General features: G+C 46.2%; 2 protein-coding genes and 1 long non-coding RNA gene across 3 annotated transcripts; 1 reads left to right on the top strand and 2 right to left on the bottom strand.

Moving 5' to 3' along the window:
* Positions 1–14,250: 14,250 nt before the first annotated feature.
* On the top strand, positions 14,251–19,148 carry LOC125945782 (uncharacterized). Its single transcript, XM_049668072.1, has 5 exons — positions 14,251–14,338; positions 15,682–16,248; positions 16,821–17,079; positions 18,241–18,423; positions 19,145–19,148. Exons 1-5 carry the CDS (start codon positions 14,284–14,286, stop codon positions 19,146–19,148), a joined length of 1,068 nt encoding a protein of 355 aa, XP_049524029.1. The 5' UTR covers positions 14,251–14,283.
* A 3,033-nt stretch (positions 19,149–22,181) lies between these two features.
* On the bottom strand, positions 22,182–22,967 carry LOC119454464 (uncharacterized). The gene has a single exon (XM_037716388.1). It carries the CDS (start codon positions 22,944–22,946, stop codon positions 22,182–22,184), a length of 765 nt encoding a protein of 254 aa, XP_037572316.1. The 5' UTR covers positions 22,947–22,967.
* A 28,186-nt stretch (positions 22,968–51,153) lies between these two features.
* On the bottom strand, positions 51,154–59,093 carry LOC125946037 (uncharacterized). The gene is made up of 3 exons (XR_007467337.1): positions 59,079–59,093; positions 56,024–56,146; positions 51,154–51,271 (listed from the first exon to the last, which is right to left on the bottom strand). It is a non-coding gene; the product is annotated as an uncharacterized LOC125946037 (long non-coding RNA).
* Positions 59,094–72,089: the final 12,996 nt, after the last annotated feature.

Here is a 72,089-nt window from a genome sequence, read left to right as displayed (position 1 = left end):
GGTCTGCTTTACCACAAGAATTATTCTAACAATGGTGCTCCACTGCTCCTAGTCGTCCCAGAATGCCTGCGCCTTGCGGTGGTTCGGGCCATGCACGACGACCTTACTTCCGGGCACCTTGGATTCGCTCGAACGCTCCACCGCCTCCGACAACGTTTCGATTGGTCTCAATAGTGGAAGACAACCAAGCAGTACATTGAGAGCTGCGATGTCCGCCAACGCCACAAACAACCGACTACGGCTCCTGCAGGAACTCTACAACCAGTTAGATCACCGACTTCGCCTTTTGAGAAAGTGAGTATCAATTTACTCGGTCCCTTCCCCAAGTCTTCCACCTAGTGCCGCTGTATGAATGTGTGTGAGGATTACTTACCACGTTATACTGAAACAATGGCACTAGTCTCAGCTACAGCAGCCGGTGTTTCGAGGTTTCTTCTGCATTCTATTATGCTCCGCCACGAGCTCCTCGTGTGGTCATAAGTGATCGCGGCCGGCAGTTCACCACTCACGTCTTGGAAGAGTTATTACGTCTTTGTGGAACTCAGTATCGCCATCTCACGCCTTATAATTCGCAAACCAATGGCCTAACCGAGCAAAGGAATCGTACCCTCGTCAACATGCTATCTATGTATGTCTCAGCGGATCATAAGAACTGGGTACCGTATTACCGTTCATCACGTATGCCTTCAACACAGCCAAGCATGATGTAACAGGATACGCACCTTTCTTTCTCCTCTACGCTCTCCATTTCAAAGTTTTCTCGACACCATACTTCCTCTTTCACCCAACGAAGATGCTTCTGTCGTGCAGATATTGTGTCGTGCCGAAGAAGCACGTCTACTCGCCCGGCTCAGAACCCTATCGTCGCATGCTCATGCCAAGGCTCGCTACGACGCACAGCATTCGCCCGTCAGATTCGCCACCGGTGACTTCGTGTGGTTGTGGACACCGGTTCGGGAAAGGGGACTTTCCCAATAGCTTCTCTCCAAGTATTCGGGTCCGTTCGTCATTCTCAAATGCTTGAGTGAAGTGACCTGTGTCGTCGCTAAAGTGACAGTTGACAACCGCGGTTCAGGGAAGACGCAAGTTGTGCACATTGCACGATTGAAACCGTACCATCAACGCGCAGTCTGCCTAGCTCGGTGAGCTTCGTCGGCCCCGGAGGAAATTGTAACGCCGCACAGGAGAAGCGTACAAGAGGAGGTAGAAGCGGCGCGAGGTTTTTGGGCTGATCGGTTGTTTCGGACCATCCCATGTCTTGTCTCCACTTTTCACTGTAAATAAACCCATTTTTCATCTGTAACAATATGGAAGGGCCAGGGAAAAAGCTCAATGACGCTGTCCTTCGTTGCAATGAATTGCGCAGGAGCAGCTGTTACCGATCGTATATTCTAATTGCACCGAAATTATAGTCGCAACAGTGAGTACATATAAAAAGCAGGAGTTCTGCAAAATAAACATTACAAATGCGAAGATGCAATGGAATATACAAGTGCGAAGATAAAGGGCAAGAAAGTGTCGCTGGAAACCGAGTTCACTGCTTGTATACACAAAACCTCGCAACAAGATATTTAAATATACGAATAAATCTGCAATAAATCTACGTATCTAAGGAAGCGTCAATGTATATTATGCGTCAAACAAGACAAATAAACATGTTGCGCAGTCAGAGATAGTAAACTTCATGCATACGAGTGAAAAGACAGACGATCCAGGCAGGAACAAAACTATGACATCAGAATTAGTGATATGCATTTGGGCCATGCTGCGGTCGCGACAGCACCATGTGGGTAGAATAATAGAAAAATAATGCAGAAATCAATAAGAAAATGTGTATTTTAACTGCCTGCACTACGGCAACGATTATTCTGCACCCAAAATTAAAGAAGGGTATTGCTTCGTTTCAAAAAAGAAGTAAAAGCATATAGCTAAAAAGAAAAGAAAAGGACAAACGAAAGCGACAGATCATGCTGCAAGTGGATTTACCCAACATCCGAGTGCGTTTTGGGGAAACGCCGAGTGTGCCGGGCTTTCAGTGAGCAAGGTCGGTCAAAATTGGTTATTGATGTCCCCGTAATTTTTGTATTCGCATGATAACTTTGATAATCATGCTGTTACAATAAATGGTGAACATTTCTGTGGTTTTAAAAGATAATGAACAGTCATACGTTTTCCTAATTATGAGCGTATATAGGAACGTCAAGGAACAGATATTTTTACATGCATTGATTTTCGCTTCTTCGCTATCTACACGATAAACTTCACTCGACGGGGAAGTTTAGCGAAGTGTTCAGTAACTTCGGACACGTTGATGGCGACGTCTCTGTGGGCATATAGAAGCGCCAACATAACCATGCATTCCTCAGAACTTGTAGAGCGCGAGTGGTTTTTTAGTAATCTCATGTTTGAAATTCTCTCTGCGCTGGCAGTGGCACTGGAAGGGTGACTAGAATCTGCAGCAGTTTGTGCACATGTACATATAACCTCTAGTCTCAATGAGAGAGGGCATCTAGTCCTGTGCTAAAACCTAAACACACTTCTTCGATATCGTTACCACAGCACCACTCTCGATAAGATAGACAGCCGTCCCCTTACGGAAGACAGAATTCTTGGTCCCTGGTCCCAGCCGACGTCGGAATAAACTGCTTTAAAAGCGCTATTACACTTTTTAAAAGAAACAGGACTTAGTGAAAAACTATATAATGTGCGGACTGATCCGTTTCTTTTTCTTTTCTTTTTAATCTTCTCTTGTTTTCTAATTTTTTCTGCCCTTACCCCATCCCCCTGTGCAGAGTAGCCAACCGGAGACTTAACCTGGTTAACTTCTCTGCCTTTCCCCTCTTATTTTCTCTCCTTCCTTCCTTTCTTGATTCGATATCGTTGACATCTTTGTTTAGTTACCTTGCACAAACAGTAAGCTCTTCGAATCCAGCAATATCGATCGTTTCGTCAGGAAGTACGGAGAAGCAGCCTGCAGTGTTCACTTTTGCATCTAGGCCATCTTTGATAATTTCACCACAAATTCCTATAATTTCGTTTTGTACACATGGTTCAAATACGAGGCATTACTGGGGCAACTTTTCAAATGGTTCTTCAGATATGTATCTCCACAATCAGCTCGCATACGAAGAAGCGCTCTGGAAATACCAGTATTTTCAGCGGGGGCTTCGCTTACATCCATAGGACCAGTGTCCCTATCGCCACGGAGAGCCAGACCATGCCACCCCCAAAAAAGAACTGTCTTAAATTTATTAGGCCGTGAACTTTCTTCTGTTTTCTCTTATTTTACTTTGCCTGCCCTGGACCAGCTGATCGATCACATTGGGCGCGCTTCCTGAAAATGTTAGGAGAAAATTATCAGGCGCCAGCTGGCAGCTGACAGTAATGGTGATATGTAATATTTTCGTGTGTGTGGAAGATTGCGCGCGCTTGCTTCGATTTCTGGAACGGCTTGCATACGCGTGTTCGAATGCGCGCATGTTGGCCCAAGTTTATAAGAACATTAAACCCACAGAGTTCCAGAATTAAAAATCACAAGCACGCCTTTGGAAGTGTCAATGCACCTTTCGCGTCAAAAGTTTATGAGAACTTCATACCTAACAAGTTTCGGGATTAAAATCCAACGCGCTCCGTAGATTCCGGACCGCTGCAAGATGCCGCGACGCGCCCGCTCGCTATCGAAAAGCCCTTGAAACTTTTTGTTCGGCTGGGGCTCCTTACGTTATGCGGCTCCAGGTGCATGGGCGTTGGCAAGAAATCTAGCCCGAGTTCGCAATTTTCGCGCCGAAATGTCTTTTCGAGTGTCAAAAAGGCACTGTAGACAAAATCCAGAATGATTCCTGGCGCCGGTGGTTGTTTTGGTCGGCGCTGCACGGCAGCACGAAAAAAATTCGGAGGGGGGGAGTCTTGGAGTTTTGACATGGCTGAAAGCACACTGCACACAGTTGTGGACAGAGTTGGGGATTTTTTGGAGGTTGTCGCTCCCACGTACATTAGAATGCCGCGTACGGAAGAGGAGAAGTTGCAAGCAAGCACTGAATTTGAGTTGGTATGCGTACCTGCACGCTTGGAGTGACGTATTATAGTCGTTCACACGGATATTAATAGAATCTGCATCTGTCTGGCATATCTGATACTGCGCTGAGTATGAGTGTAACTATAATAACCCCGATAGGACGTACATGACTGTGACAAGTGTACGAAAGAGCGCTCGAACAGACGACATTGCATTCCGTCGCCTTTGTACCTCTGGTGTGTCCCCTCGTGGTTATTAATGCTGCACTCAGCACATTACAAGATGAATGAGCCTCAACTGTAGCCAAATTTTTTACTCAATACCTGTCGGTAGGCTACGGCAGAATTTGTTCGCGAAATCTATTTAGCAATTAACGACTTAAATACATCAAAAACATAATCCAGCAATTTGTCCTGGAATACTGTGTCATGTATGAGCATGCATATGGTTTTCTTCCAGATCGCGAGATTCCCTAACGTTCTGGGAGCAATCGACGGAACCCACATCAAGACAAGGTGTCTTGAAAATAAAGTTAAATCTTCTTTCGTGGACAGACATGACCAGGCGACATACGCTCTGCAAGGCACATGTAACGCTAGTAGAATGTTCGTTGATGTATTCTGCGGTCCAACTGGAAGGTGCCATGACGCCAACATGTTTGATATGTCATTCTTAAGCGACAAATTTCCCGCGGTTTGCGAAGCGGGGCGCTTTCATTTGATTGGGGACCCCGCATACCCACTTCGGGAGTTCCTTTTGACGCTTTTTCGCGACAACGGACACATGAACGCTGAAAAAAAAAAGATTTAATGTAAAGTTGAGCCGCACACGTGTGCGTATAGAAAATGCTTTCGGAATTTTGAAAAGCAGGTTTCGGCAGCTGGTGCAACTTGAATTTCACACCACGGAAAGGGCTAATTCATAATTGCATGCTGTGTTCTTCATAATGTGTGCATCATGAATGGAGAGCCAGATTTTGATGATGGTCAGGAGCAGGAAAGCGACAACGCGCGTCACAGCCATAACACACACGATGAGACTGGAACCTCCCGACTGCTGAGACAGCTAGGCGAGGCGAAAAGGCGCGCCTTGGCACGCTCTTTCCGTTCAAGGGGCATGCGATGCAATGACGGGAAGGAAGTGAAGATTGAAAAAGAAGAATTTATTGCGAAGGGCCTGTTCCTGCAGTTTCACACCCGTTCAAAAAACACGAAAACAATAAATTATGTTATATTTACAGACTTGTTGAATATTTTTGAATGCCCTAGAGGCCAGCCTCTAGTGTTTTTGTGTGAACAACTCCCTGATGAGGGCCAACTTTTCCTGGTGCCTTCGCTCCCTAGCCTCCTCTCGATCCTTGTGGATTTTCCACAAGACATCACCCATGTGATTTCGACGTCTTCGGCCGCTTTGCAGCAGGGCATGCGACGTCGCTCCCCTCCGTTGCTGTGGCAGCACACGCAGCGCCGTCAGCTGCGGACGCCTGGCTCGTAGCAGGTGTGTTGCGCTCTACGCGCCAGATGCCTCTCAGCACTTCGGGGTAGAGTGCGTATTCCACGGCGGCAAGTTTGTCCATTTGTTCTGCGTAAGGAATGTCTACGGGGCTCACCCGAGACTGTCGATTACCACCGAATACATAATCCATAAGAAGACGGCAGTTTGTGCGAGCGTGGGGCCAACTTCCCCCTCTGAACAACGGGCATCGCTTCGCTACGGGAACGGTGCAGGTAACAACAGAACCGGGCCTGCTACCGGAGAGCCGGAAGGACCGAAGCGCTGGAAGCCGGGCGGAGGACGCCGTCGCAGTGATGAAACCTAGAGATGTGTGCAACCTCACTCAATACAAGGGCAGCAACTTGATCGGGAAAGCCATATATGCAGCTGCTGGACTCCCGCGCGCGTCTCAGGTACTCTCTACCTGGCCGGCGTGGAAACAAAACATCGTAGTCATTGGAATACTAGAGGCGCAGCATATACGGTCAGTCCTGGCAGTAACGCACGTACTGTTAGGCGGCCGCAAGTGCGCTGTGCATACATACCTCAAAGCGACGGACGACATGTGCCGTAGGGTAATTCAAGTAGACCCTACTACCAGTGGCCTAGGGTGCTATGCAGGATGCCCCGAGTTTGGTGAAACTCGGGATCTTCACGAGCTCTGGCGACGCCCCAAGATGAAAGAACTAATGGTAACAAGACAAAGTTTGTCCGTCGGCACACCTCCAGTTTCATTGGTTTATCTAGATTCACTCTGGGTGGCCATCATACCTTGGGCGCTGCCATATGGGCGGTCGACAAACTGGGGCTCACGTGATCATACGGTTGGTGCATGGTCGTGCATTCTTTCACTTGTTTGTCGTTCCACCGAGTGCATTAGAGGCACAAGCAAGTTATCAAATAAATGCATTTAGTACAATGATATTAGTCACATTACCGTAGGGTATAGGTGTTTTAAAGTTTACAAATTGTACACTGAATGTGTATTAGACTAGTTTGTAGTTTAATCGTTTCGCGTTATACCACAAGGGCACGCTCGCCCTCCTCTTTCTTCCTCTGTATTGGATTGGCGCGGCTCGCTACGTGCTTGCGCTAGCATTTCCGAGCACAGATTGGTGTGCGCTTGGTTTTCGCACTGGGCTTTGAACAGATCGCTCGTTGCTCATTCTCTTTCCTCTAGATTTAATTGGCGCGGCTCCCTACGTGCTTGCGCTCCCATTTCCGAGCACATATTGGTGCGCGCCTGATTTTTACACTGGGCTTTCAACAGATCGCTCGTTGCTCGCGCTAAAGTAAGGCTTCGAGACGAAGGGAGCGTCGGCTAGCGCAGAAGTGGTTTGCCGCGCGCTTACCGTGTAAGCACTCAGGAATGTCGGAAAACACTCATGCAAGGATAAAAAAACTACGCTTTATTTTCTTTCACATTGTGACGCACCTTCATACTGGCTAGCGCCGAGCGATGGCTTCTAACAACCGCAGGAAAGAGTCTTTATACTGGGTAGCCCGAGCGATCCGTGGCTTCTAACAAACGCAAGAAAGGGTCTTTGCAGCGCACGTGGCCGTTGAGTGCCACCACAGTCACTCCAGGTGGGACTCCAGCATCAGTGCAGTTACTTAGTACCCACTGCTGAAGAGGTGGCGCTTCACTTTTTGACAATAACTTTATATTTTTTGCGTGTGAACGCCCGTGTTGGTTTCCACAAAGTGCACGCTGTGGTTAACTGTCTCCCAATGCAGATTGAGGTATAGCCCCGTTAGCATCCACTAAATTTGGGACACAGTTGTGTGCGGCCAATTCGTCACTATGAATAATGGTCCCCGGTTGAACATTGGCTCCAATAAGGGCGCCTCGCGTCGCCGCCTTTCGTCGGTCGACCTTGAAAAGTAGCAGCACCCCTCAGGTCGCGCAGACCATGCCGAAGACCCATGGGCCACCATCTTTAACACCACCGTAGTTTTGGCGGCTCGGCGGAACGTTGTCGCCCGTCATTAGGCGGCCTCGATTGCACTTTTGCTCGCCGCGAAGGCACTCGTCAATTTGCGCTGTCTTCCCGGGGCCACCGAGTGGAGCTCGCGCCAGCAGCTCATCCCTCGCGACCTTACGGGGGTAGCTCCTCCAGTCGGCGATGGCGTGCTCCGATAGAGGAAACAAGTCTACGGTCTCTTTCAACATCCATATGTCTACGGTTTTGCTCACGCAGTACGTGAGTCAAATCATTTGGCGCCTGGAGAGGTGGTCGTTCGGACGGCCGATGCGGTCCGTGTTGGCGCAGTAACTTCCTTCGCCTCTCTGCCCGTGCCGTGCAGCGGTACCGTGTACCTGCCAAAACTGATTTCGGCACCGGAAGGCAGCTTGGCGTCCATTCTGAGTCTTCCAATATAATGTGACTACTTCGCCTGCGCAAGTTGGTTGGTCCGGGTTGAACCCCAGGCGCTCGCAGGTGCTCGAGTACTCCGATGACGACGCCGGACCTGGCCTGGGGCTGGGGCGCGGTGGACGAGCTTGCTTGAAACAGGAGAGAGCCGAAGCGATCGTACGAACTATTCCTCCGCAGCCTAGTCACACCAGTCTACGCTGGGAAAGCATAATTTGCCCGCCACCCTATCTCCGCAAACGACGGCCTTCGCCTAACTCGTCACACAGCCAGCGCACTCACGTTTTGGAAAGGCAAAAATGACGCTGAAACTCTACGTCGGACATGTAGGTGAACGGGTCCAGATGGTCATATTGACGCTTGCTGCCACTGGATGCGATTACACAGGCTGCTGCTGCCACCACCATGTTCCCGAGTTCAACTTGAGGGGGGTTTTACGATGTACGAGTTTGGCCCGAGTTCGCGTGTCAATCAAAACCAAACGTCACGCACCGCGCGAGGCATGTAACTCTTGTGCGCGCGCCCGCCACGGTTGGGCCACGCCCAACTTATTTTCCGGCAACAGCGACGTGGTGCGGAACTGAGAGGCATCAACAATCTTGACCGCCGACAGAAAATACGCACAGCACACTGTCATCGGTGATGCACTGTAACTGAGAACCACTATCAAAAACAAAGCGGCGACTTTCGCTGGCTCATGCATCTATCTTCTTAGGCTGTGATGGCCCCACAACATGGTTCATTGTCTGCATTGTAGCTGCTTGCAAGGTGTCGATGCGCCGTGGTGGATGACGATGCTGAGCAGTGCGTAGTGTTTTCCAACGTAAAGGTATCGCAGCTGTTGTTTGAGATGGCTGCTCTGTCATCGGTGGTGTATCGAATCTACAGTGTCGCAAACACGGTCAGCGCCGAGAAACGCTCGCTTTTTAAAACCCAGTGCGATGGCATTTCTTCATCACAAGCACGGACACTAAATTGTTGCAACCCCTTCCTGCGTTCGAAGTTTAATTTCCTAACTGCACACAGGAGCCATCACCCGCCAAAATGCGATTGCTGCGCTGTCGTTACTATATATATCTGCGATCGCTGTTAGCTCAGCAGCAGAGGCAATCGGCAAGCACATTGGAGAGAACAACTCTGCGTATACATGCGAACGGAGGCACCTTCACTGGGCAAGCGATGACAAGCGATGAATTGTGTCACTGGGCAGCGCACTCTTCTTTGCAATGCATCGCGGAGGCTTCGCGCACGCAGATAAACTGGTGCACTTTCACTGTGTTGCGTCACTACGGACCCTAGAATACCGCACAGCCATTTTGCAGTGACAACCGTTGCTCCCGTCGTTTCAGTTGGTAAAGCGGCGGCCTTAATAGCCGCCTAAGTGAAGCACCTGCGCTGAACAACTATGCCGCAGCGCTGCGTGGCCATTCCCCTAATAGTCAGGAAATGGAAAGATCACTGTCATGACTGACTTTATCAATGATTAGAGTGCCTCGATGCGCGCGGGCATCAAGGCACCCTATCAAGGATAGCACTGCAGTGCCCCTGGCGACTGCTCACCGTATGAACTCCCTCGTGCGTGCGACGCTCTAAAATGTATCCGCTTGTAAGCTTTCGCCTCACTGTCGCCACTCGCGGCAAAAAAGTGCAAAATTTAATCATTCGCTCGATCTTTGTTTGTCATAAAACATTTATGGCATTCCAAACGAAAAACAGATACTTCAAGAAATAAAATGTTTCTTATTTTATTTGTTGTATTTGAACGTAATCGATTGAGGGAAAGTGTAGGTGCAACAATGCACCGCATGTGCCCTGTTCGCATTCGACGGAGGATAGAAAGATAATGCTCGAAAGAGGAGGCACGCCCTTTACGCGCCCTAGAAAGGCGTGGCAAGTGGCTCACGGCAAGTGTGCAGATAGACAGCGGTACAGTGACGGTATTGCTAAATGGTGATAATACGCTGATAACAATACGCGGCGCTGGCGCCTTTTGCTGCGCAGTCTTCTGTGCTTGAAGCACGGAATCACTGTGCCGCGCAGGGTGCGCTCATGTTGTCATACGCGGCTTTATCTCGACATTTCTTTTTGCCTGCTGTTCTTGCACGTTCCTTGCTATCTCCGTTCACTGACTGCCATCGAGCAAACTCGGGTGAAACTCGTACGAACGAGAAACTCGGCGCATCCTGCATAGCACCCCTAGCCGGAAATTTTGTTCAGAGGGGGGGGGCTCAGGTTGCAGCGCGGCCTCCACCTCAAAGAATTTGTCGAGGTATCAACTCCATGAATAATAACTGCATTGCCAATTCCATTGTATATTAGATGCTGCGAACGAATTATTGAATGCTACGCACTGTCCAGTAAAATATGTATTTTTTCATAATAGGATACATTCGTATGTCCCAAAAATTGTGGCAGAAATAACTGATATCAATGATGCCGCGTTTTAAGTAAAGAAAATATCAGATGAACTTTAGAACTATATCAGTTCGAAACCAGCAAAGCAGTGCATGCAGCGGATATGGAAAAACGTAAAGGCCATGAAATGAATAAGTTGAGGACAAATATTCAATCAATGTTTGTCATTCAAGAACCTTGTTTACATTTTTTTCCCATATGCATACGGCCAGAAAAAAAACCAATGACGCTGTCCCTCGTTGCAATTGATTGCGCAGAAGCAGCTGTTACCGGTCGTCTATTGTAATTACACCAAGATTATACTCGCAACAGTGAGTACAAATAAAAAGTAGGATTTCTGCAAATTATACATTAGAAATGCAAATATAGAATGGAATGTACAAATACGAAGACACAACTCGCTAAAGGGCAAAAAAGAGTCGCTGGAAACAAAGTTCACTGCTTGTATACACAAAACCTCGCAACAAGATATTCAAATATACGTCTAAGTCTCCAATAAATGTACGTATTTAAGCAAACGTCGCTGTATATAATGCGTCAAACAAGACAAATAAACATGTTGCGCAGTCACAGATAGTAAACTTTGCGCACAGAAAGACAGATGATCTAGGCAAGAACAAAACTATGAGCGCAGAAATCGTCATATGTAGCTCGGGCCATGCGGCGGTCGCGACAGCTCCGCGTGGGCAGAATAATAGAGAATTAATGCAGAAATTAGTACGAAAATGTGTAATTTAACTGCCTGCAGAGCGGCGACAAATAATCTGCACCCAAAATTAAGGAAGGGTATTGCTTCGTTTAAAAACTAAAAAGGAAAGAAAATGACAAACGAAAGCCACAGATGATGCGGCAAGTTGAAGTACCCAATATCTGAGTGTGTTTTTTGCGAACGCCGCGTGGGCCGGGCTTTCAATGAGCAAGGTCGGTCAAAATTTGTTATTGATATCCTCGTAATTTTCGTATTCGCACGATAATTTTGATCATGATGCTAACTGCTAGAATAAACGGCTAAAATTTCAGCGGCTTTAAAAGCTAACGAGCAGTCATACGTTTTCATAAATACGAGCTTATGGACCTGAAGGAACAGAGCTTTTTACTTGCATTGATTTTTGCTGCTTCGCTATCTAAAGGACAAACTTCTCTCGGCAGGGAAGTTGAGCGAAGCGGTCAATGACTTCGGACACGTTGATGCCGACCTCTCTGTGGGTTTATAGAAGAGCCAGCCTAACCATGCGTTCCAGAGACATCGTAGAGCGGAAGTAGTTTTTTAGTTATCTCTTGTCAAAAATATTCTCTCTGCGCTGGCAGTGGTCACTGGAAGGGTGACTAGAATCTGTAGCAGTTTGTACACATTTACATAGAACCTTCAGTCGCCATAAGAGAGGGCATCTATTACGGTGCTAAAACCTAAAACACTCCTTCGATGTCGTTGGCATCCTTGTTTAGAATGTTTAGGTACCTTGCACAAACAGTAGGCTGTTCGATTCCAGCGATGTCCGTCGTTTCGCCAGGAAGTATGAATAAGCAGCCTGCTTTTGCAACTAGACTTTCTTTGATAATTTCACCACAAATTTCTAGAATTTGGTTTTGTGCATCTGGGCTTAAATACAAGGCACTACTGGGGCAACTTTATAAATGGTTCTTCAGATATGTATCTCCACAATCAGCTCGCATGCGAAGGAGCGCTCTAAAAATAGCTGTATTTTCAGCGGAACCTATGCTTAAATTCATAGGGCCACTGTCCCTGTGGCCAAGCAGAGCCAGACCTTGTCGCCCGCAAAAAGAATTTCCTCAATAATAGGCCAATTACTTTGCCTGCCCTGGTTCAGCTGATCGATCACATTGGGCACGCTTCCTGAAAATGTTTGGAGAAAATTATCAGCTGCTAGCTCACAGTCACGGTGATATTTAGTATTTTCGTGTGTGTGGAAGATTGCGAGCGCGTGCTTTCTTTTCTGGAACGGCTTGGAGACGAGGGTTCCAGTGCACGCATGTTATGTTGGCCCAAGTTTATAAGAGCATTAACCCCATAAAGTTCCAGAATTGAAAAACTAAAGCACGCCTTTAGAAATGTCAGTGCACCTTTCGCATCAAAAGTTTATGAGAACTTTATACCCATAAAGTTTCGGAATTGAAATCCATGCACTCCGTAGATTCTGCGGCCGCTGCGAGATGCCGCAACGCGCCCGCTCGCTATTGGAAAGCCCTTGAAAGTTTTTGCTCAGACGGGTCTCCTTGCGTTACGTGACTCGAGGTGCAAGGGCGTTGCCACGAAATGCAGCCCGAGTTCGCAATGTTCGTGCGGAAATGTCTTTTCCAGCGTGAAAAACACATTGTAGACCAAATCCAGAATGATTCCCGGCGCCGGTGGTAGTTTTGCTCGGCAGTGCATGCCGGCACGAAAAATTTCTGGGGCGGGCGGCTAAAGCCCCATCATCCCCCCCCCCCCCCCCCTGGCTACGCCCCTGCCGGCAACCACCGAAGGCAATATAACCGAAGCGATATACTCGCCGGATGCACCGATTGTAGGGGTGCATCCGGCGAGTGCAAACTGCGCAACTCAAATGCAGCACTGCTTACATTCGAAGGTAGAAAAGTGCCATACACCATCTTCTACTGGGGTGAGGCAGTTCCTGTGCGCCTCTACCGAAAGACTACACCAGCGTGCACCCACTGTGGCACAGTGGGCCATCGGACGGACGTATGCCCTAATCGGCATGTCGCCCGCTGCTCAACTTGTGGAACGCTAAATCCAGAGGCCGGACACGAGGCACGCCAAGTGCAGTGTGTTCAACGGTCCGCACCTCATGGGATCCACCGAGTGCGAGTGGAAATACCGGTGAGCCATTGGCGGTCAACGAGAACGAAGCCAGATCAGGAACGCCAACATCTCCAACAATCAAGGACAACAGAACATCAAACCGCGTCCACACTGAACATCACCATCACTTGGGAGGGCCGGCAAGGCGGAACTAGCCGATACACCCGGTACGCTCTCCAAGACAGCAGCGGACAACCACCGGCACTAGGCCAAGGAAAGCAGTCGTCCAGCAGCCCGGGATCTCACGCCAGGCAGAAGAGAAGACCAAGACCCTATTGCAAAACCCAGTATCCAGTGCCCAGTGCCATGCCTGATTATGGGCCCAGTGTCGGGCGCGGGATGCTGGGACGGTGGCAAGGCGCGGCATACTGGGAGGCGCTGGGCGCGAGGTAATTGTGCGAAATGCAGCTCTAGAGCAAGAAATACGTGGTGCCTGGCTACCGTATATATTTTCTCGAATACAGAAAGAAACAGAGAACGTTGAAATGCAATAAAAAAGAAAACGAAAGTAAAACAAAAAAGCATTCACGAGGATTGGAACCTCCGGCCTACAGATCCCAATCTCAGTATCTTACATCTACGCCACGCCGATTCATGATTACCAATTCATATTTTGCCATGTCAACGCGCAGACACAGTTGTAGCTTTGCACAGACGTCTCGCACAGACATGGTAGATGCGATATCGCCTTCAACTAAAACTTACGCCTCTATCAGAACGAAAAAGTTATTGTCCGTATTGCATAGTATGCCTGGAAGTGCTGCAACACTGATTTGCTTTTGCGATTGGTATAATAACTACGAAAAAAGCCTTAAATGAACCGCCGACCCGGAATGTTGTACGGGCCGTCACTGCCGATTTTGACAGTCGTTTCGTATTCTTCGCGCAAAGGTAATGCAACATTTTCATAGCTCGACAAGGCTTTTCAATCGACACGTATGTTTAGGCACATATCTCCGTAAGAGAAGCGGTCGGTTAATGCGGCTGACAGCCTTCGGCGACCGCACATATAGACGGTTTTGAGCAGCGGCGCACGGGCGCGGCCATGTTTGATCACGTGATTGCGCCGGCATTACTGGCCTTGGGTTGAAGGCCAGCGCAGTAGCTGTACTGCTGTATTCAAGGGCGACGGTGGGGCAAGCGGCGTTGTTTCGGGACCACCGATGGACAGCGGCTGGATCGACGACACAAAGCTCTGGCCCATGGTTCAACGATCATGTAAGTGAACCATTTTTTGTCATTTTAACGTTGTATGTGCTCGCGCCGGAGCGCTCTGGCACTCGATCATCGTGCATGTGCGTCGCTCGTTCGCGCCGAGCGATTCGAGCTCATGGAGGCTTCTTGTAGGGCGTTCACGTCAGTTCACTAGTTCTTTTTCTTTTTGTGGTTAGTGCGGTGTACTTAAGCGACGATCTGAGCTGTTTGAAGTGGTTGCCCAGCCTCTCGCGCTTTGCTTGACGGCCTCGAATGTGTATGCTTGAGCGCCGAGTGAAAAATCCGTGTCCGCTTGTGTGTTGACATCTCGCTCGCTGGTATTTTAGCTTCCCACATACGTTAAGGTAAGCGTTTGCCTCGAAACTGGTGCACTGATCTCTGCAGAATTCACCAATGCGGCGGGTACGCAATAGTTTCGCGTAGTTGACTTCAGAGCTGCAGATTGTGTTTGTTGGATGTACTAACTGAATGCCACCGAACGAGTGTTGTTTCATAGTAAAACCCCTGTCACACGGGCGCGTTCGATCGCAATTGAGCCTCGATCCGAATCCAGTCGGTCGTGATCGGCATATCGTAATCGAAGTGTCTGATTTCGATCGGAGACCGACGTAAGCAGCTTCTAGCTCAGTGTGACAGAAAACGAGTTACCACGAGAAAGAAAGAGATCCGAAGAAATAATAAGGCCGTTTTAACGACAGTGCAAAAAAAAGGTTTTTATGTACGTATAATTTTGAAAACCTCTGTGTGCTGCATCGACGCCATGCACGTAGTTCTGAAATTTGCAGACGATCGGAATCGGCGGACGTGGCACGTCGTTTACCTAAAATAACGAATGTAAAAGCTATTTTTCTGAAATTTGATTTGTACCTTTACTGCCTGTTAGGCACGTTTATTATTTGCTTCGGACTTTGTTACACTTAAAGCGTTAGAGCCCAAACAACACGATCCTGATCCTTCGACTGTGTAGTAGCGATCATTTTCGATCGCAATTGAAAGTCCGAGCCGGATCGAGGCTCGATCGCGATCGAAAGTGGCCATATGACAGGGGCACAACTTTGGCTGTAACTCAAGCGTTTTATAAATGAGAGCTCCCGGTTCAACTTTTCAAACTCTTCATAGGAGAATAACACCAGCTGAGTAATCAAATATGTATTAATTATCGAAACTGCAGAACGATAATTTATAAATCCAAACGATCAGCTTAATATCAGACTGTATCTATCGTGTTATTTTAGTTCTTTTAAACATCTGCAGATGTCTTGAGGAGTAAATAAAAAAATCGGCTTTCTTTCATTGCCATTTCTTTTATTACCGCTGTACATACAAATGTTTCTCCCCTATTTCAGTTGTCTACGACTACATGGTCAAGGCAATCGACCAAGATGGGAAGCCTGCACAGAACTACAGGGGGTTTGCAGAGGGCATCAACCTTTTTGACAGTGGCAATGTTGGGAAAGCTTTGTGTCAATCCAAGGATGGCATCTGCAGCATAAAGGCTGACATCAGGTCAACACAGACAGGGAGCCGGTTTTACAGCACACAGATCAGTTTTCGCCCCAGCTTCTCTGCAAGCTGCAACTGCAAGGCAGGACAGAGCTTCAGGTGCAGTCATGTTTGTGCCTTACTTATGAAGGTGGTTGAGGCGACTAACAAAGGTCTCACTGGCTCATCATGCACTGACAAAACCTGCGTATGGAATGCTTCTACAATGAAAAATGTGACACCAGGGACCATGGAAAATGTCTACAGCCACAGGAGCAAGTCGTCATGTCCCCTGCAGTTCCTGACCAGAGAGGAGATGGAAAGGAATTTTGATGAATGCACCCTAAACCTGGATCAACTGAAGGGTACATTGCTCTGCAGTGTCCTGAAGCCCCCAAAACAAGTTGCAAGAGGCGCAAGCATCGATGCATGTAAGAAAGCAGACGAGTTTTTTTGTTACAATTACCTGTTATAATTACAAACACGTCTGAATATGTTGTCTTTCAAAGAATGTACCCGAGTTAGCATGCTTCTAAAAGAAAATGGATGTGTGCACATAATTTTTCTTATGTTTGCAAGTATACATGCATTGCTCTTCGACATTACTTTTTCTTTATTCACATATTAACATTTACAGTAGTGAATGCGAACTAGCCTAGAGCGTCAAAGTGCTATGCAGCCGAGACGGATGAGGGAACTTCCCTTACTACTGCTGTCTTGTCAGACATTTCGACAAGTATTCATTTTGAAGAAAGGAACCATTCCATCTCACATGCTACTGCTCAGGCCATTATATAACCTTTCTCAAAGTGACTGTAGTAATCTGTTGGTGAATTCAAGCTTTATTCTTTATCTTTAATAGATCCGTTTATCAGTGGCATGTCATTCTACATCTGAAATATATATATTTACTAAACGCACATCCCAGTTTTCGAGGTGAAAACTTCACAGCCTATATTATGTCCCAGCATATATCTCTATGCACCTCTACATCTGTGTGCAGCTTCCCAGGAAGAGCATGGTCCCCATAGCAGCCAGCTGTTGTGCACACCGTGCAGGAACTTTTACAAAAAGTACATCCTTCTGTCGGCTGAACAGGCAAAGAAAGTGTCTGAATATTCCCAAGGAAGCATAGAGTGGTTTCAGGAAAGATCGCTTAGGATTATAGCCAGCGAGGCGAGGAGCATCCCAATAAAGGCACACCCTGAGAAGTGGGTTGAGCGACGAATCCATCCTACATTTCGTGGCAGCACAAGCACGCGGTAAGATAGTTAATTTCAACAAATTGCATATTTTCCAGTTATCACACTCTTGTCTTTTGAAGCTTCATCTCAGTCCAGTCATTCTGGCATGCTGGTGTAAACTGGAGATCCTGCCATCTGTCTTGTCACTCCCATTTCTTGTTTAATGTCTGTCTTGTGGCAATATATTACGAACAATTTACCCGAGTTGTTTTCTCGTCTCATTTCTCATACGTTTTGAATAATTCAGTTCGCAAGAGGCAGTTAAGGCAAGGAGTTCGCAGGCTGTCACAGCATACAAAGGCATCGGACATAGGCTTGAGGTTAACCAGCCTTTCAGTAGGCCCTAATGAGGCATGTATAAACGAAAGGCCACCAGCAACGTTTTTCGTAATGTCTGCTTCAGTATGGGTTTCAGAGTACCATGCAGCAGCCTGCCAACCTTTTCCAAATGCACCAGCTGTTCTGGCACCCTGTCCCTCATATGTGCCTTTTTGGCGCCGGTCTGGAAAATAAGTATGTTGTTGAAATTGGTAGAACTGTAGTGCAACATAATCTCGACGCATAGAACCGCTGACAGACACAAACACCAACTTCCGACAGTGGCTATTTAAAGTGGTTGTGTGTGTCGTTCGTCTGTTCTTGTGGCCGTATTCTTATATTGTGCTACAGTTGTTTGCATCCCAAGATCACGAACCAACAGGTGCACAGTGCCTTCCATGGTGCTAATACCGGAAGAAGCAAACACTAAGAGAAGCAAGTCTCTGCATGGCTTAATATGTTTATTGTTGGCGCAGTGTTGAACACACTTAATACTGCTGTGTAGAGGCCATGAACTTACTTTACAATGCCATGTGAGTGAAACTCACGTTGCATACCGATTAAGAGAATATGATTCAATTAAGAGAATGCATGTTAACACTGACAGTGCAAATGTGTCGCAGTGTCTTTTTATTCTCTGTGCGTGAAGCTTTCTTCTTGCATCTGATACTTGCATGGTATTTTAACTAAATTGAAAATCCTTACACTTTATGCTACATCATAATGATCTTTAGACTTTACTCTTCATCAAGTTTCTATGCCTCTCTTTAAATAAACTGCTTTCCTTGTTTTGCTTCTGCAATTGTATCTAGTAACGGTTTGTGCAAAAGAAATGTGCCCATGGTGTTATTTTTCACGCAGTTATGGACGAGAGAACGAACCAGTGGCCCGCGCCTGGTACAAGAGGACTAAGACATGCGATGTCGTCGAGCATGGCCTTGTGCGGCCATCAACGTCGTGGCTGGGTGCAAGCCCTGATGGAGTGATACTAGACTCCGACAAAATTATTGAAATCAAATGTCCAGCACCTCAGACCCTCCACAAGTACGGTAGTCTCAAAGCACTTTTTATGAGTGGAAAGTACGATGTCAAATATCAGGACAGCAGGCTCATTTTAAGCAAGACAGGAAAAAACCGGTACTATTTACAAGTTCAACTGCAACTGTATTGTTGCCAAAAGAAACTGTGCGATTTTGTTGTGTGGGCACCCACTGAAGCTCATGTCATAGAGGTGCCCTATGATGCCGATTATCTTAATGAAATAATCCCCAAACTGGAGGACATTTATTTTATGCACTTGCTCCCAGCCATGGTTGATTCTAAATCAACTAGCTAAGTTTATCTCCTAACTATCCCCTCATGCTTGCTATGTTAAAAACTGCATTTCATTGCGTAAATGCAGAGGTGAAGATGAAACTACGTGTAGTACACTGCCATGCTGCTGTCGCGTCCAGTACTTTCACGCAATCTCAGTGATTTTGAAACACACTTCAAGGTCGCTTTGCGCCATCTGGGACGACACAGAGGTCTAGATCAATTTAGTGTCAAACTTTTTGATAGTGGATGAGAAGTGTATGAGTAAACCACTTCTTTACAGTTACACATGCACCGTGCTTCATGCCCAGAGTGAATATATTGCAGAATTACTTCCGAGTGAATTTTGAAAAAAAGTTGAAGGCAGCGTGCAATGCATTGTACAAGAGGCCTTGGGAGGATATAACTGACATAGGTATGAGTATCACATCTAAAACTATGCTTTACGCAGATGATTGTGATTTATATTGGGAATGTGCTGATCACTTGGCCCAGCCAACATTTCAAAACGATCTTGATTTAATTTTTTTCCTGGTGACAAAATTGGAAGATGCCCTTAAACATTAGCAAATGTAAACATAACAGGTTTACTGGCAGATGCGTACCACATCACACTTATTTTCTTAAACCAAGTCATCGAAGTGAATAAAATGTAGTACTGTGTGATTTTTTCGTCAACTCTAACCTGGAATGACACATTCATGACATCACACTTAGGGGAGGGCGAACTCCTAATGTTATTAAAATAAATTTTAAGCACGCACCGCTTATGGTGAGACAGTTTCCTTACTTTACCGACGTTCGCCCTATTCTGGAATACACGTGTACTATATCTGACCCCCATACCCAAATACCAATTAAGAGACTCGAAGCTATCCAAAATCGTGCAGCACATTTCGTGACTGGAAAATATTCCATTCCAAGCAGCATTACCGACATTAAACGTAGCCTGTATAGGAATGAGCCCACCGCATGTCAAAAACATTTTCGCGTCACATTCTTAGAAATGTTTTACTGATTCGATCAGTCCTCGATAAAAATAAATATCTGCAGCCACCAACTTGTGAAAACGCAATGACCACCCCTTCAAGATAAAATACTTTCGCATGCACAGCTACATACGAGCAATCTTTTTCCGTGCACTATTACTGTGGAATTCGCTGCCCACTGACATTGCGCAGGCAGTATCGGAAACACATTTTCAGATTTGCTTTGCAATTTATGGATTGCAGTTTAGCCTATAGATCTTTTGTTTTCATCTGCTTCGCATGCAAATGTTACCTATGCGATTTTTACATGCCATAGTCAGTGTATGTTGCATTTTCACTTAGCAGCTTGCCAGTGTTTTTATTGTGTTCTCAATTTGTTTGGTTCGGTACCTGTAGAATAGATTTCACATTCCCTTTATGTGTCTTTACCAGTCATTGATTTGCATAGTTACCGCTTTTTCTTTGATATGCTGATTCTGCTGACTGTGCTAATTGTACACCTTTTTTTTTCTTTTCTCTGATGCTCACTCATGTATGAGGTGCATACTTCGTGTCTTCATTATGCAATCCCCCTCTACTGTAATCCCCAAATGGGCGAAATGTAGGTATACTAATAAACATGTTTCCATGAATGAATCAATCAGTGCGGCACATTTTGTGTTGGTTCTTATTGCACACAAATATACACAGATTGTACAAAGTGAGTGGCCCTTCATCCCCTTTCACCCAGCAGCAACAGCACAGTTGGGTACGTAATTTGGTGAAACAGGCGAGCAGGGAAAGGAAAATCTAAGTTACTGACTACATACTATGCAATAAGTCAAGATCACTACACAGAATCAATAATAATTCAATATAACTCTGTTAAAGAAATAAATTAATACTAAAGTATGGAGGCTGATTTTAGGAAGGAAGTGTAACGAGTCTTCACTTAGTATTAAGTGTGCGAGGTAGTCAGCCAGCTTTTAAAAGCCATACATGTGCTGTACATGTGCTACATGCCAATACTTGCTATCTTATGAAGAGAAACTGAACAAGTAACTCAGCGCAAATATAAAAGTCAGAAACAAGAAAGGGACAAACAAGGACAAACGCTACTCACAACTGTTTGAACAACTGTCCAAACAGTTGTGAGTAGCGCTTGTCCTTGTTTGTCCCTTTCTTGTTTCTGTCTTTTATATTAGCGCTGAGTTACTTGTTCAGTTATGCAGAACCAACTAGCCCAACAATTAACTATTCTAGAATACATATGAAGAGAAAAATGACTTAACCTTGGCTTCAGCAATGCTAGAATGTGCTTGTTACAGTACTTGCAAAGGTAAAGAAATGCCGTGTAAACATGACTAGAATGTGCTCTCGACATAGACATTTGCAAAAATAATCATAAAATGTGCACAGTGCTGCACACATGTGATGAGAAAAATGGCTCAACCTTGGCTTCGGCAATGCTGACTAGAATGTGCTTGGTAAAGAAATGCCATATAAACATGACTAGAATGTGCTCCCAACATAGACATTTGCAAAAATAAACATAAAATGTGCACAGTGCTGCACACATGTGATGAGAAAAATGGCTCAACCTTGGCTTCGGCAATGCTGACTAGAATGTGCTTGGTACAGTACTTGCAAAGGTAAAGAAATGCCATATAAACATGACTAGAATGTGCTCCCGACATAGACATTTGCAAAAATAAACATAAAATGTGCACAGTGCTGCATACATGTGATGAGAAAAATGGCTCAACCTTGGCTTCGGCAATGCTGACTAGAATGTGCTTGGTACAGTACTTGCAAAGGTAAAGAAATGCCATATAAACATGACTAGAATGTGCTCCCGACATAGACATTTGCAAAAATAAACATAAAATGTGCACAGTGCTGCATACATGTGATGAGAAAAATGGCTCAACCTTGGCTTCGGCAATGCTCACTAGAATGTGCTTGGTAAAGAAATGCCATATAAACATGACTAGAATGTGCTCCCGACATAGACATTTGCAAAAATAAACATAAAATGTGCTCAGTGCTGCATACATGTGATGAGAAAAATGGCTCAACCTTGGCTTCGGCAATGCTGACTAGAATGTGCTTGGTAAAGAAATGCCATATAAACATGACTAGAATGTGCTCCCGACATAGACATTTGCAAAAATAAACATAAAATGTGCACAGTGCTGCACACATGTGATGAGAAAAATGGCTCAACCTTGGCTTCGGCAATGCTGACTAGAATGTGCTTGGTACAGTACTTGCAAAGGTAAAGAAATGCCATATAAACATGACTAGAATGTGCTCTCGACATAGACATTTGCAAAAGTAAACAAAATGTGCACAGTGCCGCACACGTGTGATGAGAAAAATGACTTAAGCTTGGATGGAGTAATGCTGATCTCCAAAACGAAACCTTCTGGTCTCAAAAAAGTATTTTCCTTTTAGTTTGACTTAAGCATCGCAAGTCTTCGCGTTACTCAAAGAGGAGATGCAGAATGGGCACCAGCTTCACAGATGACTTTCAACTGGGTTTTTGATCAGAAGTGGCTGAAGGTTGCACAGACCAGCTATGGCAAGCAGTACGTCATCTACCAAGGGCCTCTTAGCAAAGATACTGCATGGAAACTGCTTTAGAATACGAAAACACTTCAGCCGTCTTATGGAACGCTCCACGTGAACTCTCAGCCTAGCCAAACGTCGCGATGCCACAACATCCTGACAACTCATTTGCGGCCGCCCTTTCAAAAAACTTGGCAATGACAGTTTTACACCGTGCGGAAGAAGGTCATTTACAGTGAATCCTCGGTCAGCGAGAATTTCGTCGCCAGGCGTGAGCATTTTCAAAAAGCCACTGTCTGAAGTGATAAAGCGATCGCTTGCTCGTCCGCCATAGGCCTTGGACATAAACATAATAAAGCCATTTGGTGCAATCACATGGAGAACTTTGGCTGTGTTATGTGATTTATACTGACTGTATGTCCTGCTTCTTCGAAGCAGGTTGCCTGGCCTCTCAATGAACAGCTCGAAGCAATCAATTATGCAGGTAGCTGACCGAAAATCTGCGAAGCTCTCAGGAAGGGTTTGCTGAATCACGTCTCTGGGCAGCCAGAAAACAAGGTACTTGCGAGCAAATTTTGCCAGCTCTGACACAATGAAGCAAAAAATTCTGCTCACTGCCGATGTTGAGATACAAAATCGAAAGCTTAGGTCGAAAAGTAAAAGCCCCAACTTCAGTCGCATCAGTGTTAACTGCAGCTGATCTTCGAAGACCATGGCAAATGGGGATTTCACGACTGAGTTGAGAGCCCTTGCTAGCTCATCAAACACATTTTTTGAGAGCCCAGTAAAAAAACGGAAAGAATATGGTGCCAGACTTGCATAAACAGTGAATTCGGTCTGGCTGGCACTGTGTTGCGTACAAAACTGATGCTCTAGATGCAGCTCTACATCTGCATGATATGTGTGGTCCTGGTTCCTCTCCGGCTGAACTTGGACACCCTTATCCACTTTCCTGGTGGCCTTGCAACTGCAGCCACAGGCTACACACTTTGACGAAACCAAGGCACCTTCGTTGGCCCTGATAAACAAAACAAAAAGAGGCATACATGCTACAGCTGTGTATTACATTGTTCACACTTTAACTTCTAAAAGCCAGACTGAGGCATCGTGTACTATTGCAGGGGCAAATGCAGAAAATCATGCATGAGAAAATATGATAACAAATTCAAAACATAGATACTTTGAGAGCAAAACTGTAAAAGAAGGGTAGGTTTTTCTTGTTTGTCTTGACATTAGAACTAGATAAACGAATATGGTGTACCTACTCTGAGGAGAGAAGTGGTTAATGAATGGTAATCGTGACATCCGTCACATTGTTGCAATTTCTCAAACTGTAGTCTAGAAAGTATCCTGCTTCAGGACTCAAAAGTAGGGTCATTACCTTTCTAAGACAGCCACTGTACCACATCATTGTAGTTGGTTTCTACACACTCATTTGGTCAAACCTTTGGCTCTGATACAACTGTCTGATCGATTCGGCTACACAATGGAATCAGTTAACTGCCTGGTTAGCTCAGAAGGTAGAGCATCTATCTCAAAAAGGCACTGGTCCTGTACAGTAACAAATTCTTCCTCACTTGTAAAGCTTTTGGGCTGTCCAGGAAGCCATATGGCTTTTCTTTGTACCAATTTCTTACAGCTGGGCGGATGTGTATTTTTTTCATTGAATAATTATTTCTTTCTTCCTAGCAGATTGCCAATGATCTTTTTTTCCTTGAGTACTTGAGATAACTTGGGGACATTTCTGTTTGTAATAGTTATGTTTAAAAAAAGCCTGTCCTCTGGTATTCTACATAAGTATGCGCTTCCATTATTTAATGATTTTGGGCCTTTACGGTAATGATAATTGAAATGAGAGCTGCATTGCAATACACTGAACAAGCTAGCATGTAGGCACATTTAGTGCTGTCTATTTCTTACAAAAATAGAGAAACCGCCAGCATTTTTAAGCTAGTAATGGTCACCTGTGAAGCTCCCATTTCATTACAACCAATAATAACAGCAAAGAAAGAAAACTGAAGTGTTGTATAAAATAAAACCATACTTACTTCCCGAGTTCTGACCCTAGGCACTACACATGTGCCAATGAAATTGGTTTGTATGGAACACATACCACGACACAGCAGTGTAAATCAGTTTAAATTGTACTCGCTAAAATACTTTCAGGCTGTTTATTATCCATGCACGTATCGGGCATTCTATCCTCAGCAGTTGACGGGAAGCAGATTGAAACAGCTATGCTGTAGCAATGAGCACGTTGTAATTTGTGAGGGCTTATTATTGTGTGAACATATATGGAGGAATAATTATTAGGGCTAAGAGATCAGGGGTGACCGTCACTGCATTAATTGATAACATGGCTATTTGTTGTTTTACCTGTTACCTGTAGTGTAGAGCTTTGCAGCCTGGCAGCATTAGAATGGTAATGCTTGAATTCCTCAGATTCGATTCTAGTAAGTGAACGGATTCCTATGGCTATATTGCTAAACTACTTGACTGGTGAAAATGCCGCATCCATGCATTTCGTCTAAAAAGGAGTGTTTAGCAACATACCTTAGGTGCCGCTGATATGTGGCAATGCCAGGTCTTAGGTTGTTTGCAGCAGGGAGGCTGTCATCTATGTCGTGATCTGCTGATGCCGCAGAATGGTCGTGATTTGGCTCATCAGCCCTGGAGTGCTGTGGGCTGCGGCCAGCGGATGGTGCACAGTACTGGAAGCTGCCTTCTAGCTGAGATGGGGTAGTATGTCGTGTAACTTTTCTTCTCCCCTTGTGATGGGTCTTCTAAAAGAAAAATTAAGGACACGTTACACACACTGACAGAAGCTCAGATAAAGACGCACCGGACTCACCTGCGTTCCAAGCTGCAGTGTTGGGTAGGGATAGTCCTTGGTTGGACGCCCATCAACAAAGTGAATAGAACATACCTGAAAGAAAAGGGTGATTCATGTAATATTTACAATGGTTTGCTTTTATTTGAACATAAGAATAAAGGAGTCCACATAAATAAAAAGCACGCACATGGGTAACGCATGCAGTTCTTATTGCAAACTGCCACAAATGTGATAAAAAAGGCAATAGCAATGTGCTGCCAATGTCTTTTCCATAATCACAAATAATGTCATAATTTCATAGTGTCAAATAATGTCACAATTTCGCGATGTCAAGAGAGGCTATGAAAATTAAAGTAAATAATATATATATTCAGCATGCGCTTTGGGGGAACCCTGAAAGACACAAGGCAGAAGCAAACAGTTGATTTGTAGTTACCACTACTTTAAAACGCAGCTAATCAAATAATGTCAAACTAGTGAGTTTGAAATTATTTACTTTTATTTTCATGGCTTCTCTTGACATCACGAAATTGTGACATTATTGTATATCACTTTACGATAAACACGCAACCAACGCTTCTATCCTTGTTTGAAACAATAATATTGTCCTACAGCGCCAATACAGCTAGCTTTCGCGCACCTGTTGCTGGCCAGAAACAACGACAACGCCAGGTCTACGTTCTGATCACACCGTGCCTCCGATACAGCAGCGAAACCAACATATCTAAAATCAGACGCGCAGGCAGGAATTCGTCAAGCTTAATGATTTAAAAATCCGATTCAGATAGCACTTTTCCAATCTTAACTGCAGGAGTTCTCACCGCGATAACTAGTACGCCTTGGCACCGATCCCGGCGCATATATATCACGCACGTGGCGTGTAATTTCGCTGAACGATAAACATGACAGATAGGAGGTGACTGTTCCAATACGATATCGCTAATGCTTGTGTTCTGCCACGAAAATACCGCACTGTGACCTTAATGTACAGCAAGCGCAAGATGGGAAAAGTTTATACACTATTCCGCAAGCCGAGCGCGTTCGCTTATTCGGTACTATGATCTACCACTTACTCTTGCCGATGTGCCTGGATTGAAGTTCTTTCTTTGCAGGTTCGCTATCCAGCATTGTCGAGTTAGCTTGTTCTTCTCTCCTTGAGGAAATCGGTGCATAGAAAACGGCCTCGGGCACGGACAGTCTTGATGCAGCTGTGGCGCGTGTATTTCACACACCGACGTGTTCCACTCCTTAATGTCGCCATCACAGTTCTTGCATCCGACCACAGCACACGTTTTCCCTCTTAATCGCTACATAGAGCAGAATATTGTTCGACGTTTGACAATCTGCGCTTATTAAACGCCGCTGGCTACGCTTTCGCGACTGAGCAATGGTAGTTTCGTGTTCGCGCCCAAGGCCAGAGATGTCGAACACGCGCGGCGCTCCGGTGGCGCCATCTGATTTCAGTTGCACAAACCGGCTGCTGCAAATCGTCTATAGGTACGTTTATAACACGTCATATCGGCACTCATCGCTTGTGCTAACACTGTACACACGAAAGAATGGTCTGTTTAAAAACACCGATGGGAAAGGTGAACTACAGAGTGATTTATCCTCGTTAGACTTGTTGATTCCTCTGCCCAGACGGGCCGATAGAGTGTAGACGAACTCGGCGGGTACTGTAGGCTTAACCTTCGGTTGAAGCGAACGATCTCGGTGTGGGTACCTGGCAAATGCAAAAATGGTTGTATTTGAGCTTCAGAACCTTTAAATTATTTTTAGTACAGCAGGGAAAGTGGAAGCGCACGAATCACCGCAGCTTTGTTGTTGGTGCGATAATATCATTCAGCGGCAGGATTTCTGAGGTCCGTTCGAACGCGTCTGAACGGCTGCTCGGTTTCGTTATGGTCCCTAGAATATTGGCTAGTCTGCCGTACGCGCGCCGCGCGGTATGTAGAGGGCAGGACGCTTCCTGAATGAAAGCGCAGAGGGCGCTGCGAGCAGTCCTACTGCTACGCTCTTCGCTCGAGCGAGCAGTACATGGCAGTGTATGGCTAGTGCGGTTGGCCGAAAGTCCTCGCTTGTCAACCTAAGCGACGGTCAAACAATTTCGTTAGGGTGGCTACTAACTTCGTTTTGCGACGGGATCAGTCGCGCGTCTGATCGCGATCGCCAGTGGTAATGTGCCTTTACGTTGAGCGTGTGCTTAGGTGGTCCGCTTGGCATTCGAGTGACAATCGAAACCACGCCGAACTTGCTTTCACACCTCAGTAGCATTGGCTTCAAGTACATACTTACTGCATGTTTGAGCCAGGACAAACTTGGAAATTTGTTTGGCATTGTCAGGCAATCTTCTGGAACTAACGATCACCCTACTGCTGCACAGTTTTTACTTATAATCAATTCACTTGCATTCTATAACCTTGCAAAACCATCTAAATCAGGAAACTGTGCTGTAGAACTTATCACTGCACTGGTTTCTGTACCCAAGGTGGAACCAGAAAATCAGATTGCAATACGGGACGAATTGATTGATGCAAGAAAGTTTGGCGGTGCCGAAAGTGCACTAGAATACTGCGTTTTGCACAGAAGCATTTTGTCAGACCGCATTGCTCTTGTGACTGCAAGAAGCCATGATAAGCTCGTATATTATGTAGCAAGGAAGATTTTAAAGAAGACCTTATGTAAGGAATGTACGCTGTTGCTGACAGTTGAAAAGCAAACAGCTATAGCTAACAGCGAAGCTTCAGCTTTCACATCGCAGTTTGACAATGAAGGCTTGCTGTACCCCTCAGGCCCTCTTAGAATTATTACTATACTTGAAGACAGTTTCACTGCAGTTTTCAGTTTAAATCGACTGCATAAGAAAAGCATTCTCGACTTTACTGAATTTCTTGCTCAGGTACATTTTCCTGCACTAGCCTGTCCTGAACATGGGCAGCAAATCACTTGTGAGATAGTGAAGTTTTACAATCATCTACGTCTCCGGTTTTTCACAAAGTCTCTCAATAATGAGAGGACAGCAAAGAAAGAAAAGCTAAAACATTTGAAAATGAGAAGATGCAAATAACTGCATTTCACGAATTGCATCACATCTGAGACGCAAGCTCAGCGGCCTTGTCATTGTCTTTTTCTATATTTTGTCTTCTTATTCACAAACATCTTGCCAATTCATTGGTTGTTGTGTGCTGTAATTTGTTTACACTGTTTTCTAAAGGTTCTTCATTCTTATCTTTATAATTTGTTTTTGCTGTTTTGCTCACGCTTAACTGGAAGTGATTTCTGTTTGTCTTGTATAGGTTTTGAACGAGCTTGCGTTTGATTTTTTTTAGCCCTTTACTATGTCAATGGCACACCTGCACCTCATGCCCTTTTTTTTTCCACCTTTCAAGAACTCCGGCCATAACTGCCAAAGGGCAGCTGGTAGTATTGCATGAATGAATAAATTCAGGGCTCAACCTATTCAAGGCTGCGCAGTCGCTTTGTGTTCTGAGGAAACCGCTTTGCAGTATTTCATTATTGCTTGTGCTAACTAAAAAATGTTTCTCCAAACAAAGCTGTCATCGTTTTATTTTCATTTGGCTTTGAGGCAGTCGGCGAGCAAGGTAGAAGAGTCGTATCCCCACTCCCCAGGCATGCTTGTGATGCGGCTCAGCAAAAAAGTCATCGCGAATGAATGCCACGTTACGCAGCTAAAACATCTCATAACACCAGTAACAAATATTGCTCTAATGCGGCACAAGCACCCGGCGACAGAAAATCATAAAAGGAAAGGAATGGCTAAACAACGCCGAACACGAGCGCGCTTCGCCAGCACGCAGCCGGGCGGCCGAGCGTCGCGCCCTAGCATGAGGATAGAGTGCCTCGATGCGCGCACGGAGCGGAGGCGAGCGAGCGCATCGAGGCACCCTAACATGAGGACTGCTCGCAGCGCCATCGCCATCGTCATTCGGAAACAGTCTTCGCTCCCGTTGGCGGACGGCAGAGTAGCCAATATTCTAGGGACCATAGTTTCGTGTCGACTGTGCAACACTGCGACAACTCGCAGTCATCGATTGCATACAAACTACTAGAAAACGAGGCGTTATCTGCGTTTGCGTAATTTCGTTCACGAATACAGCTATCCGCACAGTCATATACACAGGGTGCTCAAAATTAATCATTACGAATTTTTTAAAAATCGCCTGAGGCAGGTATCATACTTCTTATCATTGAGCTGGGTTATTCGAAGAGGCGGACGTTATTAGCACGAGGAATCAAAACACACCTATTATCTTCTTAGTTAATTACTTCACGACACAGTTTTTTACGAATTGTAGTCGGTGAGCTTGTCAGGCGTTTACACTTGGAATGAATTTAAAATATGACACAAGTTTGGATATCATCATCATCATCTGCCTATATTTATGTTCACCGCAGGATGAAGGCTTCTCCTTGCGATTTCCAATTACCCCTATCTTGCACTAGGTTATTCCAACTTGTGCCTGCAAATCTTCTAACTTCATCACTCCACCTTGTTTTCTGCCGTCCTCGACTGCGCTTCCCTTCTCTTGGTATCCAATCTGTAACTCTATTGGTCCACCGGTCATCCATCCTACGCATTACATGGCCTGCCCAGCCCATTTTTTTCTCCTAATGTCAATTAGGATATCGGCTATCCCCGTTTGCTCTCTGATCCATCCACACCTCTCTTCTTGTATTTTATTGTTAGGCCTAACATTTTATTGCTATAGCAATTATACGGACACTCTAGGCGGATTTCTGCTGTTGGCGTCGCCGTGGGGTTCCGTATAAAGTCCAAGGGCGATAAAATCACCGCGCGCCGTATGCTGTATGTGCGAGTGAAAGTGCTCGGGACGCGCGTTTTCACGGAAAGCGCACGCATGGCGGAGAGCGAACGCGATGTCTTCCGTCGTGCGATAGGCCGTGTGGGTGCGGGAGGAAAGGAGGGCAGGCGACGTTTAGCTGCGGCACTAAATTCCCTCAAGGGCTGCAGAAGATAGCGCCAACCTTTCCCTTTCCCTCAAGAACCACTTATCATCATCATTATCATCACTAAATGCGTATGTTGAGCCCGGGCGCAAGGAGAACTGGCGACTCAATCTCCCATTGTACTTTGCGCGCCTAGAGCAGTCGAGGCGTGGTAGCACGCACAGTATGTTGAAGGCGATCCCTACACGGCTCTTCGTACGCGCTGTGCATTCGCCGCTCAGTTTTAGTTGAAGCGATAGACCGCACGAACCTTCGCTTGCGGTTACCGTCCCGCTTGCGCACGCCAGCGTTTTGACAGTGGTCGTCTGCGGTCATCGAGTGTGTTCTATTCATGTTTGCTTTTTGCGCGCTGACACCGTGCTTGCTGATTAAGTTAGTAAGCGAATGTGTCCAGGTTTTTGCAGCCGATAAACCTACTGTAGCTCCGTATAGCTTTGTACTTATTATCCATCGCAATTGATGCTTCGTCTTTCGGGTGAAGCTGCGACATTATTTTTTCGTTCCATCGCTCTTTGGGTGGTCCTTAACTTGTTTTCGAGCTTCTTAGTTAACCTTCAAGCTTCTGCCCCATATCGTTACCACCGGTAGAATGCAATGATTGTGCACTTTTTTTTTCAATAAGCTACAGTCAAGAATAGGCAATGCCTGCCGTATACACTCCAACCCAATTTTATTCTTCTGTAAATTTCATTCTCATGATTAGGGTCCCATGAGTGTCATTGACCTAGATAAACGTACTCATTTACAGATTCTAGAGGCTGACTAGTAATCCTGAATTCTCGTTCCCTTGCAAAGCTGTTGAACATTATCTTTGTCTTCTTCCTAATATTGTTGGTAGATATTGTTGGGAGATATTCAATTAAGTTTGGAGATATATGTAATCAAACTAGCCGTAAAAATGCACTGTTGTTGCGCTTACTTTAAAATGCGAAGCATTTCTTGAAGAACATTTGCTACTTTGACAGAATCTATCTATCCAGCCGCGTAGGTCTTTGTACTCTCATGATCATTCCGTTAACTTGGTATGTACCCAAATTTGCATACTATGACAAGAATATGTGACGAACATAAATGATATGTCATGAAATGAATGTCATGACATGCGTGTCACATAGGTCATGAAACAGCCGCCTTGCTCTCAAGGTCGTTTCGTTAACTTGGTAAGTACCAAAATTGAAATAGTATGACAGGAGTGTATGACGAGCATAATTGATAGGTCATGACATGAAAGTCAAGGCATGCGTGTCATGTAGGTCATGACAATGACCTAGCGAAAAAGATTAACGCTCAAAAACAACTGAAATGGGTTCGGACATGGGTACTAAGGGAATGAAACACTAAAGGATGCTGGTAGACGCCATAGTCATGAACATGACTCAGCAAAAACGGAATTGACCCAGCGAAAAAAGATTAACACCCCAAAACCACTGGATAGAATACGGACCTGGGCACTAAGTGAAGGAAACACTAAAGCATGCTGGTAGAACTAATAGCCATGAGAATGACAGAGCAAAAGTGACAATGACTCAGCGAAAAAAGTTTAACACTGAAAAGCCACGGAAATGGGTTCTGACGTGGGTACTAAGTGAAGGAAACACTAAATAATGATGGTAGAAGTCATAGTCATGAACATTACTGAGCAAAAATGACAATAATTCAGCGAAAAAAGATTAACACTCTGAAGTGAGCCTACCTGAGCCGAACGTAGCTGTATTGCAAATATCGGAAGCTTCATTGCTTTGCACATGCTATCTCATTTTCAGCTCTCCACCTGCCAAGCGCAACTGACGTGGCCACTAGCAAGCGTGCCGATAGCTGCAGTGATGGTGAGGTTATTAGAACGAAGGGAAGAAAGGAATCAAGGCATGGTTAAAAATGTATATTGAGATGCTCAGCGTCTCGAAAGTGCAGTGGATTTTGAGGGACGCTGTGATGGAAATATCTAGATTTTGTGACCATCTCGAGTTCTTTACCGGGCACACATAGAATGACACAAGTGGTTTTGCATAGTATTTACGCTGGAATGCGACACTGAAACGAGGAATGATATGAAGAAAAAAATGTTCGAAAATTTTTCATCAGAATCTGTCATACGAGTAAATATTTCGTTTCAAATATTTTTGCTGTACTAAAACCACAAATGTTAATTTTGTTTCTCTTTCACAATTCATTTCACAATTTCTCTTTCACAATTCAGTTCTTGGTGAACCCTAACAACCAGTGGTTTTCGTGCAAGACTTGGTGAGACTATGCAAGCCAGCTATTATGTCGTGCGGAATGGCATTGCTACTTGAACGCGGTGTTTTCATCCGAGTTCAATTTTTTTTTCCTTTTTTTATTTCTTTGCGTGTTTGTTTAAAGTGTGGCATGCGCTTCACTTCAAGTTTGCGTGGCTTAGCGCAAGACATTTATTGGCGAAAGTGGGGCAGTGTTATCTTGTCTGATAACTTTTGAACAAGAATATAGATGGTGCCGCATGGAATTGCGAATTATTCTGTAAAAACGTTTTGCCTATGTTGCCATACATTACGACTGTGTGCTGGCCATTACTTTCCATCCATTCAACATTTGTTTTGTTTGGTCTGGTATATTGGCTGCATTATTCTCTATGAATAAATGTGAAGTTGGTTTTGAAACCTCTGTGGCACTGTCATTTGTTTCCATCCTATTCACTCACCTTCCTAAGGAACATACTGCAGCAATTATCTTCAATAACAGCCTAATTATGATCACATTAACACGTTGATGCTTCAGCTGAGGCGAGTTGCATGCTCGCCTCAGCCTCAAAATAAATATAGCTGCTAGCGTAGCGGTCTAAATGCCGGACGCAGAAGAAATTCAAACATTCGCGCCAAGCAGCATAAAATCTTGACGTCAATGCCATTTCCGGTTGTGGCGTCACTTATATATATATTGTTTAATTTTTGCTGTTAGTTGTCTCCCCGATACGTTGATGGCGACGGTTGCAAGGAGCCGCCATTTTCTTGACATGTGGGCTTCTATGGAAGCTACGCTACCAGATTACATATACCTTTTGGCGAGTCTCAAATCCTACGATTCTGTGCTTTGTTGTACGGTAATGAGCGATTTCTAATCATTTCTAATTATACCAGACACTTCAGTAACTCAACCTGTAACTAAACTTATGCTCTGGTATCTCTATAATGAAATCCTTGAATTTTGTACTCTACTACTTTTTTTTTCTGAATTTCGTCCCCGGTGGTCTCAGCAGGTGAACCGAATGTGCTGCGCAAGAAACAAGAGTGTCACTCTATGCTCATGCCTCTAATAAATCGTCTGTGCTGAAGATGAGCATTATATATGCTGAAACTATTTTTAGTGGAACATAACAATGCCGTGACGACAGTAATAATTACCCCGCGCTATATTTAGTCCACATGACGCTATTGTTCTAAGCGTCAGGCAATGTAAGATGTAAGATCTGATTGCCAGGAGGTCAAATATGATGCACGCTAGCATAACTAATTATCTCGAAGAAGAGATAGAATACGGATTTAGGTATCGTTTACTATAGTTGATTGCCTCCGCCTTCATTATATCAACCGCGGCCACTCTACGCAGATAATAAGAACCTACGTTTTTCTTCTATCACCTGAAGTACACTTTACCGGAATGTCCACTTCATCTGCGCACTTGACCTGAAAGCCTGCTATACATTTATGCAGACATGTTAGTGTAGACATAGACCCAGAAATATTTTGCAAAGGAGGAGAACAGATTTATTTACAATACAAATACAATACATAGTCCCTAGCATAGGTGCGATACAATACATAGTCCCTAGCATAGGTGTACCTAGCATAGGTGCGATTTGCTATCGATTGCGATAGCAAATTCGTAGACAAATATATGAACTAAGGATAGTAGATTTATCGCCCGTATAAGCTTGTAAATATTCGCTTACTATCTAAATTAACAAGCGTGCTCGCGTTCACAAGTAAACGTGAACACATCTCGCTCGATGACGGCGGAAACTCGCTGTCGAAACGCTTGAGTGAGAAGGCGCGGCGGCAGCAGCGAGCGAATTGGCCTTCGTGCCGTCCTCGCTTCAAGGGTAAAAACGAGTTCCTTCCATAAAAAAGAAGGAACAAGGCATTCCAGCCATTACGCGGGTCCTCCTCCCCATCTTAAGATTGTTACTATTTAATACGGCTTTCGTGTATGAGCCCAAACAGGTAACGTATTTCTAGCTCGCGGTTTACGATCTATTAAATTATAATGAAGACCGTATTTGCTGATCTCTTTTTCTTATTATGAGATGACGAAGAAAGCAAATATTTTATTGTTATTAGCAATGCAGATATTTCAAGCAAGTAGGCAACAGTTCACCGCAACGACTCACCTCTGCCCTCGCCAACCTAGGACTGCTACTGTGAAAGAAAGTGTTCTGGTTTTACGTCAAAATCTGCTGGTCAAAATCTGCTTACGTCAAATGGCAACCAAACACTTTTCCGTAAATAAAGAATGGTAATTACCGTAGAACGGGCAGCCGTAAAATAGAGATCGTAATACAAAATACCAGTGTTTTCCTATTTAGAAAGCGGAAGAATCTGTATGCTGAATCTGTTCTATGCGGTTCAACCGTTAATATACACGTTCTTCCCGTATTCACACAACGGAAAACTCCATGCTGAATCTGCACTGTACAGTTTAACCGTTAAAATACAGGTGCTTCCTGTATACAGAAAACGCAAGATGCCGTATGCTGAACCTGTACTGCATGGTCTAATCGTCAAAATACACGTGTTTCTTGTGTTACGCTTTACAGAGCATATTCATAATTTGGGGAATACGCTATAGGCGACAAAAGTGCCTAGGGCGCGCCAGCGTCAAGAGAATTTTGTCGCAGCGTTATCTGCGTTATCGAATGAGCAATTAGTATGTTGCGTGTGCTATTGTGGGGAGGCCGCGTGTAGTGCGGTACTGGAGAAGAGCAGCTCCGCTGGTAGCCCACATTCAGAGTGGAATTGCTGCGTTTTTTTTTTATAAATGGGAGCGCCTAATTTAACTGTTGAAAGTCTTCATAGAAGAGCAACAGCAGCTTAGTAATCCAGTCAATATTTATTATTCCGGCGCTCTAAAACTATGTTTTCGTAATGAAGAACAACGGGAAGCAAGCAGTAGAGGGTCGTTATCATCGATGTAGGACGCGAACACAGATCACGAGCTGTTGGCGCCGAGACCGTTGTTGCCCTGGAGCTGCGTTGGTTTTTCGCCTGTCGCTTACTGTTAATAAATCCCCTAATCAAAGTGGTGGAGGTGCTGGGTACCCTCCTCAGACCTGGAGCTTCGAAGCCTCACGTTGCCCAACGCGGCTCCGAGAAGGCCTGATGACGCCAGCCAGCAAGTCGCAGCCCCATCTCCGTCGGTCATCGAGTGAAGCGTGCTGCGCCAGGGCGATTGCGCTTTCTTTAGCGGCACCGATGGCCATGACGTAGAAGATTGGTTGTCGTCGTTTGAAAGGATGAGCGCGCACAAGTGGGACGACGATGCGAAACTTCGCACCGTCCTGCTCTACCTAACAGAATTCGCGAACCTCTGGTTTCGCGGCCATGAGTCGGACTTCGCCACTAGGACTACTTTCAAGACGACCTTCGCGGAAGTGTTCGGTCACCCCGTAGTGCGCAATCTTCGCCCTGAACAGCGTGTACTGGGCGGGCGCAGCAGCAGGACGCAAACTTCATGAGCTATATCGAAGACGTCATTGACTTGTGCAAGCGCGTGAATCCTTCCATGACTGAGCTAGGCACATCATGAAAGGCATAGACGACGATGCCTTTCAGACGTTGCTGGCTAAGGACCCGTGCACCGTGTCTGAAGTAGTTAGCCTGTGCCAGAGCTTCGACGAACTGAGTAAGCAACGCGTCTTAGCTCGGCGGCAGACGGCAACACAAGGTTCCCTCGCCGCGTTGACCATCAGCGGCGACCACACGGCGCTCCTGGCCCAGATCAAGGAGCTTGTGCGCGAGGAAGTTGCTCGACAGCTTTCGTTATTCCCAGCCACGCAAGCGCCTACGCACTATCTGACTCCTGGCACCTGACAGGTGATACAGGAGCAGGTCACCGAGGCGTTGCCGTCTGCCTGCCAATCGACTCCTGTCGCCCCGCCGCTATCATTTGCGGTGTCGTCTGCCTCTCCGCCGACTCCGGTCGCCGCGCCACTGACGTATGCGGATGCCGTCATGAAGCTACATCACCTGTTGGTATCAACCCCTCAACCACCAGTTCAACAGGCACTGACGCCGCTTTTCGGGGTACAGCCGCAGTACGCAAATCCTTGGCGCACTGCAGACAATCGACCGATCTGCTACGCTTGTCATGTTGTCCGCTTCTGTCTCTGGCGTTTCGCGGTTACCCGGAGGGCACCGAGATATCCGGCTTACTGCTTCCGACCTCCTCATTGCACACAGCCTGAACAAGAACCTGAAGCATACGCCCGCGATGGTCCGCAGACTTCCGATGTCCAACTTTTCGTTTCTCTTGGATCACCCTAACAGCATCGCCGTTCTCTTTCGCCTTTGCGTCGCCGGTCAAGTGATCTGGAGGTGCAAAAGTTACTGCCGCAGCTTCTTATGCACGAGCTGCTTCGTCGTCCACCTGTCTATGTCCTCGCTTGTCCCCGACCAATGTTATTGATGTGTTTATTGATGGTGTACGAACTTTCACGCTAGTTGCACTGGTGCCGCTATTTCCGCAATGAGCCATAAGTTTTGCCGCTCCATCCGTAAAGTGAGACGCCACCTTCAGGGTTTTCTTTCCGTACTGCTAGCGCACAACATATTCAACCCGTTGCAGCGTGTACCGCCAGGGTGCTCATACAAGACGAAATCTACAGCGTTGAGTTTCTAATGCTGGCTTCGTGTTTTTATGATCTGATCCTTGGGTGGGATTTTCTTTCGCGTAACGATGCTGTTATCGACTGTGCTCGTGCTCAGGTAGAGCTCTCTGTATTTTGCGAGATGCCTTCCGCCCGTCTGCCCGCTCCTGGTGATAGCAAGCTTGTCGTCACCGCCGATACTGACCTGCCACCTCACAAAGCCGTCCATGTTCCCGTTTCCTGTGCCGCCGTTCCCGATGCCACCATTCAGCTCACGCCATTTACCATATTTCGTCGCCGCCACAATACGTCACTGCCATTTGCCATCCGCGCGCTTCATCAGGATAATCCCGGACCACTTGTCTGCAACCACAGCTCAGGCCCTCTGCTTTGTACCGTAATGCAACGCGTGGCCGCATGAAGCCTGTTGACGCGGATTTTATCGCGTCCCTCCATCTCTCCGAGCCTGAGAAAAACCATCATCTGGACGCCGTGACGCCTCACCTTATGTCCGACGCCGGGCCCTCAGATACTTTTCGCCGTTCCATCGACAGCGACCTCACTCCGGCTGAACGGACGCAGCTTCTTGCGCTTCTACACGAGTTCCGCACTTCGCTTAATTTACCGGAAGCGTCACTAGGCTGAACTAATGCAGTTCTTCACACGACTGACATTGGGACTCACGCTCCTTTGCGACAGCGCCCCTACAATGTGTCACCTGCGGATCGTCGTGTCATTACAGAACAAGTGGACGACATAATTCAGCGCGGAGTCATCACGCATTCTTGCAGCCCCTTGTCCTCTCCTGTTGTACTTGTCAAAAAGAAAGATGGCTCTATCAGGACAACACTGAAGAGCGGTGGGATGCATGCTCTGCGCAGTCTCACACTAGATGAACAGCTATGGACAGTCCAACGGGGTCCGCGAAGCGGCCAATAGGCTAGGCCTTTTGGTCCCAACGTGGGAGCGGCCTGCTTCGGGCTAGGAAACCAGCACGACCCAATGGACCATACTAAAGTTTTTCCATCCATCCATCCATTTATCAGATTCTGTGTGGACTACCGGCGCCTCAACAAGATTACTCGCAAGGACGTTTATCTTCACACTCGTTTGCCTTGAAGGTGCCGAATCCTTTTCTTCCCTCGGCTTGCGATCGGGATATTGGCAGGTACCTATGGCGGAGTGTGATAGTTCAAAGATGGTGATCGTCACACCGGATGGCCTGTATGAATTTACAGTGATGCCTTTTGGGGCTTTGTAATGCGCCCGAAACATTTGAGCAGATGATGGATGGACTCTTACGCGGTCTGACATGGAAGATATGTCATTGCTATCTCGATGACTTCGTTGTGTTCTCCCCGAATTTCGCCTCACATCTCGCTCGGTTACGCACAATTCTCCGCTGCCTTACAAAAATGCACGCCTTCAACTCAACCTGAAGAAATGTCACTTTGTGGCTCGCCGTCTCACCATCAACGGCCACGCCGTCTCCAAAGATGGAATTCTCCCTGACTCGGAAAAACTCCGTGCTGTTGCTGAGTTTCCGAAGCTATGTACAATCAAAGAGCTTCGAAGCTTTGTCGGCTTGGCCTCCAATGTTCGTCGCTTCGTCCGCAATTTCACCTCAATCCTAGCACCGCTTAAGAATCTCCTCGCCGGCCCCACCGACCTTTCCCACTGGACACCGGCCTGCGACGTCGCCTTTGCGACACTGCGCCGCCTGCTTACTTCGCCACCCGTGCTACGCCATTACGACCCTGATGCGCTAACCGAAATACATACAGACACCAGTGACATCGATCTTGGTGCAGTCTTCGAGCAGCGCAAGCCCGGCTTCCCTGATTATGTCATGGCATATGCAAGCTGCGCCCTCACCAAGGCGAAATTAAATTGTTCCGTCACCGAAAATGAGTGACTCGCGATTATATGGACGTTACAAAAATTTTGCCCCCATTTGTATGGCAGGCCGTTCGACGTTGCAATCGACCATCACGCGCTCTGCTGGTTGGCTCCCCTAAAAGATCCCCCTGATCGCCGCGGTCGTTGGCCTCTTGGTATACACGAATTCGTCATTCGCGTTGTTTACCGATCCGGGCGCAAGCATTCTGACGCGGATGCGCTTTCTCGATCAACCGTGCAATCCGACGAAGGCCGAACTTCAGCAGCCGCCTTTTTCCTGGATGCTCTCACCATCACAGACATGCCTTCGCAACAGCGCAAGGACCCGTGGATCGCATCCCTCTTGAAAGTTATCTGTGCCTCTTCATCCTCTAGCCGAACCCGTGTCCTTCGTCGCCAAGCCATGCATTTAGCAATACGCGATGCGCTTTTATACCACCGTGACTACTAGGCTGATGGACGTAAATGGCTGCTAGTCATACCCAAGCCCTTGCGAACCGATGTGTGTGCATATTTCTGTGCTGATCCGCAACATGCCCATGCGGGCAGGGTGAAAACGTATCAGCGGCTGCGCCAACTCTACTATTTGCGTGGGATGTACGCATTTGTCCGTGAATATGTTCGGTCCTGTTTCGCATGCCAACAACGGAAGACGTTTCGCCATACACCTGGTCAGCTGCAGCATTTACCATGTCCTGCTCGCCCTTTTGAACGCATTGGAATCGACCTTTATGAACCGCTTCTGTGCTCTGTTGCTGGCAATCGCTAGACAATTGTCGCGGCCGACCATCTCACGCGATACGCAGAAACAGCTCCACTCCCTGCGGCTGGTGCTCGTGACGTCACTTTCTTCATTTTGCGCCATTTCATACTGCGTCATGGTGCACCACGGGAACTGCTTAGCGACAGAGGCCGTGTGTTTCTGTCCAACGTCATACAAGAGCTTCTCCGCTAGTGCCGTATTGTTCATCGCACATCTACTGCCTACCACCCTCAAACCAATGGCCTCACGGAACGTTTCAACCGCACGCTGGGAGATATGCCCTCGATGTACATCGATTCTGACCACTCCAATTGGGACGTCGTTCCCTCTTCATGACTTACACTTATAATACCGCGACACAGTACGACAGGCTTTTCACCATTTTTTTCTCTTTTATATGGTCGTGAACCCTCCTCTACAATTGACACAATATTACCGTACCGCCCTGACGATTCCGAATTGAGTTCGATTTCTGACGTCGCACAGTATGCAGAAGAGTGTCGTCAGCGGGCCCGTTCGTTCACGTCCGACAGCCAAGCCCTCCAGAAAGATCGTCGCGACAACGATCAGCATGTGCAGAGTTTTACCGTTGGATCCCTCGTCTGGCTTAGCCAACCATTCAACTCTCCTGGCCTCACTCCCAAGTTTGCGGCCAAGTATCACGGGCCATACAGCGTCATCGAGTGCCGGTCTCCCGTCACTTATGTCGTTGAGCGAGTCAACCCCTCCCTGGACAAGCGCCCTCTTGGCCGCGACACGGTTCACGTGAGCAGCCTCAAGCCGCATTACGACTCTCTCATCGTTCGTTCGCCTTGAGTCGCCTCGCCGCCGGGGTTATTGTAATGATGAAGAACAGAAAGCAAGCAGTAAAGGGGCGTTATCGTCGATGTAGGAGGCGAACACAGATCACGACCTGTTGGCGCAGAGACCGACGTTCCCTTGCCAGTCTTGATCTTTAAGGGTAACGAATGCGTTGTACTTTCACTTGCGCCTTGCACTCGCACACACCCATTGGTGGTGTCCGTGACCTTGTCGAAAGCCGCCAATGCAGTTCGAACATGCTCGTCGGCCACGTCACGGAATACCTAGCGTAGCCTAAGCCTACACTGATGGTTTTGGTTCTTCGCCTGTCGCTTTCCGTTAATAAATCCCCTTATCACTTTAGAAATTCAAACAATCACCTTAATATCAGACGGTATCTATCCTTTTATTTTACTTCGTTCAAACATCCGCCGATGTCGCAAGGAGAAATAAAAATGAACTTTTCATAATAACGTTTTTTCGTTACCGCAGTACATACAAAATTTTCTCCCCTGGTTCAGTTGGCTGCGAATACGGGGCAAAGACAATTGTCCGAGATGGGAAGCACACACAGAAACAGCCTTGAGCATGGGCAGTTCTGATGCAGCCGTGGCACGTCCATTTCACGCACTGACGTGTCCCACTGCCTAATGTCTTGATCGCCGTTCTTGTGTCGGACCAGAGCACGAGCTCTTGCTCTGAATCTTCATGCTGTGAAGTATAATGTTGCACGTCGCCATACAGCACACAGCGTTCCGCAAACTGAGCTTATCAGACGCCGTTGACGGCGCTTTCGCAACAGAGCAATGGTAATTTCGCTCTCGCGTCCAGGGCAACGGATATTGCAAGCGCGCGGCACGCCGGTGGCGCCACCCAATTTCAGTGGGTCAAACCAGCTGCAAAAAAGCACTTACAACCACTTCAAGCCCCCTCCTCATCTCGTGAATCAGATGAGGTGATTTCATGCCAGTCTTGATCTTTAGGGTAACGTATGCGTTGTACACCCCTTTTCACTCGCGCCTTGCACTCGCCCACACCCAGTGGTGGTGTCCCTGACCTTGTCGAAAGCCGCCAGTGCAGTTCGAACATGCTCGCCGGCCACGTGACAGAATACCTAGCGTAGTCTAAGCCTACACTGATGCTTTTGTGGGTCGATGATAAGCGACTGCTGCCTTTTCACAAGTCGCTATTTTTTCTCAAACATTCCCATCGCTTCCTCCCCTCTGCTCGAAGTCACAGCCCACACATGGTTGATCTGTTAAGTACAGAAAGGGACAACATTATATAGTATGTCGGCCTGAGCGAGGGAGTCCAAGAATAATTCAACCCCATAGAACCACACACTTACGTCCCCGTTCAAGAACAAACCCGTGCTACCAACATATCCTGTCTGTAGCTGTGATAGAATAACCTCACTTGCATTCATCCTGTTTCAGTGGCCAGAAAAGGGCGCTGACGCCGCTACATTGGAGCTTGTGATTCGACCGTCGGACGCGGGTGATAGCTGACGAAGGAATCATTAGGTCACAATCGCACGTATTCTTCGGTCGTGCCACCACCGACAAGCTATTTTAGGTGCTTCTCTGAATCACGCCCAGCGATCAGTCACTCAAACATCTCCAGCACATTAACTGATGCATCTCTCTATTACTATCTCAGATGGTTGCCACGTGTTGAATATGATGACGAGTTTCATACTTTGTTACATATCCGCCATGGGACATTGGCCGAGAAGCTGGCCGCGCATATCGTTCCGACGCCAACTACTACTTCAGATAATATCCAGGTGTTTATGATTTTGATTTCCATACTGAGACGCATTACCTCAACGAGGGATCGGCCAAGAAGCGTGTCCAGTGCGGACTATGAAATGAATGATGATGATAACCGTGCTACGACGCATATACCTACTACAAGGGCTTTCCATCTTAGAAAACGAGCGGTAGGTCGTTTTCTAAGATAGTGCAAACGCTAACTACGGCCTTTAGATGATCGCTGCATCTTGATGGAGAATAAAATTACCACACTATGACACATAACCACAACGGCAAATGGAACACGAAGCGACTCACACATATCAAATAAACATGCAACAATGAAACAAAATATGAAACAACTGGCGAAGAAGTTGGGTTAAGTGCAGTGACCAAAGCACTACTGTCCTGAAAACGCACCAGGCTAGGAGGAATGGTAAGTCCCTTAGATATACAGTGACCGCATGGTGCAAGGAACACGTCACCGTTAACAATAATATTGGAAGTCAGTGTCAGAATATCCTCATCGCCCGGGGGAATTAAACAATCGGCAGTTGTTACGAAATGCCGGCTCGGAGCGTCGACATCTGAGGAGAATTCAGTTGCCGTCATATGAATCAATCGTTGACAAGATATCAAAGCGGACGCTTGTGGAAGGAAGTTCCATCCCAAGATTATGGGTGAGTACGTGAAGGCACGATAAACTGAACAAGGTGAAGGATGCCTGCCATAAATAAAAACTCGCACTGGGCAAACACCAGAGGGTTGAAGAAGAACTGCGTTTGCACAACGAAGAGGTGCGCCACAATATGGCGGGTTCACTTTTTTCAAGCGTGAACACAAGTCGGTACTAATAACAGAAAGGGATGCGGCCGTGTACACCAAGGCTTCTGTCCGCACAGATTCAACATACACCAACAATATATTTGACGGGCGCTCCGGAGGAGTTTGATGCAGCTCAAAAGTTTGAAGTTTATTTGCGTCTTTCATTCATGAAGATGCAGCTTGAAGAAGAGGCGCTTGAAGATGCAGATATTCCTCCTGAAGCTGCACCGTTTAGTTTTCCGGGCGACGAGCAGAGGTTGAAGTCACGGGTCGCAGTGGCGAAGAGGAGCGCCGAATCGGTGGAGAGCGATGACGCGGGAAATGGGAAGTACTGGCTCCTCCAAGGTTGGTCTTTAGCACTTGCTTTGGCAAGGTTAATAAGTGTGCTTGAGATGTACTCTTGTGAAGTTTAGATATAGGAGCTTGCCTAAAAAAGGTAAAAGATGAGAACAGCATTCAGGGCAAGTTTGTCATCCATTACTAAAATATTGTTGCGAAACAAAAAGACACGGACGGGAGAGAAAAAACACACACACCAAACGCTTGGTGTGTGTGTTTTTCTCTCCCGTCCGTGTCTTTTTGTTGCGCAATAATACTTTTGTAAAAATTGCATTGGCGAGAATATGACCACTACGTGCGCTAAGAAGATAACAACGAAGCCTTCAGGTTTTGCTGCTGCTAATCTGCTGCTGCTCACGCTCGACATTTTATTGAATACCAACGTTGAGCAGGTACATAAATAAAGGTAAATTGAAAGGCACACACTAATATTTGGATTTGTATAGTTTTTGGAGATGCTTTCGTTATGTCAACAATGTTGTTGAGCCGCCAGGTAAAGGGCGCGTTCCTTCCTTCCGCACCACGCTGATAAGGCGCGTTCCTTCCTTTCGGCGTCACTGGACAAGGAACCGAGAAATGCGCAGCACTAGAGTATCAGTGGCCAACTCCCGTGCCACCATCCAGTGTTTTTTTTATTTATATAAGCATTATGGTGAATCAATGCTGACTGAATGTGCAGTTCTTTGTTTGTACAGCTTCGCTTTCTTCCATGTTGGTGGCTGCCGGTCTGCGGCGCGTGCCACAATATATCAGTGCCACCAATGGCTCCAAAGTATTAGTATCATTTGTATAAGAGGTGTATATGCTCCGGACCTGAGGAGACGATGCTGCCGGTTGAAGTTCCTGCTGACAACCACAGTTGGGGGGAAGATTACAGTGATCTTTAGTGACCTCGACTTCTAAACCGGGCGGCGACAAGTAGTCACCTAGCCTGCTCCAACTAATCTGGTTTTACTCTTACAGTCTATCACTTAACCTGCCTCTCATTGATCATTTCTCCCTTCACTGAAACGTCTTATTCATTACACCTTCAGTCATGAACTATGATCGACCGTCGATAAATGTATGAAATTGGCATAGTTTTGTGCCACGGTGCTGCAGACTATATCAAAGGCAAGCCATTGTGGTAGAATGACTTTGCATTTTATGATGAGTCAACATAGTTGCCAAGTGATTAAATATTTAAATATTGTGCACTGATAATTATACGCCTATAATAAAAAATAATTGTATCACTGGAACGAATTGCCCAAGGTAATTATTGGTTGCAACTATTACTCGAAAGGCAAACTCTTTTCTAATGGCTACAGAAGCTCTGTAGTGCGTTCTCCAAAGCAACTTTCGCTGGCGATAGATTTCTCTCAGAAGTAAAATAAAGTTACTTGAGGACAAGACATCGTTCAGTTTACCTTCAATTTACCCTAAGCTTATTTTTTTGCTCTATTCTTGGCCATAACTGCACATATATGGCAAAAATAAGTAGCGTTCACAAATATGTACGTCGTGGGTGAAGAGGATAACCACAGTTGGCATATTATGTTCGGCGAACCTGAAGTGCTACCTCGTTCCCAATGAACAAACTATTCGGTGAAGAAAATGGCCTTTGAGTCTGAAGAGCCCACCTTGAGCGTTCCGACATCTTCCGCAGGCCATTTAGTGGAAATATGTTTTATGGAGTGCACTCCAGATATTTACGTTTTATGGAATGCACTCCATTTAATCCATAACCGAAACAAGAAGCCTTTAGCAAGCACGGTGGTTGTGAACTGCTGTTGGCTATTTATTGAGCGCGTCTGTGCTAGGCGACGGGCTGACTTCGAGGTCAATATGCTGTCGTGTGGCCTCACCCTTCTTCTGGCGTCCGTTATGCGGCTCGTCCTCACTAGGCTTCGCTGTTCCATCGTCACTTTGTGGCTGTTTCACGAGCGCTTGGTTGGTCGGCAGGATGGGGCGCTGGTTCGCCTGCATCCCCGGGATTTCGGTGGAGCCCAGTTCCGTTACCAATTTCTCTAGACGTGCACCTGCTTTGGCTGTGGTTGTGGTTCCATTGGGGGTCTCAGCGCCGCGGGAGAAATACATGTGGATCAAATGTGCGAGGAGGAAACCCAACGCAAATAAGACCGAATACACCACCACATCTCCACACCATTTTCCGCAGGCTATCGCCGCCTCCTTGCCGGTGTTCCCGGTGGTCTTGTCCACGGAAGGATTCGCGACAAGTGCCATTGCTGGTCACATCGACACGGCGGCCCAGTAGCTCGGTGAAATTTGTTGGTGCACAACTTATGACACATACCCACAACGGGAGATTTGCTAAGAAATTGGCAATACAAATAAAAACCATAGGAATAAACGAATAAATAAAACGCTACATTATTGTTCAGAAGACAACAGAAAACAGTTTTTGAGGATTGTTTGAACAGTCAAACGGGTATTCTGCATTTCAATTTTTATAACATAATAAAAAGGGATTCTCACATTATCGCAGCAATTATTTTGTCTGCTAGAAATGAAAATCCATGATGTACGCTGCACTACAACCATCGCTGTGGCTAAAGCCCTGAGATGTGGCTACGATACAAATGATAACTGGTGAGCTCAATGAAAATGCAAGTTAGCTAAATAGGGCCTGAAAGAACGTCTTTATTTTTAAGGTGAATCGATGACAGAACAAATAAAAATGGTTCATTCTGCTAGGTTCGTTTAAAAATTGGAAGAGAGGACTGCGTCAGACTATCCTTGTGGAAATAAAGCCTTAACTGGAGAATGCGGCATCGCAATCATGGAGGTGTAGGTTCGCATAGACGTGATTAGAATCATTGGTTCACGGCGGATTTGCTAATGCTGAAACTAAGAATTTATTATTCACCGCTTTGTATAAGTTTGCCCTGGGCAGAATTTTCTAGAGCCGGATTCTCGCGTTAGGCAAGACCTGTGCAGCTTCATTCGGCTATTTTTTTAACGGCACTTTTCCAAAGATCGCAAGCGGATGGGAAACATTAATCACGCAGGAGCGGTGGGTGTTTTAATCGAGGTGTATCCGGCAGCGTGATGGACTTGTCCATACGAAATAACTGCTGTGACGGGAGCCATGCGTCGTGAGATCTTTCCGCGACATGAGACACAGCTCTCGCCATGATCATCCGCGAATTAGGTAGCAAGGACTGCGTCTGTATAAATTATGTTTTCCTCCTTGAATAATGACATGGAATTTGGAACGTGCGAAAGATTAGCCAGCATTTCTAAAGGTCTGTTTTTCTGTCCATACAATATCTATACACACCCGCTCCTCCTAAATCTCGACCCCCCCTCCCCCACCCTTTAAATCTGATACAGGTGTAAAGTAGCTCTGTGTGAACATTAAAATTTTCAAATACAGTTGAAACTCGGTTTTACGAAACCCGATTTTACGAATTTCCCGATTTAACCAACAAATTCGGATTCCCCCCGCAGTTGTTCATAAGCCTAATGCTTTTACGAACTCGAACTAGCGAAGTTTGACAAGAAAAACTGTTTGTGTACAAGTGCGTCACGGATATGTCCTTCAATGCGCACAAGATGATCAGTTGTAGACTGCCCTTCTCTAAATCCACACTGATAGGGGTCAAGCATTTTGTTCAGTTCAAGGAAATGTTTAAGTCGGCGATTAATTATTTTTTTCAAAATGCTTACACAGGCAACTTGTGTGAGCTATCGGGCGGTAACTTGCAGCCGAGGAAGGGTCTTTACCCTGCTTTAAAATTGAAATACCAATAGCTTCCTTCCACGAGGATGGGAGGTATCCGGAAGCCCAGAAAGAGTTGAAGAGTGCCAGAAGTGTCATCTGTGTGTCAGTGTGTAGGTTTTTAATCATGCCATACATGATTCTGTGAGCTCCCGGTGCAGAGCTACTGCACACGCTCAAGGCAGCTGTCAGCTCGGCAAAAATAAAAGGACGGTTGTATGGTTCGTTCGGTCGGCATTTGCGATCCAGTGACTTAAGTTTAGCTACTTGTTTATATGTAAGAAATGATTCTGAGTAATGCATGGAACTTGATACACGCTCGAAGTGTTCGCCCAGAAAGTTGGCCTGGTCTGCCAAGGTATTTCCTTGGTCGTCGACTAAAGGCAATGGGTGGACTTCCTGCCCCTTTAGCTTTCTTAGGGCATTCCATACTTTACGCTGTTGAGTGTAAGATGTTATGCCAGAGAGAAATCTCTCCCAGCTAGCCCTCCTTGCCTGTCGCCGCGTATGCCTACCCTGTAATTTTGCCAGGTTAAATTTTAATGATTTTCCGCAGTCGGGGAGCAACGCAGTACTCCCCACGCTTTGTTTTGTTTCTTTCGTGCCAATCTTCACTCCTCATTCCACCAGGGACGAGTCTTTTACATGAGCGATCTTTTGTTTGTGGAATAAATTTTTCAGCTGCGTGGAGTATAAAACCAGTAAAATACGCTACTGCGTCGTCAATACTAAAATCTTTGATAAAATCTTGTGATAAGTAGGTTCATTCTTTAAAACGTTTCCAGTTATCTGATGTTATTTTCCAACGGGGGGCGTGGGGTGGACTGTCATGTTCTTCTATCAAGGTCAACGTCACAGGAAAGTTGTCGCTCCCAAATGTATTTTTGACGACATTCCATTCTATATGAGGAAGGAGGGTAGCAGAGCCAATCGCTAAATCTATAGAAGAAAATGAATTGTGATGGGTGTTATAATAGGTGCGCTCTTTTTTCTTAAAGAGAAACGCACCACAGGTTATTAGAAACTTCTCTATAAGCCGACCCCTGGCATGACACCGGAAGTCTCCCCACAAAGTGCTGTGAGCATTAAAATCACCGCTGATAATGTATGGTTCCGGGAGCTGGTCAGTTAGCGCGTAAAATTCCGTTTTGCTGAGTTTGTAATGTGGCGGTATGTAAATACAACAAATGGTTACCAACTTCTTGAAAAGTATCGCTCGTACGGACACCGCCTTCAGTGGTGTCTGGAGAGAGATTATGGCAAGCAACATATTTATCTACAATTATTGCTACACCTCCGGAGGAGGCAACAGTGTCGTCGCGGTCTTTGCGCAAGATAGCATATTGTCTGAGGAAGTTTGCTTGTGTGGGTTTGAGATGTGTTTCCTGAACACACAACACCTTTGGATTATATTTATTAAGGAGTTCCCTAATATCGTCGAGGTAATGGAGTAGTCCTCTCACATTCAATTGTAAAATTGGTGTGTCCATTTTGGATGTGTTTTTGTGCGGTGTGTTCAAGGATGCAAAATTAGCTCATAGAGCCCTTTCCGGGCGCCGTGTTGCGGGGTTTGCCTTTTTTGGAGTGGTCGATGAAATCGCGCCGCTCCTTAGGCGCTGACTGCGCCGTCACTCTCGGTGTTGTGTCCATGGCCTCTTGCGAGGTGCTGGACACGCGCTCTTTCGAGCGATGCGGTTGCCTTGAAAGCCTCGCCTCGAAAGACGGGGCCTTGAAGCCCACCAGCCCGGAAGTTGATGGGCCCTCTTAGGATGGCGGAGCAGTACTGGCTGCACCCGCCAAGGGGGCGGATGGCATCAACGCTGGCTCACTACGCCTGTACCAGACAGCCGCCGAAGGCCGTTGTGGTGCAGCCCCCTGACGCACCACTTCGGCAAAGCTGGTTTTTGGCAGGTAGGACACCTGCCGACGTGCCTCTTTAAACGAAATGTTTTGTATTATTTTAATTGTAACAATTTCTTTTCTTTCTTCGAGCATGGGCAGGACCGCGAGTACGCGGCATGCTCCCCATTACAGTTTTGCACAGTGAAGAGCGTTTTCACAGGATTCAGAGGTGGGTTCTTGATTACTGCATTTCGCACAAGTTTGCCGGCCTCGGCAGTTCTGTGAACTGTGCCCAAATTGCTGGCACTTAAAACATCTCAGAGGATTTGGCACGTGTGGCCTTACACGAAGTTTGATGTATCCGGCCTCGATGGACTCGGGAAGAACACTTGAATTGAAAGTAAGTTTCAGGTGCGAAGTCTGGATTTCTTTTCCGTCGCGCCTCATTTTAATTCGCTTAACGTTGATAACATTCTGTTCACTGAAGCCCTCCAAGAGTTCAGCTTCCGTCAGTTTCAACAAATCATCATCTGAGACAACGCCGCTGGTGGTGGTCATGGTGCAGTGCGGGGTTACAGTTACTTGGATGTCTCCAAAGGACACTAGATTAGGCAGCTTTTCGTATTGCTTCTGATCATGGAGCTCCAAGAGGAGATCCCCACTGGCCATCCTCGATGCCTTATAACCTGGTCCAAGAGCATCAGTAAGGGATTAGGAGACTAGAAAAGGGGAGATTGTTCGTACTTGTTTTCTCTGCTTTTTCAGAGTGAATTACATGAAATCGTGGAAAGTTTTCTTTTTGATGTCCAAAGAACTGGAACACGTCTTCGGTGCGCCCTCATTTCAGACGGCGATCAAGGAGTGATGGGAAGGAACTAGCCATAAGGATATATGGATTTTTCGGCAGCAACGCCAGCCACCCACCATGGAGCTCAACAAGGGGACGCTGCAGGGCCTGTAAACACAGGGCACGCAGACGCCAGCTGTCCGTCGCCACTATAACCGAATATGAAATAACCTAGGTTGCCTACTCACGAAGGGTTAACCCTCGCTGCCAAGAAGATCGGAATATAGATGAGAGTAGAAGACAGGCGAGATGAAGAGGCGAGAGAGAAAGACGAAGATTGGAGACAGAGACAGGAAAAGTCAACTACCGATTTTCCCCGCGTGGGTCAGTCCGGGGGTGCCGTCTACGTGAAGCCGAGGCCAAAGGGGTGTGTTGCCTCCGCCGAGAGTCCTTAAAGGTCCAAACACTCGGCATCAGCTGAGCCCCCAGGATCCCTTTTTCCCGAGCACGGATAAGCCGCGCACGGTTAGACGTGGGATTGTCCAACCGTCGTGTGCTCGGGTACGTGGTGGCGCAACTCACCAAACGCCTGCTAACGCACACGCCCCTGCGGGCTTGAACACAAGACACGGACACCTATTTGACGATAGATTTGTGCTTCCGACGTTACGGTTTTATGACGAGTGTTCACAGTCGGCGATATTGTGTGGTGTTCCTAATACATATTAATGTTTGCTGCTTATGTTGTTGGCAGTAAAAAAGATGCATTTATACGACTACTAGTATACGACTTCAATCTCGACAGCTGCCATGTGGTGTGGAAAAAGTAAAAAGAATAATGTTACTGAGAATGGCAGCTGCGCGAAGATGAAGAATGCCCTACTAAAAAATCCTATTTGATTTCAAACGGGTTTCATCAAATAGGATTATGGAACGGGACCCCGTTTGAACCCATTTAGCCCAGACCTGTTTGTCCCCGTTTGAACCCATTTAGCCCAGACCTGTTTGTCCCCGTTTGAACCCATTTAGCCCAGACCTGTTTGTCCCCGTTTGAACCCATTTAGCCCAGACCAGTTTGTCCCCGTTTAGTCCACTCCCATTTGACCCTGTTCGAACCTACTTATTTCCCTATTTGAGCCAGGTTTCTTTAGACTGGTCCGATGTCACTTAACATAAGTCACTGAGATTTGAGATCAGCCTTGAATGAGTTTTGTGTGACCTATGAGTGCGCTTGACATGTATGACCTATAAGAGTATGCAACCTGAAAAAGATCGGTAGCTCATTTTCATATGTACTACAAGTATGCAAATGTAATTCTTGCAGGTGTACTGCATGCTTTATCATTTGTACTCATTTTACTGCAGTGTTGTGTTGCTGTAATGGTTTGTGCATAAAACAAATGTACAGCAAAGCGTAATTTTAAGTTGGAAAAACGTCGGGTGAAGAGGACTTGTAAAAGAAATACATAAGTATACTTTACGTGTGTTTTTATGTACACCCATTCAAACATTATTACTGAAGCGCTCTTATTTTAAGACGGGGCATGTCACACATCTGACAAGCATAGTTTATTCGAAATTCTATAATGGTACTCTGACAGAAAACCAGTGGAATGTGTTGCTTTGGTGAGAGCTTGCAGGGCACCTGAAAAAGTAAAGAAAAGCCAACAATTTCTTTTCACTTGTGCAACAGGTTCACACAAAGGCAAAAGCAGTTTTGCGTATGTTCACACAGATAAGAATGGGTAAGCATTTAGAATATAGGAGATACTAACAAATCTCATTCAATGGTAACTGGTTTCAGGCAATATGGCTATGATTCTAAGCGAACATGCATTACTGTGGTAGAATAAACTGTCACAATTAGCGGGCCACTGAAACAAGTGTTATAATCAAAAAGACATCACTCATTCGGTTAATAGTATTGAAGCAACAGAAGTAGTACAAGCATAAAATACACATTTAAAAAGCAGCATGGACACGTCACGCTAATGAATTACTTGGAAGCTACCTTTCTGCCAGCAAAGTAAATACCGTTGTGGAATAGTGGCTTTAGCATACGTTTGGCTGGTTTATCCCATACTGATAATTATGAGACTTAGATGGGCTAGTTGGTTGCTGGCTTGATGGAACATGTTATGATGGTGTTTGTAGTAAATTCTGCTTCTTTCTACGCCACGATCTCATTGGTAATCCGGATAGAGTGTTCCTCTGAACCCTGACAAAGTGCAATGAGCATGAGAAGGTACCGCCTCCTGCTTTTTAACTATATTGCACGAGAACACTATAATATGGTCGTGCGTCGTCCTGAAGGGAACATCACCTTAGATGACTCTTGCACAGGAGGGTGCTTGGTGCACCTGAGTACTTCTGCCGGTCTCACTGATTATTGTCCCTTAAAGGCACTAAAATGACGCGTGATGGATGCTCGCACGATATAGCTAGAAATGGGGGAGGCTGTACACCTGGCCTCCAAAACATGCATGTTCATGTGTATGCATAGAGTTGTCAGCTTGCTTATTTCCTGTGCTTTGTGTTTCTGTGTGGACCTGCGTGCTAGGCCATGCCACGGGCTGTGCCGAATGTTTGGTATGTTATTGGTACTTTCTTCATTAACAAGTTCAGGGCCACGATCTTGTAGCAATGCATTTTCTGATGCCGTTTCTAATAGTGCTTCGTCAGTTGTCATAGTGACACTCTGCCCATGTTGTCAGTATGGATTTGATGGAACATGTTATAACGGTGCATGTGAGGACGGCACATAGAAAGAGTGCACTGAGGACAATCGCCGAGCTTCAACTGAGGTTTACTGCAGCAGTTCCTGCACAGAAACATTGGACGAAACACCGCCATGGTGCACATTGTCAGCGCGATCATAACAGAAAGTCATCATGTCATACAGCACTACAAACGTTCTCATCTGCACAAGATTAAAGACACATTTGTACTACACGTTATACCCCATCATCAATTTACGCTCTTCAAACCCGCGAAATTCAAAACCTTTTCTTGCAAATATATGTCTTTTCTTTTTGATAAATTAAATAATGCGATGTTAATGCAACTTTCTCCATTCTTTTTTATATGAAATGCCCCAAACAATTCTCTCTCTCTTTGATCCTTAAAACTTCCAAGTATACAATGTCGTCGTACACTGGAGTGCAAATACACCTTTACAATGGTCAGCCAAGCGACCCCCCTGCTACAAAAGCCTGCACGGATGCTCGATGCTCCCTCAAATGGTCATTAACACATCTACCAGTTTGGCTGACATAACTGCCACAGGACAGCGGGATGTGGTAAACCACCTCCGTCTCGCAGCGTACGAAGCCCTTAACATGCTGTTTTGCACTCTTTTGTGAAGTGCGTGTACTGTTCCCGGCATAGCACATTCGTGCCAGTTTTTCCGAGCGGAGGAGACTATGGGATTATTGGAACTCAAAACTTGTTAAGAGACATCGCATTGAACAGTACCAGATCCGCGCTCGAATGGTGATGTGAGCATCAGAAAGCTCGGAGTGCAAACAACCAAGAGGCTCAAGCAGGCGGGTTTCCCTGGTGAAACAATCGCTTATGTTGTTGAAAGCCTATTTGGTGAAGTAAGGTCTGGTGTGGGGAGCAGGGGAGCCGATAAAGAATGGTCAAGGAAGCCGTTAATGGTGCCTTATTTGCACAACCTCTCCCACCACTTGAAGAAAGTGGCCGGAAAGTGCGGCCTTCCCATAGTGTTCTCCGCTCAGAAAAACTGGGGTGAATTTGCCGTGCAGTGAACAGTGCACGCACTTCACATAAGTGTGCGAAACAGCATGCTAAGGGCTTGGTACGCTGCCAGGCGGAGGTGGTTTACCACAACCCGCTCTCTTGTGGCAGGTGTTATGTCAGCCAAACTGGTAGATGTTTTAATGACCATTTGAGGGAGCATCGAGCATCCGTGCCGGCTTTCGTAGCAGGGGGTCACTCGGCTGACCATTGCAAAAGGTGTCCTTGCACTCCAGTGTACGACGACACTTGTATACTAGGAAGTTTTAAGGATCAAAAAGAGAGTGAATTGCTTGAGGCATTTCACATGAAAAAAGGAAGGAGAAGGTTGCATTAGCACCGCATCACTTAATTTGTCAAAAAGGGAAGAGATATATTTGCAAAAGGTTTGCAAGTTGGCGGGCTTGAAGAGCGTAACTTGATTGCATAACGTGTAGTACAAATGTGTCTTTGATCTTGCGCAGATCAGGATGTTCCATAGTGTTGTATGACATGACCATCTGTTGTGATCGTGACGACACAATGTGCGCCATGGCGGTATTTTGTCCAATGTTTCTGCGCAGAAACTGCTGCTTGTGTAATTTTTCTGCTGTAAACCTCAGCTGAAGTTCGGCGATTGTCCTCTGTGCATTCTTTCTGTGATCTGTTCTCACACAGCGCCTTTATACGATGTTCCATCAAACCCGTACTGATAACGTGGGCACAGTGTCACTATGACAACTGACGAAGCACGATTAGAAATTGCATCAGACAACGCATTGCTACAAGATCATGGCCCTGAACTTGTTAATGAAAAAAATACCAATAACGTGCCAAACATTCGGCGCAGCACACGGTATGGCCTAGCGCGCAGATCCACACAGAAACACAGAGCACAGGAGATGAGCAAGCTGACAACTCTATGCGTACACATGAGCATGTATGTTGTGGTGCTCAGGTGTACAGCCTCCCGCATTTTTATCCATATTGTGCGAGCGTCCACCCCGCATCATTTTAGCACCTCTAAGGCGCAATAATCAGCGAGACATGTAGAAGAACTCTCAGGTGCACCAAGCACTATCCTGTGCAAAAGTCGTCTAATGCGATGTCCCGTTCAGGATGATGCACAACCATATTATAGTGTTCTTATGTAATATAGTTAAAAAGCGGGAGGCCTTATCATGCTCATTGCATTTTGTCAGGGGTCAGAGAAACACTCTGCCCGGATTACCAATGAGATCTCTGCCGGTCGTGAACAGTGGATGAGAAGAGTGGCATGGAATGAAGCAGAATTTGCTACAAACTTGCGATCTTGCAACTTTTGGAAATATCGCAGCTGCGTACAACGTATGGAAACCTTTGGGTGATAACATTTTCCCTACAGTGTTGCAGTCAAGATTTCGAGATACCCGGAGCACGGCACAGAAGCATTGCTAGATAAGAGGTCAAATATACATAAAGTCGATACCGAGCCACGAAAAAATTTTCGACTTAACTGATATGTTCACATATCAGAGCTTGAGTTAACAAGGGTTCAAGGGATACTCCGGAGTCCCCTACTACAGCATGCCTCATAATCATATCGTGGTTTTAGCATGTGAAACTCAAGAATTCAATTTTTTTAGAGCAAACAGTATATACATAAGACCAAATGATAATATAGAATATGCTGACAGCAGCTACATAAACAAAAATTTCATACATTCATGAGGCCTGCACCTGCACTGTCAGTGAGCTGTACAAATTACAGAAGCACAGTCTACAAGCTTATGTGTCTTAGTGTAAGCAAGGAACCCGTATGGGCTCCAAAACCCATCGAACCATTTAACCTAACCCAACGAGCCAAGCTAGTTTCGTTCCAAGAAAAGTTGCAGCACGTAGGTTTTTCCTAGAATTCTTTCTCGGCCAAGAACAAGCTTGGCTTGTTGTGTAGGCACATAAATATTGAAAAGGCATGCATCACTACCGGTGAAAAAAATTGAATGCAAAAAAAAGCATAGAGTACACAGGTGCAGTGTCTATCACATACCATTATTGTGCAGTAGATGCTACATTGGCTAAACAAGCCAAATGTATAAATGACAGGCTGCGTAACCACGCAAACTTGATGTGTGGGTCAGTTGGCATTAGTATTGCACTGCTCTCAGTGCAATGTGCACACATATTTAAAAACCACTTGAATGTGGCAAAATATAAGGACCAGAGTGCTTCAGAGATATGTGAATCTTTCTTTATTCAAATGACGGGGAACCAGTGTGTTAGCTCCCTATCAATAGAATTATTAGACATTGAGACTGCTTATCATCACTGTAAAACAAATCGCGCTAGCCATGCTCCCTTTTTGTATTTGTGTGAGCAACATGCATTCAGATTGATCCATTCCACCCCTTTCGTCCTTGGCACCATATCACTGTGCGAGTAAAAACTGGACTTTTTCTTAGTGAAAGAGTGTTAGTTTAACACACAAACTAGCTCCATGGCAGTTTGTAATAAAGGAGTATAAGCATCCTCTGAAAACATGCCCATAAAGAACAGTGCTAAAAGAGCTCTTTAAAAAAAGAACATGAATGTATCTCTCATAAAGGCCAACTCTTGTGTCTTTTACTTGACATATTTTTCAATACCAATATTGAGGTGCAAGCTCACCATAGTAAATTACCTTGCCAATGAAGCAAATCACAGTGGTGCTTGACTGTCGTGGGAACAACTCGGATGTGAAGATTGGCACCAATTCGCAGCATAGCATGTTCTGCTTACACTTCATCACCAGGCCCAGCCATACCTATAGCAGCATTAAAACAAGTGAGCTTAGTGCCATAAGAGAAACAATATAGAAAGTGACACTATGAACAAAGCAACCTTTATTAGGCATAAACAGTAATAAAATGCAGACATTGTACCCACAGCTAACTTGACTTTGAGCAAGATAGCATGCATAGTAAGAAAGATCTGATGTATAAGCCATCTACTTGAAGATTACTCGAAAGCCCCTTCTTGCCGCCCCCCCCCCTCCCCCTCATGCACGGATGGCTGTCTAGCTGAGTAAACCTGGTTTATCCCAGATACAGTGTAAGCAAGCGTTGTCACTTGGGGGGCCAATCCTAATATTATTGCAGAACATGTATTCTTACAATGATGTTAATTTTTTTGTAACGCTGGCCATCCTGCAACATTATAGCATCGATAAGGCTAATCGCATTACCCAATAAGGCTAACCAATAAGTGTCCCAGGAAGCATAACTCCGGATTTCTACTGGGAAGCATTCACTACATTTTGACAAATATGCTTCTATAGCTTCAACTCTATTTTCATCAACATAGTACAAGCTTCAAGCATCTGCACAAACTTAATGCAAAAGGGTGCCATTAGGAATACTACAATAGTTTTCGACCAATTCAGCCTTTAAAATAAACACTGGCAAGTTCTTTACTATGCCTAGAACAAATGAAGCTGTTCTGGAATTGAATAAGCTTTTTCCATACATGCAAAAATCACCACCACTATGACTTGATTATGGGCATTTTGTAGACAAAAAACACCAAGCACAAGAGTTGAAGCTTGGGCAAGTCGGTAACTTCATTTTGGTGGTGCTCACGTGAGGGAAATAAGCGACAGACAGAGAGTGAAAGCGTGCTGTGCTCTATCGCTCTCTGTCTGACTGTGACTTCCTTGGTATGCGTGCACTGTGGATGTTCCTTATCTCTTTAGTATGTGTGCACAGTGAATACCATTGAAAGGAACATAGAGATGAGATAATGCTAGAATGAATACAATGAACAAGAAACGTGCCTTCTGATGCAGCACATCCTTATGCGACACAATTTTCTAGCAACATCCTAAGCCTGCTATTGCACTGAAAATGGCTTATTCGAGCTGCTGTACAAGACAAGTTTGCTTTTACAGAAGACTGATGACATTTGTTCAATTATTTCGACAAACTTGTGGTTATGCAGTAATGTGAAAAGGTGGCATCATTAAAAGCAACCTTAGTTCTTGTGTAAAAAAATTAAATTACATTATGGGGTTTTACATGCCGGAACCACAGTCTGATCATGAAGCACGCCGTAGTGAGGGACTCCGGAATAATTTGGACCACCTGGGGTTCTTTAACGTGCGCCTAAATCGAAGTACACAGGTGTTTTCGCATTTCACCCCCTTGGAAAGGCAGCCGCCATGGTCTCAGAGCTCAACGCCATAGCCACTAAGCAACCATGGCAGGTATGCAAAAAAAAAGAAAGCATACAGTCAACTCCACAGATCAGGCTAGGTATAAATAAGCAACAGTCAACAAGCTGAACCTTTGCATGATTGCTTTGCATAATGGTTCAGGTAAAAACAATTGCCGAAACATTCCAGATGCACTCAACACGATTTGGAGAAGACAGCATATGAGAGTTAAAAATGTTGAAAGGAAAATGTTTAGAGTAGTGCTTTGCTGCTGCAATGATTTTTGTCAGTGCGCCAGTGAGCACAGTACGACTGAGGCAGCTGCTGAAAATAATAGATCCTCTTTATGGCTTTTTAGGGACTGATTTGCATGGTTTGTTGCATGCCTCAGGAATTTGCTTATTTATTTATAAACATACCTCATAGGCTCCAGTTGGAGTATTGCATGAGGTGGTAGGAAAAAATTTCTGAACTAAAAAGGAGAACATTCAACAAAAGAACTCAAACAAAACAAGAAAAAAACATACTCTCTCGCAATGTGGCTGCAAATCGGGCAGCTAGGTTATAAAAACAAAGCAATTAGAAACAGTTTCATACTGGTAGTGCTTTAGGGGATAGAATGTTAAATTCTGAGCTTCGAACACTTTAAGACACCTTTTGTGGCCTTTTGGTCTGAGGTCCCTTCTCTCTAGTAGTATGGGAATCAATAACCCCGCTCCCGCCAAATTTTTTTTTAAATGTAATACACAATTAGGTCAACTTACAGAAATATAATTAAGAACACAGAATTTGCGCATGCACATATGTTAGAAGAGAGAGAAACAGAAGTCTACAAGAAAGCGTAATAACAAAGGTAACCAAAGCCCTGCTGCTTTTGTTGGGCAAATCATAGCAAGACATGAAAGGATATGCATGCCTCACAAGATGGTCCCTAAAGAAATTGCCACAATGCAGTCAGTAAGGAGCAAAAGAATTTCTACAATAGCCTCCAATTACATTTAACTCAGAGGAGGCTACTTAAATGAACTGATTAAAATGAAGGTAGGCCAGATTCAAAATATGCAATTCAAGTAGACCGAAACAGCAAGTTATGAATATAGCATATTCATAGCAACAGTGCTGTACATTATGTCATACATGCCAACCTGTGAACTTTATATTTTGTAAAAATTCTGCAGACAAAAATTTTTTATTGGCGAGATAGCACACATTTTTTTAAAGCTTCCTCTCAGCACCCACACTGTTGCATTGATACACACATAATTAACCATTATTTAACAGCACACAAAGCAGCAGCAAACTGAAACACCAGAACTTACAACACTGGTTTATATCACCAGAGCACATTTGCAGTGTTCTTGCTACTGCCGATTTAGCCTGTTTAAGAAATTTATCTGAACAAACTGGCCTAACGCAAGTGCCCCCTCTGGTATGCTCGTTAGAGATCTTCACGAAAAATACGAAAAATTCAGGAGAGTTGACAGGTATGAATTATACCAACAAAACCTACAGCTTGTGTAAGTGGCAGGGACCATTTTGTACACACCTTGTCGCAGCATGCATATCAGATGCTTTGCCGTGCTGTTCCGGCTGCAGAAATGTCTTAGGTTCCTATGCGGTGCCTCTGGTTCACGAAATCTTGACATCCCTAAACAATAAGAAATGTTCCAATTTACTGTAATCCCTGCTGAAACTGCAAGCTTGCAAGTTAACAAGATCATGTTACATTCTGAAAAGTCTCATACAACCAAACTACACGAAGCTGCATCTGGTTGTGCAAACATCTGATTGTTACATCACAAGCGGTTATTTAACTGAAATGAAACTGCAGCAAACAAATCTATCAAAAGCTTCACACAAACGCACATCTGTAGGAAGTTAAATGTGAATTGTACTACGAAGAAAATTCCTTAGCACATGAAGTGTTCCAAATCGAATTTCTTTATGCGGTGGAACAAAGCATTGTCTCGAAGGACGATGCACTGGAAATTACCCCAAGAACAAACGCTCTATTTTTCAGCAGAAAAAAAAATTCGATGAAAAAGAAACACGGCTGTTGTAATCTCGGCTTCTCTGAAATAAACATCTACAAGCACACGAAAACACACAGGACACCCAACACAAGAAATACAGCCTGTCTGGCGACACTATATGTAGTAGAATTCGCGTACAAGCTAAAATCTGGCCATGCGTCAGACACAAGAATCTAGTACCATCTCGCGCAGCCGTTAGCTGACGTACAGCCTCCCGCATTTTTAACTATATCGCACCAGCATACTATGAAATGGGTGTGCGTCGTCCTGAGAATAGCAGCTTAGTAGATGACGCTTGCGCTGGAGAGTGCTTTATGCGCCTCTGCTTACTTTTGTCGGTCTCGCTAAGTATCGCCGTTGAAGGCTCTAAAATGGCCCATGATCGACGCTCGCGCAATATAGTTACAAATGCGGAAGGCTGTACTTCTAGAAATACCTATACAGAAATTACGTACACAAGCAGTAACTTTCCCTGCTTGATTTTTTTCTTTACCAATCAGGTCAAACAATCACCGTTAGCATACGTTATAGCAGAAAGTAAATACATGATAAAGCTCCTGGCAACGTCCAATACGTTTCAGGACATTTTTTGTGAGACTGTTCGCTAAATGTGCACTGCGACATGAACGAACATTCGAAAAACACATTTATCATTGTGGTCGCTTTACTAATCATTTCGTGATCCGTATAACAATTCACACTTCACGAACCATTGACTACAAAAATGCGCGCAAGCGCCGGACTTACCTTTCTAGGCGTAGTCGGCAAACGCTCCTTCATGTCAGGTCGCGGCGTCGACTGCACGACGATCCTTCCGACGTAAACACTGTTGAATTGCGGATGAACTACAGCACGTAATAGCTCAACAAATTCTTCCGTGCACTGTGATCCGATGCGATATTATCAGAGGCCGGGAACAAAGAAAGCGCAAGCGGGCCATAACTACGATAATCGACATCGGCGAACCACGCGAAAGGTACTGCGAGCTACGTTACGCGGTCCCAGGGGTTAGGTGATCATCAAAGCACTCAAGGGGCACGACATTTTCTTTCGGCACAGCGTACACACGATTAAACATTCACATCGACCTGCCTCAATGCAGCGCGCACGCACAGCAACAGGCCGCAACAGCACGGTCATGCCCCTGGGGCAGTGGCAGCGCCTCCTGGGGGCACCGAAAGCGACCATGCTTTCGTGCTTTTGCCCACTTTCGGCCCTTTGGTGACCGCATGTATCGTGACGGCGTAGTATGTGGTAGTTTGTATGGGTGTTCTGTGGTAGTATTTCGATATCATGCATCTTATACGGCGGGTTCCAGCCACGTTCCTTTCAATAGTGAGGACAGCAATCGCCGCATCTGCGGGGCTGCGTGGCCGAGTGGTTACGACGCTTGCCATGGGATCTGCGGTACGCGGGTTCAAATCCCGTTTTGGCTTATTTGTTTTTGTTTTTTTTTTCTTCTTATTTATTAACCTTTTCTTTCTTTTTTTTTTCTCTGTGTTTGGCAGCGCCGTTGGTTGTGCCCCGGCGCCGACGCGAAGCGGCTGTCGTTGGGGTGTTGCGGAGCGCTCGCTCGTGTGTACCAATTTCAAATCGAATTTTACCGTAAATAGTTCAAGCATTAAATCGAGCATGACAGCTACAAGTAGACCTTTTTGGTGCAAGTGGGACCACTATGAGCCAGTTTAACTGGTTTAACTACCAAACGGGTCCCCTGTTTAGACCCATTTCTGTGTCGGAGTTTCCTGTTAAAACCTGCCTGCGGGCCAAATAGGCCCCTGTTTGGTGCCAGTGCCCAGTATGAACCTGTTTGTTCGCTAAACGGGGCCCCTGTTTAGACCTATTTCTGTGTGGGAGGGTCCCGTTTAAACCTATTTGCAAGCCAAACAGGACCCCGTTCAGACCTGTTTGTGTGTAAACGGGTCCTGTTTACACCTGTATGTTGCCAAACAGGACCCCGTTAAAACCCGTTTAAACCTGTATAACCCTGTTTGAATTTAAACAGGATTTTTTAGTAGGGTGGTTCGTCAGGCGAATGTTATTGTTCAGTGTTTTGGTCTTTATTCGTGTCACGAGCGAAAGCAGACGACGCTTGGTGCGCACGTGTCTTGCGCCTTGGCGCCGAGCTCGCGCTCGCGAGAGGGGCTTGAGCAATAAAGAAGAAGGGTCAGGCAGTCCCTTCCTGGTCTCCACTGTGTCTGGATGCGTCTTATGCCGCCCCGGAACCCATAGAAACCGACGACCACAACGGCACGTCACATTTGGCGCCCAACGGCTCGGGGTGAGCTATGAAGACGTTTATTCCCTTTTGATGTGGGGTCGTCGCTCGCTGCGCGTTCCTTTGGTCGAACCACTGCCTTCAGGACAGCGTCGGCTCCGTAAACCTAACATGGCGACCGCCCAGTGTTCCATCGATGTGTTCGAACAGTTGGATGACGCCGCCCGGGTGGAAGCCTACAGGACAGCCGTGTCCGAAGCAGGTGCCCTAAAAACCGAAGTGGATCAGCTCCGGCGGGAATTGGAAGGACTGAAAATAATGTTTTCGAATGGACACGACTCCGTCAAAGAAGTCGACGCACCAAAGCCACCTCTTGACACGCAGTTGCAGGCAAGTCACGACTTCTTTTGCAACTTACTCGCTCCAATTGTGGAACGCATCGAGCGCTTGGAGTCGAAAACGGGTGAGGACTCGGACGCCGAATCCTGCCAAAGTACGGAGACGAGCGCTGCGTCGATAAATCTTCAACGCGGCTCGGGAAACCAACGCGGCAAAGCTAAAGACGAAGCTACTTTATGCATCTCTAACAGCTCGGGTGAAGACGCTCGCGACCGACTTTCAAGTTTCGCAGCTAGCTCCTTACCGCATCTTGGGAAAGATGTCACCGCTTGGTTTCATCAAGTTGATTTTTGGTTCAGAACCTTCAGCGTTCATGAAGAGGTCGCGATACCCTTCATTATCTTTAGGCTCCCAGCTAAGGATTTCACATGGATGCGCCACCACGCAAAGATGGTCAATATCGCTACTTGGGCTGATGTGAAGGCAGCGTTCCGTCGCCGTTACAACATTGACTGTGATGTAACCTCTTAGCAGCGAATGTTCGGAGCTACACAACGAGCTGGAGAGTCGTGTACAGACTTTGCTTACCGCAAGTTGGACCTCGTGGAACAATGCAATTATCCGGTATTGCAAAAGGAGAAGTGTCAGGTCATCATGGCTACGCTTTCAGACAAGGCCAAGAAACACTTCTTTGACAAGAATTTTGAGAAACTAAATGACATGATAGACTCTTTTCTGCGCTTTGACCAGATCAGCAATACCGAGGAAAACGTTAAAGTTCTGGTTGCGGTTGAACCTCCCACATCGCAGACCACGGAACGCCCCGTATTGGTAAAGCGTTCTTCTCGGAAGTCTATGCGGAATCGTCAGCGCAAGGAGAGCATGGAGTCTAGCGGTTCCTCAGAAAATCAGCTACCCCAGAAAAACCTACCTCAAAGGGAACATGAAGTGAAGCCGCCTCCGAGGAATCAGACTTATTATTCACCACGTGTTTTTAACAGATCTCAAGGGAACACCTCCAGGATTCGTAAACTATGCTTGAACTGCTCTAGAAGCGGACATTTTGTCACACAGTGTCGTCTGCCACTAACTGCAGAATTTTTGAAGTGGCAGGAGGAATGTGAGTCCACCAGCCCAAAAGAGCAGGGAAACGATCAACTGGTGACGCCAATGCCCGCGATTGAGCAGGTGTCTTGTTCTACAGAAGCGGGTATTTTTTCCGTTCCTGTCATCATCAACGGACAAACGTTTAAAGGCATCTTGGACTCAGGTGCTGTGAAAAGTCTGATTACAGCACCACTGGTTGAGAGACTCAAGCTAATTATTGAGCCTTCGTCCCTGCGTTTGGTAGGAGCAAGCGGCCATCACTTAGAAAACTTGGGTCAAGTCAAAGCTGTTGTAACAGTCGACGGCCAAACATTGCAGCATGAATTTGTCGTGGTTAAGCGGCTACCTCATGACGGAGTGCATCTAGGCGACGACTTCCTACGGGCCTCAAGAGCCATCATCGACTGGGGTTCACAAAGCTTTGCTTTGTCTGTTCCTCAGATGTTACAAAAGATCCACCTCATTAGGGAGCAAACACTACCTGCTTTATCGCGGAAGTTAGTTCCAGTGGACTGGCATCGCATGTCTAGAGATAAAGATTGTGTGATGGTCATCACAGGGACAAAGCTCTTGTACGACCGCTATTCGGTCATTGTGGAGCCCATGGTTGCAGATGCATCCGAAAAGATAGTCAAGGTTTTGCTTACGAACTGTTCACCCCAAGCCATCGTGCTTCCATCTCAGATGACAGTTGGAGTCGTAGAAGAAGCAGGGGGAATAGAGGACATTGAACTCTCTGTGGAAGACTGTCAACAGATTCTCCAAGTTTCATGCCTGCCTTCTCCTGAGGATCTTGATGAACCACCAGCCTATGCAGTTGTTGACCCGCAGCATTGCTCAATCCAAATTGGTGACGTAAACTTTAACGTTGGCACAACGTTATCCTCAAGTGAGCTGCAGGTCGTGAAGGAGTTGTTGGCGCAGCATGCTGCTTGCTTCGCACAATCAAGTACGGATGTAGGCTCATGCAAAGTTGAGCAACATTGTATTCCAACTGGGGATGCAAAGCCTATCTCCCAACGACCTCGCAGATTGTCTCCTGCGCAACGTGACCTCGTCAAGAGTCTGATCAAGGACCTCATCGATGCCAACATAGTCCGGCCTTCTCGAAGTCCTTGGGCTTCACCGCTGGTCCTAGTAGCGAAGAAAGACGGGACAACACGCATGTGCGTCGATTATCGACGGCTCAACGCAGTGACTGAAGATACTGTTTACCCTTTTCCAAGGATTGAAGATGCCCTGCAGGCGCTCACCGGAAGCAAGTACTTTTCTGTCATGGACTTGGTGTCTGGTTTTTATCAGATAGCCATGCATCCAGATGACATACAGAAGACGGCTTTCGTTACACCTTGGGGTCTCTACGAATTCCTACGGATGCCGTTTGGTCTTAAAGGTGCTCCTTTCACGTGTCAACGAGCCGTCGATACAATAATTGACGGAATTAGGTATGACAACGCTCTCGTCTACATGGATGATTGCGTAGTCTTCAGTCAGACATTCGAAGACCATGTTTCGCACCTCAGGGACATCTTTTCAAGGTTCCAGAAAGCAGCTTTGAAGTTCAAACCACAGAAGTGTTACTTCTTCTGCACTGCTATTAATTACCTTGGGCATGTTGTCACAAAAGATGGTGTAAGTCCTGACCCATCGAAACTGGCAGCTGTTCAGATGTTCCGGCCTCCTCGAACCGTACAGGAACTCCAGTCATTCATGGGGCTTACGTCATACTTCCGGAAGTTTATCCCTAATTACAGCGTTACCGCTGCACCTCTACGATCCCTCCTAAAGAAGAATTCTGCTTTTTCCTGGGAAGAGGATCAGCAAGTGGCCTTTGAGACATTAAAGTGCGCTTTGTGTCAGCCGCCTGTCCTCAAACTATTCTCGGAGCGAACGGAATTTAGGGTGCAAGTACACACAGACGCATCTCGTCTCGGCTTAGGAGGTCTGTTGCTGCAAGAAGATGAAGAGCGACGATATCGCCCAGTGTTATACCTGAGCAGGGCACTTAAAGGCGCAGAGGTCAATTATTCTTCGACGGAACTGGAAGCCCTCGCTGTGAAATGGGCATTAGAACAGTTGCGACCATACTTGATAGGCCGCAAATTTCAAGTTGTCAGTGACCACCACGCCCTTTGCTGGATTTTGCGCTACAAGGAAGGTAACCAACGTCTCCTCCGTTGGTCGCTGATTTTGCAGGAGTTCGACTTTGACGTCACCTACAAATCAGGAATCTTGCACAGCGCACCAGATTGTCTCTCAAGGACACCTCCCATTGTTCCAGAGAAAGGCCAAATCCTTGCTGTATCCTATCCACCACTGCGATACTGTGGCAACATGGGTGAAGAGCAGCGTCAGGACGCATTCTGCGCTAAAGTCCTGGATCTGCTTAATGGTGCATTGGGCACAAAGAAGCAACAGAAACGGGCCCAAAAGAAATTTTTGATGCACAATGAGGTACTGTACAGGAGAGATCAAGGTCCGGTCAGCAGTCGATTTCTCCTCTGCCTTCCTTCTCAGCGACAGGCTGAGGCACTTCGAGAAATGCATGAAGGAAGGTACGGTGGCCACATGGGCATCAGAAGAACATTCGAAGCGCTGAGGTCCAAGTACTACTGGCCAAAGCTCTATACGGATGTCAAACGGTATGTGAGTCACTGCGACCTTTGTCAGAGGATGAAGATGTCGACATCGCTGCCTTATGGATTACTACAACCGATAGAAGTGCACAGCCCTTTTCATACAGTTGGGATGGACATCGTAGGACCATTCAAGAACTCTCGAGGATATAAATATATCATCGTAGCCATTGACTACCTCACCAAGTTTGTTGAGGCAAAACCCTTGAGGAATATAGAAGCCACGACAGTTCAAAAGTTCATTGAGCGCAGAATTGTCTTGAAGCATGGATGCCCAGCCACGATTATTACAGACCGCGGTACTCAAATGATGGCACGATCTACTGAAGCTTACCTCAAACATCGTGGCATCACACATGCTGCCACTACCGCATATCATCCTGCAGCAAATGGCTTGTGCGAAAGGGCTAACAAGACTATCAAGCAGATGATTGCCATGACTACCACCGGGGGAGAGAAGTGGGCTGATGTACTCCCATATGTTGTATTTTGCTACAACACCGGGTACCAGGACACGGTTCGCCAAACTCCATTCTTCTTAGTTTATGGTAGGGATCCAGTGCTTCCACTAGACGTTGTTTACAGCCGCCTAGAACTTGAAGAACTGAAAGAAGATTCCAGTTATGACGCGGTAGTGAGCGAAAGACTGAAAAAAGCTAGAGAACTTGCGGCCGCGTACATCAGACTGGCACAAGAAAAACAGAAGGACTACTTCAACAAGCACCACAAGGACGTTGTGTTCGAAAGAGGACAACTAGTGCTTCTTAAGGCTCCACCCTCCGGTGTTAAATCGACCACATGGTACAACGGCCCTCACAAGGTAGTGAACAGACTGTCTCCCGTGAACTACGAGATCGAACTTGCCGATAACATGGGAACGGACATTGTGCATGTGGAGAAATTGAAGCCCTACCTGAGCCCAATTGCAGAGATGGAACAACCTCGTGCAACGGACTAAGCCGTTCATGTGTCTGACGCCGTATGGATGCAGTGAAGTGTGTGGTGTAGTATAGTTCGAGTGATTACATTTATTTATGTGTGTAAAAATGGGACGACAAAGCTTGCCCTTGTAAATAGTTACTGTTGTATGATTGCTCTTTAAGTTTGCTTATGTTTTAGATAATTCCTGTTGTACCATTGCGAATGTTATGTGTTGTGTTTTTAGTGTTGTAAACAGTCGGGACGACTTGTTTCAAAACCCGGCCATGTCACGAGCGAAAGCAGACGACGCTTGGTGCGCACGTGTCTTGCGCCTTGGCGCCGAGCTCGCGCTCGCGAGAGGGGCTCGAGCAATAAAGAAGAAGGGTCAGGCAGTCCCTTCCTGGCCTCCACTGTGTCTGGATGCGTCTTATGCCACCCCGGAACCCATAGAAACCGACGACCACAACGGCACGTCACATTTCGCTACCCTTTGGATTGTGCGCTGCAGTCACTGTTGAACCGGGCACTTGCTTTTTCTAAGAAACATTCAACCACGTTCATAAGGTCCAGTTAAAAAACTGTCAGCCATTCCACTAGGGTGGAGATGGAAGACCAGGGAAGCTGTACTATGGTGGAAATTATGTATTTCCAATGATGACTACTACGATGGGGTGGTGTAATTGGTTATTTGAAATATTAAGGAATGAGAAATATTTATGATCCGGTGGTTTTCATTTATTTAGTGACGACAACGACCATGGCCTTATGGTCGATACGTTACACCGCCATATGGTGTACGGCAAAGTTTGGCACGTTCTTCATAAACACGTCACAAACGCCGCGCGCGTTCGGTGCGAACGGGGGCAAACTGCTGCCACCATCGACAACAGTCATGCGCGTTGCTTGTGCTGCTACATGTCCACGTTTATACAGCTCTTCAGAATTTTGAGAAAGACAGCACATAAACAAATGTCATGAAACAAAACATCGGCAGTGCATGCATTTTATGTTAAAACTTCTCAGACTGAAAACTGGGACACATTCGCTTAGTAACTGAATTAACAGGGATGGTGTCAGCGCGAACACGCAAACATAAGTATGTACATCACACTCGTTGACCGCACACAACCGCGCTCAAAACGCTCGCGTGAGCAAGCGCGCCAACAGCAATGAGCGAAGGTTCACGCGGTCTATCGCTTTAAAGGGATACGGACACAAAAGTTGGCGCGTGGTTTTTCGCGTCAGAAAAAAAGTTTAACTGTTTGGAATAACGCATACAACAAGCTGCTTTGAAAAAAAGAACGAGAAACGTCTTTTTTGCGATTTTCTGTTGCTCCTTGTCTCCAAGCGGTCGCCGGCAGAACCTGAAATTTGACGTCATCACTCCGTCGGCGCGCGCGCGCGCCCAAGGTCGGCCGCAGTCGTCGCAGTTTTTCCGGTGGTTGCGGCCCCTTGCAGCGCTTGTTTATCTTCGTCGGCGATCTTCGCACGTCGTCCGTCTGAAACATTGTCACCGTCGGCGCTCCACGCAGGTGGCGCGTATTACTTGTGCCTTCCCGCAGTGCCAAGGCATTGTTGCGCCCAAGGCTGTTATAACAGCTAAGTCGGTCGCCACACACCGTCGCACACGTTTCCCAGGGACGAGAAGGTGCGTAAACTGTGGATACGTGCCTGTCAGCCAACACGCCCAGCTTGGAGACCTATAAAAAATTACTTCATTTGCGCGGACCACTTCGTCGACGATGATTATGTGACTAGCCCGGCATTGCTGAAAAGCCTCGGCATGCCGCTCAAAAGGCAATGCTTAAAGCCTGACGCTGTGCCATCGGTCTTCTCACGAAAACGCAAGGCAGAAATGATCAGCGGCGCGTTGGAAAAGAGGAGGCGAAGAGATGTCGGTACTGTTTTCGTTCACTTGTAGCCTTCTTGAGCAGTGTGAGGGCGAGGCTGGGGAGAGTTGCCCGAGGCTGGGCAAGAAGGCAGTAATGTCTTTAAAAATGTTGGCAATGCATAGTGAAACAATACAAGGCTAGCGAGCGCGACTCACGAGATCACACACACACACAGCTCTGCTTTTCCACAGGCTAAAACCAGAAAAAACTGGGCAGATTGTCAGACAGGTGCTGCCATCTGTCGGGCGGCTGGCGAAGTAGACGTGAGAGTCTCGGAGGTACTGATACCTGACAGCAGTTGTTCACGCCGACGGCATAAGCTACTATTCAGTCATCCACGCAGTGCTGAAGTACCCCGCAGCTGCCTCGCCTGCGTGCGCTCTTGAAAAAGCAAGTTTACAGAGGAAATAACAAATAATTCTTGCACAAGTGTCTGGCGCAGAGCGATATATTCGAGCTACAGTTTGCGAAAACCTGACCGGCACTTCCACGGCCACCCGCTCTTCTTCGTCGCTTGACGCGAAAGGCTCGTAACCGTAAGCGGTAATATTTCTTGCCAAGTCGGAATGGTCCTCGTCTTCAGACGTGTACTCATCGCTGGTAGAGGCACCAGAACTCGAATCCATGCTCGCAATAGCGGCGTCGGCGCGCTTCGAATGAACGCGGCAGGCCGGCTGGCTATCCGGCAAGGGGGTCGTGACGTCACACCTTCCAACTCCCGCGGGTTGGGCGGCGAGGCGCGCGCTCACAAAAACGCCAAAAATAAAACTATCGGCTCAAAAATGAGCCAAGTGACTACTTCTTTTCGGTGTAATCACACACTGAAGGTTCGTTTTCAGTATTTTCGTAAAATTTTCAGATTTCGTGTCCGTATCCCTTTACCGGAAACTCAGCGGCGAAAGCACAGCGCATAATAAGGTAGGAACCGTGTCGCAGATCGCTTGAAAGATACGGTACGCGTTCCGCCCGTCGCCGCGCAAAGTACAAGTACGCAGTTAATTGCTCGCAGAGCAAAAGCCGCACTCCCTTCCTTCCGCGCTGCCTTCCCGCTTTCCTCCTTCCGCGTGGGTGATTGAGTCGCCAGTTGCATTTGCGCCCGGTCGCAAGATACGCATTTGGTGCCGCAGCTAACTGTCGCCTCCCCTACCCTCCCTCCCGTCCCCCTATGGTCTTTCGCGCGAGGGATGAAGTCGCGTTTGCTCTCCGACAATCGTTCGCTCCCGGTGAAAGCGCGTGTACCTTGCGCGCTTTCACTCGCACATACAGCATACGGCGAATTAGAGTTTTTTTTTTCTACACGCGGACGTGACCATCGGAGACTGAGCCCTTAGAGAGCAGCTGAATCACTTTTAAAAAAAGTGAGCTTTCAACGAATAATTATATTTTTTCACACCCTGAATACGAAAATCATAGTTTAACAGGTCAGAAGTCACCACTAGTTGCTTTAATTTAGCAAAAACAAGCTGCACCGTCTACAGCAGACACCGCGGGTCATTTAACGGCCTCTGATGGCAAAGAAGCTCGTGACGTCATCTTATGTATCGGCGAGGAGCGTGATTCGAAGAGAGCGCTCACGTGACCCCTGTATTGAAGTCATCCTCGCGCCCGGTATTTCGCCGCTACGCTCGAAGCGCGAAGGGGACGGAGCTTAAACAAAAATATAAACTGCGATTGCGGCGCTGCTACGCGCATAATCGAGAAAATAACTGCGGGAGTTTAATTATACTGTGTCAGCCTTCCAAACCCCTGTAAATCTTCAAATTCGAAGACCTCATCAGCTGCCTTTTAACAGCTTGACTGTAATAAAATTCGCCGCCAACATTCAAACTTACATGTACAACTATCGGTAACTTTACATGCTGCAAATTTCAGCTGTCTAGACGTCACTGGCAATACCGCCCCGCTATCCTGAAAAGTCAAATAAGCGGGCGGGATTTTGCCCGCACGTCTAACTTTGTTGAATCGACAACTATTTCCCGTAACTTCCGCTGGCTGCATCAGGGATGGCCTCACCGTAAGATTGACACATAGAGCTTCTGCGAGTACGAATACTTTATTTGAAAAATGCTCTCGAAAAGCATGTTTTATGCCGCGCCCCTGTAAAGTGTTTCGTTGTTTATTTTGAAGCACCATGGTGCGTTGGTATCGCCTTCCCTGAGCCTACCGTAGCTGTATAGCAAATATTGAAAGCTTCATTGCTTTGCACACGCTATCTCACTTTCACCCCTCCACCTGCCACGCGCGCTGACGTGGCCACTAGCAAGCCTGGTGATACCTGCAGTGATGATGAGGTTATAAGAACGAAGCGAGAGAAGTAATCAACGCGCGGTTAAAAAAAAAACTGGCAGATCCCACGCCCTGTGGGAATAGATGTTATGCGAAGCAGTGTGCGGGGAGCCTACCAAGATAACGAAAGGACCATGAGAGGACCAAGACGTTGGCGGCTGTTCATGATCTACATCACATGCACGTCTTGACATTCCTGTCATGAGTCCTCAGTCATGATTCGTTTAGCTACGCCTAAGCCTTAGTCGTGCTCATGACAATGACTTCGACCATCAATATTTTCTTTCGCTTAGTACCACATCCGAACCCATTCCATTGGTTTTTTAGTGTTATTCTTTTTTCAGAGTCATTGTCACTTTTACTGAGTCATTGTCATGACTATAACCTCTACGACTATCCTTGAGTGTTTCCTTCACTTACTTCACTTCACCCACGTCAGAACCCATTTCAGATGCTTTTGAGTGTTAATTTTTTTTCGGTGAGTCATTGTCATTTTTGGAGAGTCATGCTCATGACTATAACTTCTACCACCATCCTTTAGCGTTTCCTTCACTTATTAGCCAGGTCCGAACTTATTTCAGTGGTTTTTGAGTGTTAATCTTTTTTATTGCGATAGCAATTATATGGACACTCAAAAGCAGATTTCTGCCGTCGGCGTCGCCGTCGCCGTAGCCGTCGCCGTCGCCGTGAGGTTCCGTATGACGTCATTTGGAGAAGAAATCGTCGCCGCGCGCCGAACGCTGTATGTGCGAGTGAAAGGGCGCGAGGGGCGCGTCTTTCACGGGGAGTGAACGCACGGCGGAGAACAAACGCGCGTTCCGCGCCGTGCTCGCTTAAGGGCTGCAGAAGTAGGCGTCTCTTTTCTCCTTTACAATCACCATATATGTAGAGCAAACGCACCTTCTTCCGACGCGCGAGAAGCCGTGGGGGAGGGGGAGGGAAGGGAGGCGACGTTTAGCTGCGGCACCAAGTGCCTATTTATATCACAGGCTCCGGCAACAGTCACCAACGCCACACGCATTTTGAGCGAACGCGGGCAAAACGCCGATGGCGTCGACAACAGTTCTGCGTGTTGCCGATGCTGCTGCTTGTCCAAGTTTATACAGCTGCTAAAGCTAATATCAT

Source organism: Dermacentor silvarum, chromosome 5 (genome assembly GCF_013339745.2).
Source record: "Dermacentor silvarum isolate Dsil-2018 chromosome 5, BIME_Dsil_1.4, whole genome shotgun sequence".
NCBI lineage: Eukaryota > Metazoa > Arthropoda > Arachnida > Ixodida > Ixodidae > Dermacentor > Dermacentor silvarum.
Note: the sequence above shows the minus strand (reverse complement) of the source record. Positions and strands in the feature narration are given on the sequence as shown.

What these genes read in the sequence shown, in the direction of transcription:
- LOC119454464 (XM_037716388.1), bottom strand. Translation starts at nt 22,946, where the DNA reads ATGGTCTTCGAAGATCAGCTGCAGTTAACACTGATGCGACTGAAGTTG.
- LOC125945782 (XM_049668072.1), top strand. Translation starts at nt 14,284, where the DNA reads ATGGACAGCGGCTGGATCGACGACACAAAGCTCTGGCCCATGGTTCAA. An exon ending in GCCCATGGTTCAACGATCAT is followed by an intron (nt 14,339 to 15,681) that starts GTAAGTGAACCA and finishes CCCCTATTTCAG; the next exon opens with TTGTCTACGACTACATGGTC. An exon ending in AGGCGCAAGCATCGATGCAT is followed by an intron (nt 16,249 to 16,820) that starts GTAAGAAAGCAG and finishes ATCTGTGTGCAG; the next exon opens with CTTCCCAGGAAGAGCATGGT.